Below are 72,089 nucleotides of genomic sequence, written 5' to 3'. Positions count from 1 at the left end.
ATTGTCACTAAGGCCCAAGTCCGCCTACGTGTATCTTGATTAATCCTATGCATCAGCTCCTGAAAACACATGTGAAAATAGGTACGTCAGCATAAAAATGCATGTGAGATACATAGGTTTTATTAAAATAGGATTCATGACTTGTAAGTTTAAAGAAAATGTTTAACAAAAGTTAGTAATGAACTTTAAAAATGTTTTCTTTTATAAATTATACGAAAATCGATAAGAAAACAGATGATGTAAAAGAAAGATGTATGGTTAAATGAAAACCAAGTAAAATGAGTTTGTAGAAATATGTTATTTGTAAAACAATGTTTTATGAAGATATGTTATTTGTGTAAAATGTAATATGTCTAATTGAAATGGTTTAAATAACACTACGATATGTAATATTATAAAAACACTTATATATAGGAAGTACGAGCGACGTATCCACCATGCTATTATGATATTACACACGCCTCGTTATTTAAATCACTTATCCAAACAAACCACCAATGTAAAAATGTTCATGTATAACCAAATGTAATGTATAGTGAATAAAAGCATTTACTCAACCTATAAGAAAGAAATGTACAAAACAATGTATTTGATAAATCATAATTTAAATCAAAAGTTATGTTTTGTAAAATTCATGCTTTATTGATACAAACATCTACGCGGTAATGTTAGACGCCTACATTCAAGCCTTGAGACTGAAGAGACAAACCCCTAACAAGTTAAAGGTTTATCAAACTTATGAATATCGAATTCGGTCATTCCTTCCACCCAAACAAACCTAGGATTTCAGGAATGGGAGTTGTCAATTCCTATGGTACCACTACCTACTAACGAACGGCATGATCGGTGTTAATGAATGTATTAATGACCCGTTAAACAAACCAAATGTCATACCAATTGTAAGCATATTATAAGAAAATAATGTACTAAATATGCTAAATGAACATACAAAGTAGGAATGTAAAACAATGTGTCCATATGCTGGGTGAGCATATGCAACAAAAGTATTTATAAAAATCAATGTGCTAGCATGCTAAGTGAACATACATATCAAAACATAATGAAATCATGTACTATATGTGTACTAATGAGCATAGCAAGTATATGTTATAAAAGCATGAAAAGCACGAAAGTAACAAGTAGGCACATGTGTTTCACTCCAAAATGTTTGAAAACAGTAAAAGAGAGGTCTATGCTGTGACACCTGTGCCTCCACAGACATTAAACAAACACCAACTCAATGAAATATTGTATTTCATACTTGGTATTCATAAAAATCTGTGTATCATTTGCACATATCAATTCTTGTTCGATTTCGAGCTCTAAATCTCTTTCTGGGAAGTTATACGCGAACTGATGCGTAAACATAATCAGTTTAACGCGACAAACACTCCGGAATAGTGACATGGGCTTAACATACCTTAAATAACCTTTACATAACTTAGAAATATGTTTTGGAGGGTTTGGTGTGTCGAAATCAAGTTTATTCGCTTACAGGGACTAATTTCGACAAACTACGAAAGTATGCCGACTCGTACTGTAATGAACATTCCGGAACTTGATCATAAGTTAAACATACCCTAAATATCCTTTATATAGCTTAGAAATAGCCTTTGATGGGTTCGGTATGCTAAAATAAACTTTTAGATCAAACAGGGACTAAAAGCATCAAAAAGGGCATAAGTTTGCATTTTCGCGCATATCTTACGTTCTGAATACATCCAGACATCCAAAAATTTACGTAATCATTAAATTATTTTATTTTAGTGATTGGCATGATAAAATTCCATTCGTCGCATAATTTGGATCGTTTTTCGCGTCCGTTCGTGTTTCGTCGTAACAAACCGAATATCGTGACCGTACGACCAAACGAACCGACATCCGACATATTTTTGAGCATGTCTCATGTCCACTATGCTTATGCATCATTGTAGGACTTTGAAATTGGATTAACGGGGCTTAAATGAGTCAAAATAGGCCTTATACAACTGCAGGGAGCATTCCTGTAAATTTAAAACCTGTTTGCTGAACTATGATCGGTCGCGGGCCGCGTAGGCCAGACTTCAATCGTACACGGGGCGCAACAGCCCCCCCAGATCAGCAAAACAAGTTGATTTCAATCCGCAGCTGGGTTTTGGGTTTGCACATGGTTTTTAAACAATCTATGGGCTATTTTGGGGCACCCATGGTATTCTGAAACCATGGGCACACTTGTACGGCTCAGATCGAAGCTCGGTTTTCGAGGAATGATCTTATCGGTTACCTGAAAACTCTAAATACCCCCAAGATTTCAATCCAAGCTCACACTTTGGTCTGATTATTCTCTAAGTTGGAGCTTATACACTCCATACCTGAGAATTTTAAGATCAAACCCTCATCGCTTGGACCTCTTGTAAGCTTCTTTCGTTCTTTTATGCGTTTTTAAGCGTGAAAGTCAAACAGCGTTTGACTTTCTGCTTTGACCAGTCAATGGTCAACACGAAGTTCGTTTGAACTTCGCAATGTGAGCGTAATCACGATGGTCATAGTCCTTTGTGACTATACCTACTGATTACCACGTTATTTAGGCGTAGTGACGAGTCATAGTTTCGGTCAAAATGCGTATTCTTGCGTATTTTGCAACCAAGCTATCCTTGGGTATCAAAACCCTTTGTTTTGATATCAAACTTCTTTTCTAACTTCATTAAACATGTTTTAACATGTTTAACTCGTCACTTTAGGATTAGTGCTTATATAGGGTCGTAAGATAAGCGGTCTAGACAACCGCTTAGACTTTCGAACCCGACCCGTTTGGTCAATCATTAGGATCCGACCAAACACATTTTGTGACCATAGTTATATAGGGAATAACCTTCCGAGGTTATTGTCACACCCTGGCTTTGCGGAAGCGGGTTAATTTTGGTGTGACTTCTTAATACCATAGCTTAGTCATAACAAAGCTATATGAATTAAAAACATGCAAGATCATCCATTAAGTTTTGAAAACCAAATACAATACCATAACATTGTCTTAACGGGATAACACCCTAACAACCATAAACTTGTTCAAACATTACAAACCCAAACATAACATAGACATGATTCAAGGACTATGACTTGTCCAGGAAAGAGTCACATTCCCCAAACCCTGGATGACCTCGGTGACTAATGCAGCGGAAAACATGCCATACCGTGCCAGATCTTTAATTCCCTGAAATACATGTAAGTTGAAAAATCAACAATAATGTTGAGCGAGTTCATGCGTAAGTGAGTAAATAAACCTTTGTATTTATCAAAAATCCTGGTATGTAGCAAATAAGGAAAAAGAGATCACCAATGGTTTGCAAGGCCATTGATATGTGTGAAGTGCAAGTAGGAAGACTCAAACCTAGCGGATTTATGCGTCGGGCACTAAGTCACCCCGAGGTCCGTTATGCTGGACCTGGGGCTGGGCTCGCTACACCCAGATAGATCTACCGCTCCTGTCCCTCGGTCCTACCATGAGGATTAATGGCCTCAAGTTTCCGCCTACCCACTCACATGATCAAAGTAACAAACCTCCTTACGCTAACCATACCATGTATAAAGTATTCATAATCAATGTAACATGTATTTCACCCCCGCAGTTTAGAAAACTGAAAACAGTTAAGAGAAAAGGGGGACATGAACTCACAGTCAGTGCGTCGCTATACCAAGTACTCCGAATGTCAGGCAGCTGTGCAACGACCTACATGTGCTAATACTATTAGACGGATGGCCGTGCCTTAGCTTTATAGTTTAAGTTTTTGGGAAATAGTTAAACAACTATTTCGTGTTTATGTTTTGCATGTACTTGGTAGTTAATCTCCTTCCCAAGGATGGGGGATTTAATACATGTGTATTTGTATTATATCATTAAGTCCCCCTTAATATATATTTTTTTTTACTTCTACTTCCAAAATATAAATATTTTTCTCAAAAATATTATATTTTCACTTCACATAATACTTCCAAAATAATGCGTTGACAAAATACGCGTTCGTGAATATTTCCGTATAATGCGTAAGTTACGTTTTAACGATTAAGTGGTAATAATGATTACCGGTGTAACTTATATGTTTGTCGTGTAAGCATTTGTATTATTTTGGAGCTGTTATCGTTCGAAATATTATTTTTACTCTAAAAATAATATTTATGTATTTTCACAAAATAATCATAAACAGTGTTGTGAAAAATTATATTTACCAAATATATATTTATCACGTTTAGTTTTGTGAAAATCCCACCTCCGAATATTTGTAAATAAAGTCGTGGCGAAATATATTTTGAAAACATATCAAAAATAGTTCTAACACTTGTAAATAATTCTAAGTGTTATATTTTTAGAAAAATTTCGCCAGAGTTTCCCCTGTAACTGGAGGTGGCCACGCTTTCAAGCGTATCATTTTCTTTTACAAAATCATTTCAATACTTCTTTAATCAATCAATCAATTTCCGACACATCAAACTAGTCGACAAGTATGTAAATCGCATGTTCACATGAACTTGTAGTTTTTCTGAAAACTATAGTGTAGATTCCGTTATATTTTGTGGATCTATGTGTAAAATAACTTAATCCCGTAAAAACCTCGTTTTTAGAATAAATCATCCTTTACAACTTCCCGTCATCTTTCTCAAAGATTGTTATTTTGTCGAAACTTTTCATTTCACAAGTGTTTATACACTTGTGGTTTGTAAAAATCATATTTGTTAGTGTGTCATCCGACTTTTATAAAACATGATTTTCTCGACACTTGGTTCTACGAAAATACCACTTGTACATACGTAGATCCGCTAGTTTTAAATACTATTTTACAAGTAAAAACACTTTTACACAAGTTCATGTTTCTCGTGTGGTAGAGTTTCACCTTTTAACCCTTGTACCGATAGAAACAAGCTTATGTCAAGATCTATGATCTTAACCGAACCGGGTTAAATGGTGATCCGAGCTACCACAACATAGATCGGGCCTAAATAATCACACAAAATCAATACTACAACTTTTACACCACTTATGTGCTTTTAACCATCAATATTCATGTTTTAGTAGACTTTAAAGCTTCAAAAGATAAGTTTCCGCATTTTAACCGTTACAATACATATTAACCACCTTAGATTAGTTCGAGTATGAGTTTTAAGTGTTATACCTCTAGCTCGGGGCTAGGGAAGAATCTAGGCGAAAATGTGGTGGATAAAAGCAAGGTAACGAGGTCCTTCCGCTTCCGTTTGCTCCAAGACTCCTAATACGTGACCTTGAACACTTGTGTATGCTTGGAATGGATTGAACAAGATCGAAAAATGGATGTAGGAGAGGGAGGGGGTTCGGCCGAGAGCTCTTGGAGGGAGAGAGAGAGTGATTTTGAGTGTTGGTGAATGTGTAAGATTATGATGTGTAATGGTTGGATTTTATAGACATAATCAAGATCATCGTCCAAAGGATTTCGTGTCTCCTTGATATTAGGCAACCTCATTATTTTAATCAAGTCTTGTACCATAATGTTTCCCTCTAGTTGGGCCGATTAGGATGGGGGGGGGGTCATTTGGTTCGATTTCAATCATGTAGTTAGGGTCTAGTTACTTTAAACCAAGTTAGATTAGGGGTTAACTCGGTTAGTGGTGTGATGCGTTCTATAGCGGGTGTTAGGGTAATCAGGGACCCTAACTGGCTCAGAAAAAGATCAATAATATTATTGGCCATATTTTCATGTTCCGGGTATAGTCCGGTTGTTCGGTTGGATAGTAATCCGTTAAAGTGCTTAAGTAAGCTTTTAAGCGTCGTTAATAATATTTTTAGTGACACAATTTATTTCCCAAAGTGTCAGGAATACTTTCATCATGGTTTGGCACTTTATTAGTTAGCCAGAAGCTAGTATGTAAATAAAAGTGATGTGTTTCGTGCTTAGAGTACGTTTTAGGCACATCCAGTCATTATATCTTATTCCTAGAGACGCAGTTCTACAACCCTTGTATCCCTACACTCACTATGGGTGTAGTAAAATATTTCTGGCTCATACAGGCCTTTAGAGGCAGTGTCTGCCTGATGCTGGCTTTATCAGCATGTTTAATAGGTTATCTGTTCTAATGCTACTGTGCTTTAGTGCATCATGTTTGTCACTAAGGTTCAACTTGTAAATAATGTAGTGACGGAAATCAAAGTATGATGCAGGAATATACAAGTACTAGAAATCAAGTAGCAGTTCATTGGCAATTTCAGTTAAGCACAGTAATTAAGCAGCAATTATTTATTAATTAAATCGTACGGATACCTGGTTTAGTGAGGGTTGTCACATTCTCCCGCCGTTAGAAAAATTTCGTCCCGAAATTTTAAGCTCTGCTTGTAGAAGCAGGGTTCTCAGGAAATAAGTGGGGGTATTTCTCTTTCATTCGGTCCTCACGCTCCCGGGTGAATTCAGGACCATGTCTAGCATTCCAACGAACTTTGACGAGCTTGACACTGCTCCGGCGGGTCTTGTTTACTTTCCAATCCGTGACCTCAACAGGTTCTTCAACGAAATGGAGCGTGTCGTCAACATGAATTTCGTCGGTAGGAATGGCAACGGTATCTTGTGTTGGACTTCTCTTCAGATTGGATACATGAAATGTATCGTGAACGCCATTCAGTTCGGCAGGTAGGTCCAACTTGTATGCTACTAACCCGATTCTCTCCAAGATCTTGAACGGTCCAATATACCTCGGATTCAACTTTCCACGCTTCCCAAAGTGTGCCACACCCTTCCAGGGTGATACCTTCAACAAAACCATTTCACCAACCTCAAACTCTAGAGGTTTCCTGCTTCGATCCGCGTAGGCTTTCTGCCGGTCACGAGCCGCGCTGATGCGATCTCGGATCTGTGCGATCTTGTCGGTGGTTTCCTGGACTACTTCAGGACCAACCAACTGTCTATCACCAGCGTCAGACCAACAGAGCGGGGATCTGCACTTGCGCCATATAAAGCCTCGAATGGTGCGGCACCAATACTGGTGTGGTAGCTGTTGTTGTATGAAAACTCAACCAAAGGCAAATGCTTATCCCAGCTACCGCCCAAATCCATCACACATGCTCTCAGCATGTCTTCTAACGTCTGAATCGTCCGCTCGCTTTGACCGTCGGTCTGCGGGTGAAAAGCAGTGCTCAGATTCAACTTCGAGCCAAAAGCTTCCTGGAAGGATTGCCATATCCTTGACACGAACCTTCCGCCTCTATCAGAGATAATCGAGAGAGGTACTCCATGACGTGTAACAATCTCTCTCATGTAGATTTCGGCCAGTTTGCTCGTATTATCCTTCTCTCGGATAGGTAGGAAGTGTGCTGACTTCGTTAAGCGATCCACTATTACCCAAATAGTGTCATGGCCTCTTGGCGTTCTTGGCAACTTCGTAATAAAATCCATAGAGATTTGTTCCCGCTTCCACTTGGGAATCTCCGGTTGCTGCAGAAGTCCCGAAGGCTTCTGGTATTCCGCCTTAACTTTGGCGCAAGTTAAACATTTGCTCACATAAACAGCAACATCGCCTTTCATCCTAGGCCACCAATAATAATCTTTAAGATCCTGGTACATCTTATCCACTCCAGGGTGGATAGAGTACCGCGACCTGTGAGCTTCATCGAAAATAACCTTTCTTAATCCTCCAAACAAAGGAACCCAAATCCTTTTCTCAAAACACAATGTTCCTTCCCTGTTTGGTACCAATAACTTCTCCATCCCACGGAGATATTCCTCTGCAAGGTTTCTCTCCTTGAGAGCTTCTTTATGCGCTGTACGAATGCGTGAGGAAAGGTCGGTTTGAATAATCATTTCTAAAGCCCTAACCCTTATGGGCTTGATCCTTTCTTTTCGACTTAGGGCATCGGCGACCACATTCGCCTTCCCTGGATGATTCTTTATCTCGCAGTCGTAGTCATTCAACAGCTCAACCCATCGTCTTTGCCTCATGTTCAACTCCTTCTGGTTGAATATATGTTGGAGGCTCTTGTGATCTGTGAAGATTGTGCACTTCGTACCATAAAGGTAGTGTCTCCAGATCTTCAAAGTGAAAACTACTGCGCCTAACTCCAAATCATGTGTGGTATAGTTCTTTTCATGTACCTTCAGCTGGCGTGACGCGTAGGCAATAACCTTTTAGCGTTGCATCAACATACAACCCAATCCTTTACGCGATGCGTCGCAGTATACCACAAAATCATTTGTACCTTCCGGTAGGGCTAAGATTGGCGCGTTGCAAAGCTTATCCTTCAATATCTGAAATGCTTCCTCCTATTTGATTCCCCAATCAAACTTCTTGTCTTTCTGAGTGAGGAGCGTCAATGGTTGAGCGATCTTTGAAAAGTTCTCGATGAACCTTCGATAATAGCCAGCCAAACCCAAGAATTGCCGAATCTCGGTTGGCGTCTTTGGCGTTTCCCAATCCTTGATCGCCTCGATCTTGGTTGGATCCACGTGGATTCCATCTCCATTCACCACGTGCCCAAGGAATTGCACCTCTCGTAGCCAAAACTCACACTTAGAGAACTTGGCGTACAACTGTTCCTTCTTTAGCAGCTCCAGAATGGCTCTTAAATGCTGCTCGTGCTCAGCCTTCGTCTTTGAATAAATCAAAATATCATCGATGAACACAATCACGAACTTATCCAAGTACGGCTTACAAACTCGATTCATCAAATCCATGAACACTGCAGGTGCGTTTGTCAGCCCAAACGGCATAACGAGAAACTCGTAGTGTCCATATCGAGTTCTGAAGGCTGTCTTTGGGATACTTTCTTCCTGTATCCGTAGCTGATGGTATCCAGATCGAAGATCGATCTTTGAATAAAAGCTTGAACCTTGTAGTTGGTCAAACAGATCATCGATTCTTGGCAGGGGATACCTGTTCTTGATCGTCAGCTTGTTCAACTCTCTTTTAGTCAATACACATACGGAAACTACCGTCCTTCTTCTTGACAAACAAAACTGGAGCTCCCCAAGGCGAGAAGCTTGGTCGGATAAATCCCTTGTCTAACAACTCTTGAAGTTGTGTCGAGAGTTCCTGCATCTCAGACGGAGCAAGTCTGTAAGGTGCCTTAGCCACAGGCGCGGCGCCTGGAACTAAGTCAATGCGAAACTCCACTTGCCTCTGAGGCGGCAAGCCAGGCAAATCTTCTGGAAAGACTCCCGGGTATTCCCTCACGACAGGGATGTCTTCGATCTTTGGCTCAGCAGCCTTCTTATCTACAATGTGTGCCAGAAAGGCAGCACATCCCTTCTGCAAACACTTTCTTGCCTTGAGGCAGCTAATAATCCTCAACGGCGTCTCACGCTTCTCTCCGTGAACAATAATGGTCTCACCATCATCGGTCGGGATATGAACGACCTTCTCATGACAAACTATCTCGGCCTTGTTACTCGATAACCAATCCATCCCTACTATCACGTAGAAGCTTCCCAACTGGACTGGTAGTAGATCTAGAGCGAACTCACGCTCTCCCAATTCGATTACGCAACCTCGAATCACTTCATTAGCTTCTACTAACTTCCCATTCGCTAATTCGATCGAGTACGGAGTATCTAACTTACTAGCGGCTAAACCAAGCATATTCTTAAATTCTAACGATACGAAGCTATAATCGGCGCCAGTATCAAATAAAACGGATGCATAGCGTTGGTTTACAAGGAATGTACCAGTGACAACATTGGGATCCTGGCGCGCTTCCCTTGCTTCTATGTTGAAAACCCTTCTGCGGGCTTGGTTCAATTCCGGGCAATTCCTTTTGTAGTGCCCAACATCACCGCAGTTGAAACATCCGGGCCTCTGCCCGTTCCCACCATTGTTTCCAGCTTGATTGTTTCCCTGATTTCGATTCATGGCGCCCGCTTGGTTTGCATGATTGACCCGATCCCCATCACCTCCATGGTTTCCTTGGGGGCGATTCCCATTACCACCACGATTATTCCTATTCCCAGATCCTCCCTGGCCTCCCCAGCCAGCACTAGCCCAACAAAAATCCTTTGTATGACCAGACTTCCCACATGATTCACAAACTCTTAGCCTGCAACGACCAGAGTGATGTCGTTGGCATGAGTTGCACTTGGGTTGTGCTCCCATATATCCCTTTCCTTTCTTCCTACTACCAGCTGTATCCTGAGCTGGTGCGTTCTGCTCTCCTTTCTTAACCACCACTCCGGTGCCCTGCTTGAAGTTCGAAAACTTTCGTTTGTTACCACCTGACGACTCCACATGAGTCTCCTTCTTCTTAGGCTCCACTTCATCAAACTTGTTTAAACGAATTGCCTCCTCCGTAAGAGCCACACTCAAATCAATGGCTTCAGTGATAGTTGCAGGTTTGGAGGAGGTCACCATGCTGATGATTTGAGGAGCTAATCCCCAAATGAAGCGTTCGATTCTTTTGAACTCAGGTGTAACCATGTAGGGTACCACATGCGACAAATCGTGGAACCTTTGAACATACTCAGCTATCTTAGGACCTTCCATTTTTAGATGCCAGAACTCGGTCTCCAATCTCTGAATTTCAGCGCGAGAATAGTACTTCTTGCGCATGAGTTTTTTCAGCTCGGTCCACGTCAATGCGTAAGCAGCAGCTTCGCCAAGTGTTTGGACTTGTAGATTCCACCATGATAGGGCTCCATCCAAAAATAGCCCTGAGATGTAAGTGACTTGTTGGTCCAGCGCGCATTTGCTCATGCGAAGTACGGACTCAGTTTTCTCAGCCCAGCGGACGAAGGAGACAGCACCACCTGTGCCATCGAAGTTTACGGGCTTGCAGTCCAAGAACTGTTTGTAGGTGCACCCTGCACATACATTATAACGCATGATTGGCATTAGCACTCTTGCTAAGGAAATCCATTTAGGTCATGGTATGTCTTATCGACTTAGGGTTACCATGAGGTGGATTGTTGTTGTTGCCCATGTTGCCAGAGTTGCTTCCACTCATTCCTCCTTGAGAGGCAGCATATTGAGCAATAGCTGCAGCAATGACTTGCTGTAGTTCTTCCTGAGTCGTAGGCATCGGCTGTTGTTGACGTCTTGGCGGCATCTTCTAAAGATGTGTTTACGTCGGTCAGGCCATAGTAACGCGTACGTATATAGTAATAGTAATAGCACATAACATCTCATGTTACAAATATTATACACACAACATCCCATGTCATAAAATATACACAACATCCCTTGTCATACTAAAAGTAAGCAATCAAGCGAATCAAATATGATGAGAATACTGCGATTGCCATATATATCGAGACCACAACATAAGTGTATCAGTACATCACTGTGTCATACATACATCAATCAACTAGGGGCTACATCACCCCTGTCCAAAAGCTATATCAAATCAGTGTCAAATACATCAAATACATCAAGTATGTGTCAAAAGTCAGTATCATCATGTAGTCTCCAAAATGCTATGCAACCAAAAGCAATCGCGGTCCTCTCACCAACGTCTACACAAGCAGTACTGATGAGCTCTATACAGATGGCGGCGGAGGAGGGGGAAAGTAAGTGTAAAGCAAGCGGCGTAGCTGAAGCCAGTCCTCCTCCATAGCCTGCTGAGTGCGAATGACGGAGGCAACCTGCTGCTCTAGTGTAAAGAGACGAGCAGCAAAATCTGGGGGCAATGATCGACATGGCTGAAGAGGAGAGTGTATCTGACCATGGCATGAACATGGTGGCAGCTGAGCTCTCTCAAGCTCCTGGGGACGCTGCGTGTGTGACTCATGCTGATGAACGAAGGACATCAAAACATCCTCTATAGTGTGTCCCACATGAAACGGATGGTACGGATCAGTAGGTGGCATGGCTGGTGGTGTCGACCAAAGCAAAGGCTCACTGGTGGGGTCAAACGGTGCCACATGAAATGGTGAAGTAGAGGGTGGAACAGATGACATCTGGGGCATGAAGGGAATAGACATCGGTACGTGCCCAAAAGGATGGGCTGAAGAGCCCTCTCCAGGCCTCGCTGGAGGTACAAACTGGGGAACCTGGAAAGTGAAATCAACAGGTCGTGTAACAGGGATCTGAGGGGGCAAAGGTGGAACGTCCTCATCAGCAGGTATCCAACCGTGCTGAGCATCCTCATCGGGTGGATCCATGTGGTCAGCAAACAGTGTGTGCTCAGGCTCAAGTGGAATGGGATCAAATGGGGGAGCAACAATAGGATCAACTGGTGCAATGTGCTCAACAGGGATATCATCAACAAAAGGTGGAGGAACAACAGGATCGACAACAACAACATGATCATCCTCCAGATGATCATCAATGGGCGGGTCAGCCAGAACGGGCTCAACTGGGATGCCAGCATGTACGGGGTCATGCTCGGGCATAGGATCTAGAGCAGCTGCCTGCTCAGGAGCCAAGGCAGGCTCATGGTCATCAAAAGCCATATCAAAGTCGAACTCAGGATCAATAGGGTCAACTGGATCAGCGGGATCCTCCATGAGCTGGTCCATCGGGATAAACTCGATATCATGATCTGGGTCGAACCCCGGAGGAAAAATGGGATCAGAATCCTCTATGTCGTCATGCTCAAATGCAAAGCTCGGAATAGGTGCAGCTGAGGATGCCTGGTCAGGATCCGAGTCGTGTGCAAAGTGCTGTGCGCTCACTTCGTGAGAAGGTGCGGATGCCACAGACTCAAAGGAGTCTGGGACAGGTGAATGTGCGGGTGAGTCCTCGGCAGGGGCGTCAGCGATCATCAGAAGATCGCCAGCAGGAAGTAGGGCTACGTCCGGGATCTCATCCTCTATAGGCTCATCCTCAAACAGATCGATATCGCCGTCAGCCTCGGCGTCGAGTAGTAAGTCATATGCGGGATAGACGGCTAAAGGAATAGGAGCCGGGATCACAACTAGGGGTAAGTACTCAGCAGGGGGCCATCCGCAGGCTCATCAGCACCCTCGGGTAGTGCGAAGGGCTGGAAATCGTCGTAGTCCGTGCTGGTGGAATCAGATGTATGCACCTCATGCTCCGAAGATGGGAGGTCATCAGATACGATAGGTAGGGGTCCGGTGGTGTCCGAGTCATATACGCATAAACATGTCGCATGGCACAGGTGACTCATGATGTCAGTAACATAAACACAATTATGCACAAATAATCAGTCATACAATCGAATAATCACATAAGCTACCAAGTAAGATATCACATAATTCTCCTAGTCCCACTAGCTTCCCAGCCTCCCAGACTGCTTTTCCTAGTCCCACTAGCCAATTTTCCCAGCCTCCCAGACTGCTCTTCCGAGTCCCACTAGCCTCCCAGTCTCTCAGACTGACTCCCTAGTCCCACTAGTCAATTCTCCCAGCCTCCCAGACTGACTCCCTAGTCCCACTAGTCAATTCTCCCAGCCTCCCAGACTGACTCCCTAGTCCCACTAGACAACTACCTCGATCCATTAGATCGAGCCTCGGCCTCCCAGACCGAGCCTCAGTCTCCCAGACCGAGCCTCAGCCTCCCAGACTGAGCCTAAAAATAATAAAAATGCGCTCAACATTTGTTTATAAAAAGGTTTTGGATCTGGACTTAAGTGGTATGCAGTAAAAATGTTTTCGTGAGAGCCCTAGTGATCATAGTCTAGACTCGAGAAGGAATCCTAGTTCGCTATGATCAGAGCTCTGATACCAAGCTGTCACACCCTGGCTTTGCGGAAGCGTGGTTAATTTTGGTGTGACTTCTTAATACCATAGCTTAGTCATAACAAAGCTATACGAATTAAAAACATGCAAGATCATCCATTAAGTTTTGAAAACCAAATACAATACCATAACATTGTCTTAACGGGATAACACCCTAACAACCATAAACTTGTTCAAACATTACAAACCCAAACATAACATAGACATGATTCAAGGACTGTGACTTGTCCAGGAAAGAGTCACATTCCCCAAACCCTGGATGACCTCGGTGACTAATGCAGCGGAAAACATGCCATACCGTGCCAGATCTTTAATTCCCTGAAATACATGTAAGTTGAAAAATCAACAATAATGTTGAGCGAGTTCATGCGTAAGTGAGTAAATAAACCTTTGTATTTATCAAAAATCCTGGTATGTAGCAAATAAGGAAAAAGAGATCACCAATGGTTTGCAAGGCCATTGATATGTGTGAAGTGCAAGTAGGAAGACTCAAACCTAGCGGATTTATGCGTCGGGCACTAAGTCACCCCGAGGTCCGTTATGCTGGACCTGGGGCTGGGCTCGCTACACCCAGATAGATCTACCGCTCCTGTCCCTCGGTCCTACCATGAGGATTAATGGCCTCAAGTTTCCGCCTACCCACTCACATGATCTAAGTAACAAACCTCCTTACGCTAACCATACCATGTATAAAGTATTCATAATCAATGTAACATGTATTTCACCCCCGCAGTTTAGAAAACTGAAAACAGTTAAGAGAAAAGGGGGACATGAACTCACAGTCAGTGCGTCGCTATACCAAGTACTCCGAATGTCAGGCAGCTGTGCAACGACCTACATGTGCTAATACTATTAGACGGATGGCCGTGCCTTAGCTTTATAGTTTAAGTTTTTGGGAAATAGTTAAACAACTATTTCGTGTTTATGTTTTGCATGTACTTGGTAGTTAATCTCCTTCCCAAGGATGGGGGATTTAATACATGTGTATTTGTATTATATCATTAAGTCCCACTTAATATATAATTTTTTTTACTTCTACTTCCAAAATATAAATATTTTTCTCAAAAATATTATATTTTCACTTCACATAATACTTCCAAAATAATGCGTTGACAAAATACGCGTTCGTGAATATTTCCGTATAATGCGTAAGTTACGTTTTAACGATTAAGTGGTAATAATGATTACCGGTGTAACTTATATGTTTGTCGTGTAAGCATTTGTATTATTTTGGAGCTGTTATCGTTCGAAATATTATTTTTACTCTAAAAATAAGTATTTTCACAAAATAATCATAAACAGTGTTGTGAAAAATTATATTTACCAAATATATATTTATCACATTTAGTTTTGTGAAAATCCCACCTCCGAATATTTGTAAATAAAGTCGTGGCGAAATATATTTTGAAAACATATCAAAAATAGTTCTAACACTTGTAAATAATTCTAAGTGTTATATTTTTAGAAAAATTTCGCCAGAGTTTCCCCTGTAACTGGAGGTGGCCACGCTTTCAAGCGTATCATTTTCTTTTACAAAATCATTTCAATACTTCTTTAATCAATCAATCAATTTCCGACACATCAAACTAGTCGACAAGTATGTAAATCGCATGTTCACATGAACTTGTAGTTTTTCTGAAAACTATAGTGTAGATTCCGTTATATTTTGTGGATCTATGTGTAAAATAACTTAATCCCGTAAAAACCTCGTTTTTAGAATAAATCATCCTTTACAACTTCCCGTCATCTTTCTCAAAGATTGTTATTTTGTCGAAACTTTTCATTTCACAAGTGTTTATACACTTGTGGTTTGTAAAAATCATATTTGTTAGTGTGTCATCCGACTTTTATAAAACATTATTTTCTCGACACTTGGTTCTACGAAAATACCACTTGTACATACGTAGATCCGCTAGTTTTAAATACTATTTTACAAGTAAAAACACTTTTACACAAGTTCATGTTTCTCGTGTGGTAGAGTTTCACCTTTTAACCCTTGTACCGATAGAAACAAGCTTATGTCAAGATCTATGATCTTAACCGAACCGGGTTAAATGGTGATCCGAGCTACCACAACATAGATCGGGCCTAAATAATCACACAAAATCAATACTACAACTTTTACACCACTTATGTGCTTTTAACCATCAATATTCATGTTTTAGTAGACTTTAAAGCTTCAAAAGATAAGTTTCCGCATTTTAACCATTACAATACATATTAACCACCTTAGATTAGTTCGAGTATGAGTTTTAAGTGTTATACCTCTAGCTCGGGGCTAGGGAAGAATCTAGGCGAAAATGTGGTGGATAAAAGCAAGGTAACGAGGTCCTTCCGCTTCCGTTTGCTCCAAGACTCCTAATACGTGACCTTGAACACTTGTGTATGCTTGGAATGGATTGAACAAGATCGAAAAATGGATGTAGGAGAGGGAGGGGGTTCGGCCGAGAGCTCTTGGAGGGAGAGAGAGAGAGTGATTTTGAGTGTTGGTGAATGTGTAAGATTATGATGTGTAATGGTTGGATTTTATAGACATAATCAAGATCATCGTCCAAAGGATTTCGTGTCTCCTTGATATTAGGCAACCTCATTATTTTAATCAAGTCTTGTACCATAATGTTTCCCTCTAGTTGGGCCGATTAGGATGGGGGGGGGGGGTCATTTGGTTCGATTTCAATCATGTAGTTAGGGTCTAGTTACTTTAAACCTAGTTAGATTAGGGGTTAACTCGGTTAGTGGTGTGATGCGTTCTATAGCGGGTGTTAGGGTAATCAGGGACCCTAACTGGCTCAGAAAAAGATCAATAATATTATTGGCCATATTTTCATGTTCCGGGTATAGTCCGGTTGTTCGGTTGGATAGTAATCCGTTAAAGTGCTTAAGTAAGCTTTTAAGCGTCGTTAATAATATTTTTAGTGACACAATTTATTTCCCAAAGTGTCAGGAATACTTTCATCATGTTTTGGCACTTTATTAGTTAGCCAGAAGCTAGTATGTAAATAAAAGTGCTGTGTTTCGTGCTTAGAGTACGTTTTAGGCACATCCAGTCATTATATCTTATTCCTAGAGACGCAGTTCTACAACCCTTGTATCCCTACACTCACTATGGGTGTAGTAAAATATTTCTGGCTCATACAGGCCTTTAGAGGCAGTGTCTACCTGATGCTGGCTTTATCAGCATGTTTAATAGGTTATCCGTTCTAATGCTACTGTGCTTTAGTGCATCATGTTTGTCTCTAAGGTTCAACTTGTAAATAATGTAGTGACGGAAATCAAAGTATGATGCAGGAATATACAAGTACTAGAAATCAAGTAGCAGTTCATTGGCAATTTCAGTTAAGCACAGTAATTAAGCAGCAATTATTTATTAATTAAATCGTACGGATACCTGGTTTAGTGAGGGTTGTCACAGTTATACCTTATGGTCACTTCGTTTAAGTAGTTGTATGATAAGTAATTTATATGCTTTAGGAAAATGACCAAAATGCCCTTTTTACGCATAAATTCATTTTAAGCATATGTAACCTAAATTTTTCCATCTAAACTGATTAGGCAACATTATTAGACATGTTAAGGCATATAATACTTGTCATAGGACTAGTTAGGCGGTCCGAACGCGTTTTACGCTAACGACGCGTTAAAGTAGCGTAAGATACCTAAGCGGGTCGTAATGGGTCGTAAGCACTTAGGTTAGGCTTCGTTTTAGAATGTAGGCTTTGTTAAACCATATTATATGAGTTCCTATACTCATTTGGTTTTCGAAACCTCATTTTATCCGATCCTCCGATTTAGGTCCGTTTATTAACGTAGTTATCTATATTAGGTGCCGTTTGATTCCGTGATCTTTCTTGCTTTGCTTGGTTGTTATCCAAAGACTATTGAGAAATCTCAAGTGAGTACATAGTCCCATCTTTTACTGTTTTTCAAACATTTTGGGGTGAAACACATGTGCCTACTTGTTACTGTCGTGCTTTCCATGTTTTTATATCATACTTGCTATGTTCATTAGTACACGTATAGTACATGATTTTATCCATGTTTTTGCTGTGTATGTTCATTTATTGCATACTTAGTACATCGTTTTACATCACATGCTATGTATGTTCATTTGTTGCATACTTAGTACATTGTTTTACATCACATGCTTTGTATGTTCATTTATTGCATACTTAGTACATTGTTTTACATCACATGCTATGTATGTTCATTTGTTGCATACTTAGTACATCGTTTTACATCACATGCTTACATTTGGGTTTGACATTTGGTTTGTTTAAATGGGACAAAAATACATTCATTAACATTGATCACGCCGCTTGGTAGTAAGTAATGGTACCATAGGAATTGACAACTCCCGTTCCTGAAATCCTAGGTTTGTTTGGGTGGAAGGAATGACTGAATCCAATATACATAATTCAGATAAACCTTTAACTTCGTTTAGGGGTTTGTCGCCACAGTCGCAAGGCTTGGATGTATGCATTTAACATTACTGCATAGATGTTTGTATCAGTCAGGCATGCATGGATTTTACAAAACATAACTTTTGATTTATTCAAAACCTTGTTTTGTGCATTTTTACATATGGTTTAAGTAGTCACTTCTTTTACTTACCATACATGACATTTATTTACACATCACATGATTTACATTTGACAATAGACATGGTTTACACATGAACATATGACAATTGGTTTAAACATGACATTTTTGGTGGTTTTGTTTGGGTAAGTGATTTGAGTAACGAGGCGTGTATAATATGATAAAAGCATGGTGGATACGCCACTGGTACTTCCTATATATAAGTGCTTTTATGGTATTACATATCGTAGCGTTGTTTAAACCATTTCAAGTTAGACATAATACATTTTACACTTATATCATATCTTCATGAAACATTGTTTTACAATCAACATATTTTATACAAACTCATTTTACTTGGTCATTTATTTATCTGTGCATCTTTCTTTTATATCATCTGATTTCTTATCACTGTTTATATGATTTATAAAAGAAAACATTTTACAAGGTTCATGACTAACTTTTGTTAAACATTTTCTTAAACTTACAAGTCATGAATCCATTTTAATAAAACCTATGTATCTCACAGGCATTTTTATGTTGACGTACCTATTTTCACATGTGTTTTCAGGAGATGATGCATAGGATTGATCAAGATAAACTTAGGCGGACTTGGGCCTTAGTGACAATAAAAGATGCAAGACTAGTTAATTATGTTATGTTTCTTTGTTTTTAAGACATTGTAACCTCTTTCAATTCAATAAAACAAAACTTCAATTTCCATGTGTTATGAAACAATGATTCTGTTACAACACTCCCCGACGATTCCGTCGCGATTTGTTGTTTTACGTGGTCGGGGTGTGACAGAAAAGTTGGTATCAGAGCTCATGGTTATAGGGAATTAGGTTATTAGTAATGCTTTGACCTAGTCTATAACCTTCCTAGGACCCTAACACAAGATTCTTATGTTTAGATCTTAAAACAATACCGTCACTTATCCTTAGGTGACAACCACAATGAGAACACAAATTTCGAATCCGCTTCGAAAACCAATCATCTGTTCTAGGATGATTTATTATAAGGTTTTGAACCTTCAAAGTTTTCAAAATCTCATCAAAGTTGGGTCTTATAATGTGAACACATGCAATCTTGAAGGGTGGATGCTTGTACTCTGAGTTTTCTGTCTAAGGCTAGAGTGTTTGTACAAATCCACATAATCGGACCAGTCACTCTTACCTGGGAAATCTTGGGGTGAGTGTCCACTTATAGGCTAAAGCATGTCTTCGCGATACATTAATATGACCCGCTTACTTTGATTAGTCACCGTCTCATTTGTTTGCCCTAGGTAACAAACAAATGATCGCAATTTTTATGCATTATCATTCTGTTTTGATTATCCGATAACATTTCACTTGTTTATTCCTATGTCTTCCGTTTTCTCTAGAATGTCTCTTCATCACAACGACGCTCAGACGTCCGAACAGGCTGCCAAATTTGCCCAGCGAATAGGCGAAGTAGTACTGAAGACTGTTGAATTAAAGCTGCTGCCATGTCTCGTCTCACGAATAAAGCCACTCAAGAGACACCGAAGGAAACAGAAGCCAAGCCTTCACCAAAACAAAAGAAGCGTAAAGCTTCAAAGAATCCTCCAGTCGTTGCACCAAAACAGGCAGGACCTAGCCAGGTGGCAGCACCACCAGCCAAGAAGCCATACAACGGAACTGCACCCTTGTGCAACCAATGTAACCTTCATCATCATGCCAGTGTGAAATGCCGCAAATGCCTAATTTGTGGATTTATAGGTCATGCAGCTAGGGTTTGCCGAGCTGCTCCATGGTGCAATCGATGCAACCGTCATCATCCGGATCACATAACCTGCTCAAATGTACCCACTGTGGACGATGGGGACATTTGGTTGGCATGTGCCGCTTTGCTATCCAAAACAAGGCTGTTGCAAATCTGACCCACAGATGAGCAGTTGGCTGATTAGAAGAAGTTGCTACTTTGAATAGTTTTTTATCTGTTGCTTTTGTTTCTTTTGTGGAACTCTGGAACAATGTGTTTAGTTTATAAATAAATCGTTGTTTGCAATTCTGATGTACAAGTGTAGTTACATGTGTGTATGGCATTCCCCTATGATACCTACAATAAGGAACTGTGTTCTTTACAAACTACTCTTGTGATTCTCCCTTACAAGTGATCGCTCATGATTTCCTTGAAAAAAATTTAAGTACTCGTTTCATTCTAAGAAACGAAGTACAGGAAATAAAGTGACATTATGAGTAATCATGCTTTTTGCACATCTGTATCTTTAAATCCTTGGTTAGATAACTAAGGGAAACTTTTTTCGATCTCATACCCATTACATTCTTGTTTTCATAACAACATACATAGTATAAGTTTTCAAAACAACCTTCATGATTTCAAAATATTCCATATAGTTTGAAAACATTTTTAACATAGTATATTTGCTTAATATATCAAGTGCATGATTTCAAAAAGCATCATTCATGTTTTCAAAAGCATCATTCATGTTTTCAAAAACCTTATACATAATTTCAAAATTCATCTCGCATGATTTTAAAACATTTTATAAATATACTTATCCAATACACCTACTTTATGATTTCAAAAGTATTATGTAAGGTTTCAAAAATATTAAACACATTTCAAAAAGTACCCCATGCATAGTTTTCAAAAACATTTTTCTCATACATTAACTTAACCTTCAAATTCTGCTTCATTTATCTCCTTGGCATATCTAGCACCTCAACTTCATGAGCATTCTACCTCGTGTATCGACTTAAGCACGTCTAGTGCAAGGTTTTGAAACGCCTCCCGCTTTTCAAATCCCAAAATCCATATGGGATCTCCTTATCTTCACAATTAGATCCTCGTGGATGTTTATTGCTCAAATCGGAGCCCTTAATTGAATTTCTTGTATGCCCCAATACGTACATTACGATTCAATAAGGACAAAGCCAAATTCCTATTAAGATCTTCCTATCTTCATAGTTAGATTCTTGAATATGTTTAAAGTGCCAAATGAAATCCACGGATTGGATTCCTGGTGTGCTTTGAATACATGTGCACAGTTAATAAACAAATTAACAAAATGATAACAAATTGAAGATCAAGTTAAACAATTTTATGATTATGAGTTTATGTGTTATGTGTTTTCTTTTGTGTTTTTATTTTTGTTATCTAAATCCTCGTAGAATCTTCCATATCTTCATATGAGTGATGTCACATCCCGAAATTATCAGAGCTTGGCGTGACTGGACTGGTATCTTCATTGCACAGCGGAAGCAAATAAGCTAAGTCTTTTGGAAATTGGACGCCTACTAAGTACTCGACTCTTCATGGCTCTCCTATTCCAACTGTTCCATTGTTTGAAAAAAATAACCTGAGAAAGAAACATGCGAAAAAGTCAACATAAAGTTGAGCGAGTTCATAGTTTGTTTGTAAAAGATTTGTAATAAATCTTTTGGATAACCGGTTTGTGAAATATTTTTGAGAAAACGAATTTAAAATCATTTTCTTGTCAAGTTATGTGGAAACTTTGTCTTTGTAACGCATTATGTTAGTAAAACCATGTATTTGTAAACTCTAGTATTTGTAATATTCGTCTAACCGTCAATGCCCACCCTGACTTTGACTTCCCAGTCTCTCAGACTAAACTTTTCCCAGTCTCTCAGACTAAACTCTTCCCAGTCTCTCAGACTAAACTCTTCCCAGTCTCTCAGACTATACTCTTCCCAGTCTCTCAGACTAAACTTTTCCCAGTCTCTCAGACTAAACTCTTCCCAGTCTCTCGGACTAAACTCTTCCCAGTCTCTCAGACTAAACTTTTCCCAGCCTCTCAGACTAAAATGTATTCACCACACGGTCCAATCTGCGGGCCATGGGTAGCGTTAAAGTGTATTCACCACATGGTCCAATCTGCGGGCGCATGGGTGGGGATAAGAGGTATTCACCACATGGTCCAATCTGCGGGCGCATGGGTAGTGTCAAGATGTATTCACCTCATGGTCCAACCTGCGGGCGCATGGGTAGCGTTAAAGTGTATTCACCACATGGTCCAACCTGCGGGCGCATGGGTAGTGTTAAAATATATTTACCCCAGCCACTAAGGCTGAACCTCCCTAGCCACTAAGGCTAACTCCCCTGTCTCTATATACTATCACCAGACGATCCATCCCTAGTTATGAAAGTCATTCATATTTCGATAATACCCATTTGTTTTGTAAACACCGGTATACTTAATATGATTCATTCGTAAGCCATTTGAGTTCCTTGAAATCCGTTCGTAACATGTCTTAACAATATGAGTTTTCATTCGTTCAAAAATTTTGTATGTTCTTGTAAAACGTGCATATCTTTCCACCCCGAAAACATTTATAAAAATGTAAAATCGTAAAAAGTGGGGTTATGAACTCACCTTAATATTCCTTATGCGAAGCTAGCTAATAACGACTTCGTGATGTCGTTTCCAAGACTAGACTTGCTAGCGTGCATTCTACAATATTCCTAACATGGAATATCTAAATAAGTTTCTAAATAAATGCAATATCTAAACTACGTGTCATCGAGCTCTACCGAATCGTAAATCGAACGATTCAACGATTAGTTGTTACTTAATGAAAGTGACTAAGTTGAACTTTGTTTAGTTTCGCTTAATATCGTAAGTAATCAATAAGTCTCGAAAAGACTTGATTCTCGAGAGATTAAAAAAAACAAATAAATATTTATATAAAAATATAAATATGTCGTTGTGATTGCGTTAGCCGTCTCGAGAAGTCGTATGTGTATAAAGGAATATTTATACGAAAATAGTGTATGACAAACTCGTATTATATATCGCGTTTGATATTTGAAGTAAATATGTAAACTATATTTACTTTGTAAGACGAATAAAAGTCGTTTGAACTTTGAAATAAGGAAATAAATTATATTCATCCTCATAAAAGAAGTCGTGTTGTTCGATTGTTAAAATAAATATACAACATATTTATTTTTATGAAAAGGGTCGTGTTGTTTGTCGTATGAAGAAAATACATCAACTATATTTATGTTATAAGACGAAATCATGTCGTTTGATACTTGAAATAAATGTAAACTATATTTATTTTCGTGAAACGGCTTCGTATTGTTCGATGTTTGAAATAAATATATAAAACTATATTTAATTTGCTAAAACAGTAGTCATGTCGTTTGATATCCGAAATAACATATAAACTTTATTTAAGTTTATAAAAGAACCGTCATGTTTTGTATTCAAAACAAATACATAAATCGTATTTATTTTTATAACATGAACGCGTGTTGTTTGGTATTTAAAATAAATATATAGGTATATTTATTTTCTATAAGACGAGATTTGTTTGTTTGTTATATGAAACCTCATTGGTGTTATCGACATTTGAGAATAAATATAAAAGTTCGCGTTTGATATTTGAAGTAAATATGTAAACTATATTTACTTTGTAAGACGAATAAAAGTCGTTTGAACTTTGAAATAAGGAAATAAATTATATTCATCCTCATAAAAGAAGTCGTGTTGTTCGATTGTTAAAATAAATATACAACATATTTATTTTTATGAAAAGGGTCGTGTTGTTTGTCGTATGAAGAAAATACATCAACTATATTTATGTTATGAGACGAAATCATGTCGTTTGATACTTGAAATAAATATAAACTATATTTATTTTCGTGAAACGGCTTCGTATTGTTCGATGTTTGAAATAAATATATAAAACTATATTTAATTTGCTAAAACAGTAGTCATGTCGTTTGATATCCGAAATAACATATAAACTTTATTTAAGTTTATAAAAGAACCGTCATGTTTTGTATTCAAAACAAATAAATAAATCGTATTTATTTTTATAACATGAACGCGTGTTGTTTGGTATTTAAAATAAATATATAGGTATATTTATTTTCTATAAGACGAGATTTGTTTGCTTGTTATATGAAACCTCATTGGTGTTATCCACATTTGAGAATAAATATAAAAGTTCGCGTTTGATATTTGAAGTAAATATGTAAACTATATTTACTTTGTAAGACGAATAAAAGTCGTTTGAACTTTGAAATAAGGAAATAAATTATATTCATCCTCATAAAAGAAGTCGTGTTGTTCGATTGTTAAAATAAATATACAACATATTTATTTTTATGAAAAGGGTCGTGTTGTTTGTCGTTTGAAGAAAATACATCAACTATATTTATGTTATAAGACGAAATCATGTCGTTTGATACTTGAAATAAATATAAACGATATTTATTTTCGCGAAACGGCTTCGTATTGTTCGATGTTTGAAATAAATATATAAAACTATATTTAATTTGCTAAAACAGTAGTCATGTCGTTTGATATCCGAAATAACATATAAACTTTATTTAAGTTTATAAAAGAACCGTCATGTTTTGGTATTCAAAACAAATACATAAATCGTATTTATTTTTATAACATGAACGCGTGTTGTTTGGTATTTAAAATAAATATATAGGTATATTTATTTTCTATAAGACGAGATTTGTTTGTTTGTTATATGAAACCTCATTGGTGTTATCGACATTTGAGAATAAATATAAAAGTTATATTGATTTGTAGCAGAGTTGTCAAATATTGACGTTTCAAATAAATATAATAACTATATTTATTATTGTAAATAATATCCGCCTTCGCAGTTGTCGTCAAATGAAATTGCATATTTGTATGTCTTTCTAAAAGTTTAGTTGAATCCGAGAGTTTAAAACACGTTTTATTTTATGGATTTTCTCGAAAAACGGGCAGAGTTTCCTCTGTTTTTGGACGGCCCGACATCTATAGTGTCGTAATTTTATCAAGATTCAACCATGTTCAATCAAGGTTCAACTAAAGTATATATGTAATTTCGGCAAAAATATATATGTATATCAAATGTAAATTATGATTGGTCGGTTCGAGCTCGTTATCACGTGATCCATTTTAAATTGTAAAACGACAAAAGAAGTCATGCCATTTTATTTTACCAAATTCTTGTGTCGAAAAGCTGAGTTGACCGAGTCAGCTGTGTTCCTTCTCTCTCGTCTCTCGATCTGCTTGATTTTGTCGCCGTACCACCATACCAATGAACCGAGCCGAGTCAGATTCGAAACTGAACCATCACCTGAACCGGGACTCGTTGGATAAAAGCTTCGACCACCGGTTAAACGAACCGACCGGCGGTCCGAACTGCCGACCGCCGGTTCTTTCTCCTTCTCAGCCTCTCTCTCTTTCTTCTCCGTTAGTCGCCGCCGCACCACCACCGGTTCGTGGGGGTGGTGGTCCGTCTCTGAGTCGAATGGGGGTACTGCTAGTGTGAGTGAAGAGGTGAGGTTTGTGAGGGTGTCGGAGCACCCGACCGGAAAACTCGCCGGAGCGCCGGAAATCCGGCCTGTCAAGAGTGAACGAGGGAGAGAAGAACTGGGTGTGTGTGTTCGGTTACTGAATGTTCTGTTTGTTTGTGTTGAAATGAGGACAAAAAAAAACAAGACCAAGGTCTTATATATAGGCAGATTTAGTCTTGTGGGCTTTGGGCTTGGGCCCAAGGCCCACAAGCCCAAACGCGTATTTACGTGGCCCGTCACTTCCAACGAACCGCTTCCGCACCCAAGCTCCGTAGAATATAATAACGTATATTATTTTTAATTTATTTATTTATTTTATATATATATATACATATATTTTACGATATCACGTAAAATAGTGCCGGTAAATGTCATTTGCGCGTTTGTTCATCGATTACGGTAAAAACCGTGTAAAATGCGTCGTTGCCGTGTTCATCTGTTTTTCGATCCGGTTTCAACTACGGATGTAAAATTTTAATTACGGAGCTAACATATATCGTAAAAATTTAATATTTGTCGGCGTTGTCAGTATTCTGTTCGGTTTCGACCCGTTGTCGCTTATCATTCAGCAGATTCTTCCGTAAACCACCGTTCGCGCACTGTAAAGTCGTATAGATGTTTCTAGGCACTCCAAAAGCCTAATTAAGTTAATTTGCGCTGTAAACACTACTTATTATCGCGTTAATCACCTGTTAATTACGTAATTAAAAGCCGTAAATCACCGGTTGTCACATTCTCCCCCTGTTACAGAAATTTCGTCCTCGAAATTTAGACTATGTTATCTCTTCAGAATTGTGTTTCAAAAGTTGATGTCAAGGGAAACAAGGTGTATAGATACAGTCACTAGTGTGACTAAGTTAACAGGATCCAACAATGAACAGGAACTTCGACCAATCGAATTCCATATGAACGTTTATAACATGTAGACGAGTTCTAGAAGCAATAACATCCACTGGATGAACTTAGAATCAACAATCTCAAATATAATAGTTTGCATGAAACGCTCGATCGTGATCAGCACAAGCTGCAAGTTATACCGACGCCTCAAGGTGTCGTAATGAATGAAACAATTCAATAACATCGGTCATCGAACAAGTATCACCTGTGTTTTGCATGAAACGATCGATCATGATTAGCCCAAGCTACAAGTTTGTACCAACACCATAAGGTGTCGTAGTGATTTAAACAATCCAATAATAGCGGTGATCAAACAAATTCACCGTCTTTGAAGTCAAATGAATGCGCAGTAAAAGGGAATCTGAAAGTTTATTTCAAATGACATCATAGAATTTTCAATTGAAAATGAATCATCAAAGAAATAACGTTCTCGATCGAAGATGAAGAAGCAGTGAATATCGCAAAACATTCGATCGATGTTGAAAGAACCGTTATGAGGTACACAGGAATATAAAAATGAATTGATGTACCACTGTCTTAACACACTATTGTATCAAGACCGCTTTGATATAATAAATCGAAGTGGATTTAAAAACAAATCAATGAATAAATATTTAAATCCATGAATATAATGTGTAAACGAGATTAGCGAAAGCTTCAAATTAGTGAAAATCACCATCACATGGTGTCGGAATCAACAAACGACTTAGTGGAGTCGTAGACCAAACAAGTCTACTATGACTCAGAACAAATAAAACGTTTGTTAATACGAATTTGAATATGGTGTTTTCAATACATCATATGGTGTTTTGAATCGAACATGTGTAATGGACAAGTTCAAACAGTTGAACTTGGTTTTAGCGCAATCCAACAATAAATATATATATCGACAAAAAAAACTTTCGGCATGGCCACAACGAGAAACCATATACGTAACTTGAAAAGAAAGGAAATTTTCAAGAAAATGTGTTGACTTGATAACAAAGGAGCCAACATTTACAATAACGCGGGTCATTCGAATCAATTAGATTTAGCGAAGCAATATTTGGACTTTAATGAAACGCTTATTTGAAACGAAACCACATGCCTAACAAACGATGCATGTGTAACATATAAATTTTCCAAGAAATGAAGCAATTAGTGTTCGCTATACTGAAAGAAATGATCGTGACACAATGACCATTAAGAGGAGTAGAGATACGAAAATCTACTCAGTAAGTGGGAAAGTCGAAATTTCAACAAAAGAAATTTGAGGACTTTACCTGGGGTTTCGTGTGACGACCAGTTGTTAGGTGACATTACCATGGAATCTCAAACATAGCGTATCCGTCGTTAGTAAAATAGGGGGGATACAAAGGCATGCGTCTTCTCCCGAACATGACTCGTGTCGTTTGCAGGACCGCGTGCCAAACCGCCGCTTCCTGACCGATAGTTCTCTTGCTGACAGGAATCTAGCGTCGTCGTTGAATTGCGCCATCGTTTCTTCTCAAAGGCCTCACCTTGATAGTCATATGTGTCGTACTTCAACCTCCGTTGATGTATAGCTTAAGTTTCACGTATACCTGTGCACTAGTGTTTCGTTTCACGTAGAATGTGATGTACTCCAACATCCGTTGACATAAAATTTGAGTTCCATGTATCCTCATGCACTAGCGTCTGTTATGCGTAGGTTGCCTGCTTGGGAAGTTAAAATATCATAGACAATATGTATAACAGTGTGTGCCCGAGTTAATTTTCGTGGTTCCTACGCGATGATCTTTAATGAACTTCAACATAAGTTTCCGAGGGTCTTAAATGCATGTTTCCTAAACTCTCAGAGTGTTGTGTACTGTATGTAATTGTTTTATGCACTGTGTGTAAAACACCACTTTAGCGTATGTTTGAAAACAAAATTTTGTCTGTTTGTTTTTCGGCGACGGTTGGAGACCATATTCGAGTACTGGGCGTTCTGTATGTATTCAACGTCTTAATAGTCTAAGTCCCAGGGTAATGTCAGGTTAGAGCCTAGGTATCACAACAGAAACCTAATTCGCTGTAACCTATAGCTCTGATACCAATCTGTCACACCCCGAAATTATCAGAGCTTGGCGTGACTGGACTGGTATCTTCATTGCACAGCGGAAGCAAATAAGCAAAGTCTTTTGGAAATTGAACGCCCACTAAGTACTCGACTCTTCATGGTTCTCCTATTCCAATCGTTCCATTGTTTGAAAAAAATAACCTGAGAAAGAAACATGCGAAAAAGTCAACATAAAGTTGAGCGAGTTCATAGTTTGTTTGTAAAAGATTTGTAATAAATCTTTTGGATAACCGGTTTGTGAAATATTTTTGAGAAAATGAATTTAAAATCATTTTCTTGTCAAGTTATGTGGAAACTTTGTCTTTGTAACGCATTATGTTCATAAAACCATGTATTTTTAAACTCTCGTATTTGTAATATTCGTCTAACCATCAATGCCCACCCTGACTTTGACTTCCCAGTCTCTCAGACTAAACTCTTCCCAGTCTCTCAGACTAAACTCTTCCCAGTCTCTCAGACTAAACTTTTCCCAGTCTCTCAGACTAAAATGTATTCACCACACGGTCCAATCTGCGGACGCATGAGTAGCGTTAAAGTGTATTCACCACATGGTCCAATCTGCGGGCGCATGGGTGGGGATAAGAGGTATTCACCACATGGTCCAATCTGCGGAGCATGGGTAGTGTCAAGATGTATTCACCTCATGGTCCAACCTGTGGGCGCATGGGTAGCGTTAAAATGTATTCACCACATGGTCTAACCTGCGGGCGCATGGGTAGTGTTAAAATATATTTACCCCAACCACTAAGGCTGAACCTCCCTAGCCACTAAGGCTAACTCCACTGTCTCTATATACTATCACCAGACGATCCATCCCTAGTTATGAAAGTCATTCATATTTCGATAATACCCATTTGTTTTGTAAAAACCGGTATTCTTAATATGATTCATTCGTAAACCATTTGAGTTCTTTGAAATCCGTTCGTAACATGTCTTAACAATATGAGTTTTCATTCGTTCAAAAACTTTGTATGTTCTTGTAAAATGTGCATGTCTTTCCACCCCGAAAACATTTATAAAAACGTAAAATCGTAAAACGTGGGGTTATGAACGCACCTTAATATTCCTTGTGCGAAGCTAGCTAATTAGGACTTCGTGATGTCGTTTCCAAGACTGGACTTGCTAGCATGCATTCTACAATATTCCTAACATGGAATATCTAAATAAGTTTCTAAATAAACGCAGTATCTAAACTACGTGTCATCGAGCTCTACCGAATCATTAATCGAACGATTCAACGGTAAGTTGTTACTTAATGAAAGTGACTAAGTTGAACTTTGTTTAGTTTCGCTTAATGTCGTAAGTAATCAATAAGTCTCGAAAAGACATGATTCTCGAGAGATAAAAAAACAAATAAATATTTATATAAAAATATAAATATGTCGTTGTGATTGCGTTAGCCGTCTCGAGAAGTCGTATGTGTATAAAGGAATATTTATACGGAAATAGTGTATGACAAACTCGTATTATATATCGCGTTTGATATTTGAAGTAAATATGTAAACTATATTTACTTTGTAAGACGAATAAGAGTCGTTTTAACTTTGAAATAAGGAAATAAATTATATTCATCCTCATAAAAGAAGTCGTGTTGTTCGATTGTTAAAATAAATATACAACATATTTATTTTTATGAAAAGGGTCGTGTTGTTTGTCGTTTGAAGTAAATACATCAACTATATTTATGTTATAAGACGAAATCATGTCGTTTGATACTTGAAATAAATATAAACTATATTTATTTTCGTGAAACGGCTTCGTATTTTTTTCGATGTTTGAAATAAATATATAAAACTATATTTATTTTGGTAAAACAGTAGTTATGTCGTTTGATATCCGAAATAACATATAAACTTTATTTAAGTTTATAAAAGAACCGTCGTGTTTTGGTATTCAAAACAAATACATAAACCGTATTTATTTTTATAACATGAACGCGTGTTGTTTGGTATTTAAAATAAATATATAGGTATATTTATTTTCTATAAGACGAGATTTGTTTGTTTGTTATATGAAACCTCATTGGTGTTATCGACATTTGAGAATAAATATAAAAGTTATATTGATTTGTAGCAGAGTTGTCAAATATTGACGTTTCAAATAAATATAATAACTATATTTATTATTGTAAATAATATCCGCCTTCGCAGTTGTCGTCAAAAGAAATTGCATATTTATATGTCTTTCTAAAAGTTTAGTTGAATCCGAGAGTTTAAAACACGTTTTATTTTATGGATTTTCTCGAAAAACGGGCATAGTTTCCTCTGTTTTTGGACGGCCCGACATCTATAGTGTCGTAATTTTATCAAGATTCAACCATGTTCAATCAAGGTTCAACTAAAGTATATATGTTATTTCGGCAAAAAAAATATATGTATATCAAATGTAAATTATGATTGGTCGGTTCGAGCTCGTTATCACGTGATCCATTTTAAATTGTAAAACGACAAAAAAAGTCTTGCCATTTTATTTTACCAAATTCTTGTGTCGAAAAGCTGAGTTGACCGAGTCAGCTGTGTGACTCGGGTTGACCGTGTTTGACCGAGTGGACTCGGTTTGACCGAGTCAACTAAAACCGAAACTGAGCCGTCCGAACGAACCGCTTGACCCGAACCGAACCATCTGAGCTGACTAGCTGCCGTTGACCGAGTTGACTCGGTTGAGTTGACCGAGTCAACTTGCTGAGTTAACCGAGTCAACCTGGATCGCTTCTGTCGCGGCCAAATCTGACCGAACCGGACCTGAGAAACTCGTGAGTGACCCGAAGCTTGACCCGACAACTCTGACCGGGGATAAAACCCAAAATAACCCGAACAAAGCTGAAGTCGTCCTCACCATTATCAAGAAACTCGTCGGATATGACTTGGTCCACCGGAAAAATGAACTGACCGGCGGTCCGAGTCTCCGACCGCCGGTTCCTTCTCTGTCGTCTCTCGATCTGCTTGATTTTGACGTCGTACCACCATACCAATGAACCGAGCTAAGTCTGATTCGAAACTGAACCATCACCTGAGCCGGGACTCGTTAGATAAAAGCTTCGACCACCGGTTAAACGAACCGACCGGCGGTCCGAACTGCCGACCGCCGGTTCTTTCTCCTTCTCAGCCCCTCTCTCTTTCTTCTCCGCTGGTCGCCGCCGCACCACCACCGGTTCGTGGTGGTGGTGGTCCGTCTCTGAGTCGAATGGGGGGGGGTACTGCTAGTGTGAGTGAAGAGGTGAGGTGTGTGAGGGTGTCGGAGCACCCGACCGGAAAACTCGCCGGAGCGCTGGAAATCCGGCCGGTGAAGAGTGAACGAGGGAGAGAAGAACTGGGTGTGTGTGTGTGTTCGGTTTGTGTGTGTGTGTGTTGTTACTGAATGTTCTGTTTGTTTGTGTTGAAATAAGGACAAAAAAAAAAAACAAGACCAAGGTCTTATATATAGACAGATTTAGTCTTGTGGGCTTTGGGCTTGGGCCCAAGGCCCACAAGCCCAAACGCGTTTTTACGTGGCCCGTCACTTCCAACGAACCGCTTCCGCACCCAAGCTCCGTAGAATATAATAACGTATATTATTTTTAATTTATTTATTTATTTTATATATATATATATTTTACGATATCACGTAAAATAGTGCCGGTAAATGTCGTTTGCGCGTTCGTTCATCGATTACGGTAAAAACAGTGTAAAACGCGTCGTTGCCGTGTTCATCTGTTTTTCGATCCGGTTTCAACTACGGATGTAAAATTTTAATTACGGAGCTAACATATATCGTAAAAATTTAATATTTGTCGGCATTGTCAGTATTCTGTTCGGTTTCGACCCGTTGTCGCTTATCATTCAGCAGATTCTTCCGTAAACCACCGTTCACGCACTGTAAAGTCGTATAGACGTTTCTAGGCACTCCAAAAGCCTAATTAAGTTAATTTGCGCTGTAAACACTACTTATTATCGCGTTAATCACCTGTTAATTAGGTAATTAAAAGCCGTAAGTCACTGGTTGTCACAAGTGATTCACAGTAGGATCTCCAAAGGTACTACCTTAAATCCTTAATGGGCTTCTACGTCATAGTTAAGACCCTTGGGTTATATAGTACCATTCCATAATTCAAAAGAGACCCCTTGAGTGGCCTAGTCAAAAGATTGATTCAGAATCTGGTTATGAATGACATGTGATGATATAACTGAACAGACTCCTTGGTAGTCTATTTAAAGAGATCATTTATTGATTTAATTAGAAGGACCCTATGGTGGTCTAGTCACAATCATCACAGGTTCGTTCATTGTTTTCTTCCCCTACACATTATAAGATACACTGTGTGGACTGCTAGGAATTATGTAATTATGGATGCATACATAATTATGAAATTCAGTGCACGAAAACCACAGTAAGATTTATCATGTGTAAGAACCTATAGTGGCAAAAATAACGAAATGTAAAAAATGTAATTGAGGTACGGTGGACGCACCAATAACGCTTTATATACTTATATATAAGTGTCCCTCTTACATTGTAAGCATGATGTTATTTAAATTTACTAGAAGTTCAGAACCCTAACCAGTGTTGCTTTATCTTTTCGACTTCATGTTTTAAGCTCTCACAAGTTTCCTCTAAATAAATTTCAGTACGAAATTTCCAGAAGTAGGGGAGACTGTGACACCTGTGCCTCCACGGCCATCAAACAAACACCAAATCAATGAAATATTGTATTTCATACTCGGGATTTGCACATATCAATTCTTGTTCGATTTCGAGCTCTAAATCGCTTTCTGGGAAGTTATATGCAAACTGATGCGTAAACGTAATCAGTTTAACGCGATAAACACTCCGGAATAGTGACATGGGCTTAACATACCTTAAATAACCTTTATATAACTTAGAAATAAGTTTTGGAGGGTTTGGTGTGTCGAAATTAAGTTTTTTCGCTTACAGGGACTCATTTCGACAAACTACGAAAGTATGCTGACATGTACTGTAACGAACATTCCGGAACTTGACCATAAGTTAAACATACCCTAAATATCCTTTATATAGCTTAGAAATAGGCTTTGAGGGGTTCGGTATGCGAAAATAATCTTTTAGATCAAACAGGGACTAAAAGCGTTAAAAAGGGCATAAGTTTGCATTTTCGCGCATATCTTACGTTCTGAATACATCCGAACATCCAAAAATTTATGTAATCATTAAAATATTTTATTTTAGTGATTGGTATGATAAAATTCTATTCGTGGCATAATTTCGATCGTTTTTCACGTCCGTTTGTGTTTCGTCGTAATTAACCGAATATCGTGACCGTACGACCAAACGAACCGACATCCGACATATTTTTGAACATGTCTCATGTCCACTATGCTTAGGCATCATTGTAGGACCTTGAAATTGGCTTAACGGGCCGGGCCTTAAATGAGTCAAAATAGGCCTTTTACAACTGAAGGGACCATTTCTGTAAATTTAAAACCTGTTTGCTGAACTGTGATCGGTCGCGGGCCGCGTAGGCCAGACCTCAATTGTACGCGGGGCGCGACAGCCCCCCCCCCAGATCAGCAAAACAAGCGGATTTCAATCAGCAGCTGGGTTTTTGGGTTTGCACATGGTTTTTAAACAATCTATGGGCTATTTTGGGGCACCCATGGTATTCTAAAACCATGGGCACACTTGTACGGCTCAGATCAAAGCTCGACTTTCGAGGAATGATCTTAACGGTTACCCAAAAACTATAAATACCCCCAAGATTTCAATCCAAGCTCACATTTTGGTCTGATTATTCTCTAAGTTGGAGCTTATACACTCCGTACCTGAGAATTTTAAGATCAAACCCTCATCGCTTGGACCTCTTGTAAGCTTCTTTCGTTCTTTTATGCGTTTTTAAGCATGAAAGTCAAACAGTGTTTGACTTTCTGCTTTGACCAGTCAATGGTCAACATGAAATTCGTTTGAACTTCGTAACGTGAGCGTAATCACGATGGTCATAGTCCTTTGTGACTATACCTACTGATTACCACGTTATTTACGCGTAGTGACGAGTCATGGTTTCGGTCAAAATGCGTATTCTTGCGTATTTTGCAACCAAACTATCCTTGGGTATCAAAACCCTTTGTTTTGACATCAAACTTGTTTTCTAACTTCATTAAACATGTTTTAACATGTTTAACTTGTCACTTTAGGATTAGTGCTTATCTAGGGTCGTAAGATAAGCGGTCTAGACAACCGCTTAAACTTTCGAATCCGACCCGTTTGGTCAATCGTTAGGATCCGACCAAACACATTTTGTGACCATAGTTGTATAGGGAATAACCTTCCGAGGTTATACCTTATGGTCACTTCGTTTAAGTAGTTGTATGATAAGTAATTTATATGACTTAGGAAAATGACCAAAATGCCCTTTTTACACATAAATTCATTTTAAGCATATGTAACCTAAATTTTTACATCTAAACTGATTAGATAATATTATTAGACATGTTAAGGCATATAATACTTGTCATAGGACTAGTTAGGCGGTCCGAACGCGTTTTACGCGAACGACGCGTTAAAGTAGCGTAAGCTACCTAAGCGGGTCGTAATGGGTCGTAAGCACTTAGGTTAGGTTTCGTTTTAGAATGTAGGCTTTGTTAAACCATATTTCATGAGTTTCTATACTCATTTGGTTTACGAAACCTCATTTTATCCGATCCTCCGATTTAGGTCTGTTTATTAACGTAGTTATCTATATTAGGTGCCGTTTGATTCCGTGATCTTTCTTGCTTTGCTTGGTTGTTATCCAAAGACTATTGAGCAATCTCAAGTGAGTATATAGTCCCCTCTTTTACTGTTTTTCAAACATTTTCGGATGAAACACATGTGCCTACTTGTTACTTTCGTGCTTTCCATGTTTTTATATCATACTTGCTATGTTCATTAGTACACGTATAGTACATGATTTTATCCATGTTTTTGCTATGTATGTTCATTTATTGCGTACTTAGTACATCGTTTTACATCACATGCTATGTATGTTCATTTGTTGCATACTTAGTACATTTTTTACATCACATGATATGTATGTTCATTTATTGCATACTTAGTACATTGTTTTACATCACATGCTATGTATGTTCATTTGTTGCATACTTAGTACATTTTTTTACATCACATGCTTACATTTTGGTATGACATTTGGCTTGTTTAAATGGGACAAAATACATTCATTAACATTGATCACGCCGCTTGGTAGAAAGTAATGGTACCTTAGGAATTGACAACTCCCATTCCTGAAATCCTAGGTTTGTTTGGGTGGAAGGAATGATTGAATCCAATATACATAATTCAGATAAACCTTTAACTTCGTTTAGGGGTTTGTCGCCATAGTTAGACTTGGATGTATTCATTTAACATTACCGCATAGATGTTTGTATCAGTAAGGCATGCATGGATTTTACAAAACATAACTTTTGATTTATTCAAAAACCTTGTTTTGTGCATTTTTACATATGGTTTATGTAGTCACTTCTTTTACTTACCATACATGACATTTATTTACACATCACGTGATTTACATTTGACAATAGACATGGTTTACACATGAACATTTGACAATTGGTTTAAACATGACATTTTTGGTGGTTTTGTTTGGGTAAGTGATTTAAGTAACGAGGCGTGTATAATATGATAAAAGCATGGTGGATACGCTGCTGGTACTTCCTATATATAAGTGCTTTTATGGTATTACCTATCGTAGCATTATTTAAACCAATTCAAGTTAGACATAATACATTTTACACTTATATCATATCTTCATGAAACATTGTTTTACAATCAACATATTTTATTCAAATTCATTTTACTTGGTCATTTATTTATCTGTGCATCTTTCATTTATATCATCTGATTTCTTATCACTGTTTATATGATTTATAAAAGAAAACATTTTACAAGGTTCATGACTAACTTTTGTTAAACATTTTATTAAACTTACAAGTCATGAATCCATTTTAATAAAACATATGTATCTCACAGGCATTTTTATGCTGACGTACCTATTTTCACCTGTGTTTTCAGGAGATGATGCATAGTATTGATCAAGATATACTTAGGCGGACTTGGGTCTTAGTGACAATAAAAGATGCAAGACTAGTTAATTATATTATGTTTCTTTGTTTTTAAGACATTGTAACCTCTTTCAATACAATAAAACAAAACTTCAATTTCCATGTGTTATGAAACAATGATTCTGTTACAACACTCCCCGATGATTCCGCCGCGATTTATTGTTTTACACGGTCGGGGTGTGACATATGTACTCACTTGAGGATGCTTAGAAGTCTTGAATAAAAACCAAGCAAAGCTAGAGGGATCACAGAATCAAACGGCACCTAATATAGGTAACTATGTTAATAAACCGGACCTAAATCGGAAGATCGGATAGAATGAGGTTTCGTAAACCAAATGAGTATAGGAACTTATGTAATATGGCTTAACAAAGCCTACATTCTAAATCGAAACCTAACCTAAGTGCTTACGACCCATTTAGGTAGCTTACGCTACTTTAACGCGTGGTTCGCGTAAAACGCGTTCGGACCGCCTAACTAGTCCTATGATAAGTAATATATGCCTTAACATGTCTAATAATATTGCCTAATCAGTTTAAATGTCAAAATTTAGGTTACATATGCTTAAAACGAATTTATGCGTAAAAAGGGCATTTTGGTCATTTTCCTAAGGCAAATAAATTACCTATCATACAACTAACTAAACGAAGTGACCATAAGGTATAACATCGGAAGGTTATTCCCTATACAACTATGGTCACAAAATATGTTTGGTCGGATCCTAATGATCGACCAAGCGGGTCAGGTTCGTGTTAGGATCTGAGTTTGCATTGATTGTGTTTTACGTTTGAATTTAGATGAAAGATGAATGAGAAATGCATCGGAATATAAATGATAACAAACTTTGCACACAATCAAACAGGAGAATTGCTTTCAACACACATGTTTAACATTGAACCGAATGATTGAATTTATTACAAGATTCAATTACAATTGCAAGTGTATAACAAACTCCCCCTCAGCCTGAGCTCACAGTGATTTGTTCGTGCAGGAGAAAGATGGTGAAGAGCTAATAGAACAGTACAGAGCACTGTTCTATTTATAGGAACGAGCAAACCACTGAAGCATCTAGGATGACGTCACCATGAAAGTGACATCTAACCTCCTAACAAACTCTAACATCTGACCTCTACAAACTTTGCTATGCTAACTACTGTCATACATTACATTTCATAAAATAAAATAAACTAAACTACTGCTGCATCCTTCCACTGATGTAAACCCAGCAGTACTTGATATATCCAGCAGAGCTTGACTCATAGCAGTAGATTGAACAACAGAGCTTTAGTCCTCTATCAGTCTTTGACTTGGGCAGCAGTTGTAGATCAGCAGTTTGTAATGATCAGAGGATTGGAGGTCAGCAAATGTTGAAATCACTTTCAAGGGGAGAGACTTGATTACATAACTTTTGCTTATTCTGGATCCACTGCTCTGATCCAGTTTTGGCTTTAATTATCTGTTCCTCTGATAGGGTTCAATCCCAACAGTTCGAAAGTCTAAGCGGTTGTTTAGACCGCTTATCTTACGACTCTATATAAGCACTAAACTAAAAGTGACGAGCTAAACATGTTAAAACATGTTTAACGAAGTTAGAAAACAAGTTTGATATCAAAACAAAGGGTTTTGATATCCAAGAATAGTTTGGTTGCAAAATACGCATAAGCGCGTATTTTGACCGAAACTATGACTCGTCACTATGTCTAATCAACGTGGTAATCAGTAGGTATAGTCACAAGGGCCTATAACCATCGTGATTACGCTCACGTTGCGAAGTTCAAACGAACTTCGTGTTGACCCAAGACTGGTCAAAGCAAAAAGTCAAACATTGTTTGACTTTCACGCTTAAAAACGCATAAAAGCATGAAAGAAACTTACAAAAGGTCCAAGCTAGGAAGAAATTGATCTAGAATACTCAGGTATGAAGCATACAGCTTCAACTTAGAGTATAATTCAGATCAAGTGTGGGGAAAGCAAGTGAAACATGGTGGGTATTTATAGAGTTTGGACCACCGTAAGGATTGTTCCTCGATTTACGAGCTTCAATCTTGGCCCTCCATGTGTGCCCACTGAATTATAATACTATGGGTGCCTAAAACCAGCTCAAAGATTGAAGGAAACCATGTCCAAAACCAGAAACAAGCTGTTGAATGCAGAAAACAGATTTTGCTGATCTGGGCAACTCTCATGCCCCGCATAAGAGAGGGTCTCCTCTTACGCGCCCCGCCTAGACTGACTTTCAGAAAATGTCAGTTTTGGTCCCTGAATATGAAAAACTTTCTTTTCGATGCATTTTTGACACGTTTAAGCCCCGTTAACCTCATTTCAAGGCTCTATAATGAAGTTAAAGTATAAGGAACATGAAACATGCTCAGAAATATCTCGGATGTTGGTTCGTTTGGTCGTACGGTTGCGTTGTTCGGTTAATTACGACGAAACACGAACGGATGCGAAAACCGATCCAAATCGCGCGACGAATGGAATTTTATCATGCCAATCACTAAAATAAAATATTTTAATGATTACAAAAATTTTTGGATGTCCGGATATATTCAGAACATAAGATATGCGCAAAAATGCTAACTTATGCACTTTTTGACGCTTTTAGTCCCTGTTTGACCAAAAAGTTTATTTTTGCACACCGAACCCCTCAAAGCCTATTTCTAAGCTATGTAAAGGATATTTATGGTATGTTTAACTTATGGTCAATTTCCGGAATGTTCGATACCATACGAATCAGCAAACTTTTGCAGTTTGACGCAAATAGTCCCTGCGATCGAATAAACTTGATTTCGACACACCAAACACTCCAAAACTTATTTCTAAGTTATGTAAAGGTTATTTAAGGTATGTTAAGCCCATATCACTATTCGGGGGTGTTTTTCGCATTAAACTGATTACGTTTACGTATCAGTTCACGTATAACTTTCCAGAAAGCGATTTAGAGCTCGAAATCGAACAAGAATAGATATGTGCAAATGATACACATATTTATACAAATCTCAAGTATGAAACACAGTATTTCATTGATTTGTTATTTGTTTGCTGGTCGTAGAGACACAGATGTCACAGGTAACAAATCTCACAGTCGTAATCGTTGAGAAGTTCTACCCATCGGCGTTGACGCATATTCAGTTCTTTTTGGCTGAAGATATGTTGTAGGCTCCTATGGTCGGTGAAGACCGTACACTTGGTACCATAAAGGTAGTGTCGCCAAATCTTCAACGCAAAAACAACTGCGCCTAGCTCGAGGTCGTGGGTTGTATAGTTCTTCTCGTGGATCTTGAGCTGACGAGACGCGTAAGCGATAACCTTGTCCCGTTGCATGAGAACACAACCAAGACCAAGGTTTGAGGCATCACAATAGACTACAAAGTCATCGTTTCCGTCAGGTAAAGCAAGGATGGGAGCATTGCAGAGCATGTGTTTGTGGGTTTGAAAGGCAGACTCTTGTTCAGTTCCCCAAACAAAAGACTTGTCTTTATGCGTGAGAGAAGTAAGCGGCAAGATGATTTTAGAGAATCCTTAAATAAATTGGCGATAATAGCCAGCTAGTCCGAGAAAATAACGAACTTCAGATGGGTTCTTAGGTGTAACCCAACTCTTAACAGCTTCGATCTTTACAGGGTCAACGTGAATACCTTGACTATTGACAATATGACCAAGGAATTGAACCTCCTCTAGCCAAAATTCGCACTTGGAGAACTTGGCATAGAGTCGATTCCCCTGGAGTAGCTCGAGAACAAATGTAGATGCTGCGTGTGTTCGGTTTTCGACTTGGAATAGATCAGGATATCATCAATGAACACGATGACGAAGCGGTCAAGAAATGGTTTACACACGCGATTAATCAGATCCATGAAAACCGCGGGTGCGTTGGTTAAACCAAAAGGCATAATAATGAACTCTTAGTGGTTGTATCGGGTGCGAAAAGCGGTTTTGGGTATATCCTCCTCTTGAATGCATAATCGGTGATAGCCTGAGCGTACATCGATCTTCGAGAAACACGTAGCACCTTGTAAATGATCAAACAAATCATCGATTCGAGGCAGGGGATAACGATTCTTGATGATTAGCTTATTCAATTCCCTGTAGTCAATCCACATCCGGAACGACCCAACCTTCTTTTTGACGAAAAGAACTGGTGCGCCCCAAGGAGAGGTGCTAGGGCGAATAAAGCCTTTATCAAGCAATTCCTGGAGCTGACTCGAGAGTTCGCACATTTCGGACGGACCAAGTCGATAAGGAGCTCTAGCAACAGGATTTGCTCCAGGAATGAGGTCGATACGAAAGTCGATATCACGACTCGGAGGTAATCCTGGAAGATCGTCAGGAAAAACGTTAGGAAATTCACAAACAACGGGCACCTGGTTTACCTCCTTAACTTCCTTTTTCTCCGCTACTACAATGTGTGCCTAGAAAGCTTGGTATTCCTTGCGGAGATACTTGCTAGCCTGGACATACGACATGAGTAGGAGTTTCTTCGAGGGAGTTTCGCCATACACACAGAGTTGATCACTATTAGCGAGCGAGAAGCGGATCATCTTATCAAAACAAACAACTTCAGCATGGTTTTCGCGAAGAAAGTCCATGCCTACTATGACGCCAAAATTACCGAGCTGCGTCGGAATAAGGTCGATAGGAAAGATGTGATTGTTGAATTCGAGAGTACAATCACGAAGAATAGAATTGACAGCGATGGTTCTCCTGGTGGAAACTTCAACATCGAACGTCGAGGGGAGATGGGCGCGCTTACGATTAAGGAGCTTTTCGAATTCAAACGATACAAAACAGTTATCGGCTCCAGTATCAAACAAACACGAAGCATAAATACCATTCACAAGAAACGTACCATTAACCACATTGTTATCGGCTTGGGCTTGGCGGACATTGATGTTGAAAGTGCTTCAGTGGGCTGCTGGCTGTTGTTGCTGCTGCTATTGCTATTGCTGGGGCTGCTGCTGTTGTGGCTCTTGCTTCACCACTCGATTCGGGCACATGTTTGCAAAGTGGTTGGGATCACCACACGCAAAGCAAGCTCTAGCATGGATCACGGGTGCAGGAGCCGCTTGCTGGCCTTGAGGAGCAGGAAGTAGAGCTTGTTGAACAGGAGCTGGAGTTGGAGCTTGACGTGGACCAGTACGGCAGTTGGCAGTGAAGTGGCCATACATGTTGCAGTACACACAGTATCTGCAGGCAATTCCCACTGGATGGTGATAGGTACAAGTAGGGCAAGTCGGGTGAGGACCAGTGTACGCACGCTTAGCTGGCGGTGCGTTGGTGATCGGTGCCGCTACTTGGCGGTGTTGAGGCTGTTGTTGAGCTGGTACAGCTTGAAGCGGGGCAGCAGTGGCGACAGTGCAATTTTTGATACTGTTGTTGTTGTTCTTCCTCTTGCGACGAGAGGACTTTGAAGACTGCGGAGCGGCGGCGGTTTCAGCGGTTGCAGCAGTGGTAGCTTGATGCAGGTCCTTGGAGGCTTTATCCTAGTAACTAGACTTGACTCGCTTGTCGTTGATCTCAGCGGCGAGCAGATAAGTTTCCTCAATCGTTGTCGTCTTTACAGCTTGAACGAAATCAGCCATGCAATCCGGAAGAGCAAGGATATACTTCTTGATGGTGATTTCGGGCGTCTTAACTTGGTCCGGACAGATTATGCTTAGCTGCTTGAAGCGAGCAGTTAAAGCAGCATTGTCACCATCCTTCTGCTTGATATGCCAGAACTCGTCCTCCAACTTTTGGCGTTCGTGGGGAGGGCAGAACTCTTGCATCATAACATCCTTCAACTCATCCCACGTCAACCCGTAAGTTGCGTCATTTCCGCGTTTGTTTCCCTCGGCCGTCAACCAATCAAGAGCTCGGGATTGGAAGATGCCGGTTACGTTCAGAGTACGGATATTATCAGGACATCCACTCTGGCACAGGGTGACCTCGATCGAATTAAACCATTGAAACATGGCCGTAGGCCCATCTTCGCCGGTAAACTCTTTCGGGCCGCAGGCTTTGAACTGTTTGAAGCTAAAAGCAGCTTTTAGCAAATCAGTCCGAGACTCTTCAGAAGATTTGCTAGCGTTCTCATTCAGCTTACTAACAATTTGGGGAATGACTTTCGCTATCTGTTTAGCGACCAGAGAGGAGATGCGTTTGTCATCGTGCGAGCAGATCGAGAATGAAATGATCCAAATGACGACATTCTCTGCAACAGACAGCGCCATAGGATTCAAAACGCTATAAAATCGAATCTCACCTCACACGTACTACTACCAAAGCTCAGGAACACGATCAACGTAACACTTAGACATATAATCACAAAAGCATATAAGCACGTAAGAGCACGTAAGCACAGAAACACATGAGGCAGTCAGAATACAGAAACCTATCATTCAAAGTCCGCGTGCATTTGAGAATAGCGATTGCGATTAGCGAGTACACAGCGAGCAGTATAGCGTAAGCAAGTAACATAGCATGCGATTATCCACCAGTAGTAGCAATTTGTTAGCGATTTGAGGTAGATATGCAGTGCGAATCGTGTGTGTCGATCAAAGCGAAAAGCATATAAATCACCAAAAATCGAACACACAAACAGGTTAAATCACATAAAACACCTAAAATCCACATAAAAGTGATGAATATCAGAGTCAGCGGCGGCGAAATCCAGAATCGAAAACACATAAAATCGAGTATAGATTGTCTGGGTGCGAGACATTGACTACCCAAAGTGGTTCAACTATTCACAAGGACCTTTGGTACACACCTTGACTTTCGAGGCTGTGCTCTCGCCTCGATTTTGGGCGATCGGCACGCATCCTTCCAGTTACAGTGTGACTTCCAGTCATTGGAGTCCGTCGAGACTTTGGTGAGAGTGTTGTAAAACCAAAATAGAGATCGGAACAAGTCATCAAGGTTCGGGTTTCACCCCTGACTTAACAACTTCGTTCTTGTTTTGATAAAAATAGAGAGGAAATCTGTGTTAAAGTACGGATTTCACTCCTGATTCAACGCAAATTCTCCTGTTTGTAAATAAAAATGCGGGTCGAACAAGCGATTTAGTCGATAGTTTGCGGTTTTCACACCTAATCTCGACCTAATCACTCATTCCTTTCCGAAAATTAGAGTGCAGTGATAGTGTAGTGTTCAGCGAGTGAGAGCGAGAATAGCAAGTAAGCTCGTACAAAACCCTGACAGGGCATGCACAAGTCGGTCTGTTGGTACTTGGACTATAGACTAGGTCGTTTCCTAGACATCGACCCGGACTAGGTTGAGTCTTGCCTAATTCCCTATAGTTATGGCTCTGATACCAATCTGTCACACCCCAACCGATGGCGGAAACATCGGGGCATGGCACTGAGCGAAACAGATTGTCAAGAGAAATTCCATAACGACTAAATTACCAAATAGTTAATATTAATTCCCATACCATAACCCATTAAGTAATCTAATTATTACAGACATAGATATTCTCAAAACAAAACATGTTCCGATAACTCAGATTCAAATAAATAAATTGTCTTTGTTTCTAGACTCCATCCTACTTGATTCCACAAAAGCAGATAAAGCACAGCATCCTAAACACATGTCACATACGTTAAAATAGAGGTCAATACACATAGTGTAAAGGTGAGCATACAAGTTTAATATAGTATAATAGAGTTCGAAACAGTTTACGCATAACCAGCATGTAACATGTACTAAGTGAAGGCACGTAGGTTATCAACAGAGAAATATGTATAGACGTGACTGCGAGTTGTAGAATGCGCAACACATATCCCCACCGGGACACGTGAAGTAAAGCCTTTAACAACCCTTGTCCATAACAGGTGCTAAGTCCAAACTATAGTACTATCGTTGCTAAGGTGTCAGGCAACAATCACTGTGTTAACATAACATACAAGCATTCATCGAATAACACGTAGCATGCAATAACGGTTAGCGTATAAAGAGTGTTTGCGTTGTGTGTTTGATGTGATTTGAATATAGGTAAGGTATGTTGATGTGTGTAAAATGCAACATATAAATTACATCAATTAAGGCCTAAAACTAACCCTTTTTAAGTACTAATGTTGGAAAAAGAGTGTTTTTGTCTTCCTTTTGTATTTTCAGGATAAAATGAGATCAAATTCGCAAAAGAAGCAAAAAGACAGCTAATTCTAACATAAATACAAGAAAAGGAACAAAAGTGGATTGGCCGACCCCTCAACGGCATCCTCCCAAGCAGAAAAGAGAAGTCAGAAGACTGAACATGCCCCGTGCTCAGCCAGCACGGGGCCGTGCCCAAGAAGCAGCAGAAAAGACAAACCTATAGAAGCTTCTATTGCCCACCACGAGGCCGTGTCCAGTGAGCACGGGGGCGTGGCGAAAGTACAGCAGGCGCATTAATTGTAATTGCGAATTACAATTAATGAAGAGAGAGAGTGTCAGACGGGCACGGGGGCGTGTCCAGCGGACACGGGGCCGTGCCCAGCCTTCTGTTCAGCCTATAAATAGGAGTGCTTGGTTTCATTTCAACTCATCCCTTGGCACACCACCTCTCTCACACTTCATCCACCACCCACCACCATCACAACACCATCATCCACCACCATCATCCATTGTCCATCATAGAGTGTGTGAGTCGTCTCGGGATCCAAGATTGATCGTAAGAGTTCTTGACAATCAAGGCCATGTTTTCCTAAGTCTCTTACATCACTTGGTGAAGACAAGTGTTTAGTATAATACTTTTTATTTTTAATCTTTTGCACTTTTTATTTGGTTTTGTATTAATGACTTTAATAACTAGTTGCTTATGTTGAAGGTGATCTTTCCTTATCGTTTGTCCGTGGTGTCTTGGCATTATTTTACTGTCTATATAAAATAAAAGATTTTCACCATTCATATCTCCATGGTCTATATGGAGGTATGTTGGCTACCTGGTCGGGGGTTAAGGGAATGGTTTGGTAAGGGTCTTGCCCTTGTTCAGCGTTTAGAGGTCCTGCAAGGGACCTGGGTCAAATTTAGTAGGATCTCCTTCAATGCCCGTAGGTATTGGATGGCGGGGATCCAAACTCTTTGACCCCCTCATAAGTTAACTACTATTAATACTATAACTCGGCTATTTAGGACTGTATCCCTACTGACTCAGACTACTTAGCCGAGGGTAACGTCACCGCCAAAAGCGGGGCCTACCACGATTTGCATTAATAACTTAATTCATTATCTTCCAATAATCCAACCCTTTAGGATTGTATCCTTGCTGACTCAAACTACTGGGTTGAGGGTAGCGTCACCTTCAAAAGAGGGGCCTACAACAATAATGTAACACCCCAAATTTATTTTAACGTAAGAATAGGTAAAATCATGAAAGTGCTTGAATTAAACATTAAACAAGATTAAAGGGGGGCAATATGAAAAATTTATCACTTAATAGGGTTTAATTATGTTTTAACTAAAGTTAAAACATTCTGTACGTGGGGGGATCGATCAAAGGCAGGGGAAAAACAAGGGTTACCTTGTTCTTGCAAGAATTCACCAATTAACAAGGAGAAATCAAGGTTTAATTGCTGCATGTGCTAAAACTTCAAACATCTAAGTATATCTAGTAAAGTGGTAAGCTGAATTTTTGATTTTGGTGATGTTTATAATTAGGGTTTCGACCCAATCATGGAATTGTGATATGATTTGTGTTGTTTAGATGTTAAGGATACTCCCTAGAGTAGAAATCATGCTTGATTTTAGTTAATTGAAAGAAAGCCTCTAAAAACCCACTTGTGAAATTATGATTATGAATATGGGAATTATAGGAATGATGAACAAATGTAATTTTACATGTAAATCAGCTTGTAGTACCCAAGGGCTAATTAAATTGATGTAGATAAAAGAGATTGTAAAAGATAGATTGAGTAATGATGATGTATAGGATGGAATAGCAAGTTATGCTTTAAATGTTGTACACTATGCTTTATTAAGGTAACGCCTACTAGGTGCTCGATGAAATGCTTGAATGAGTAGTTATGTGTAAATTGGAAAAATGATGGAATGAAGTTTGGGTACTAAATGAATGATCGATCATGTTGTTTTAGGTGTAAAGGAAGAAGGCTCGAACTCTAAGAAGCCGGAAGGTTCACAAGACCGAGGTATGATCCGTTCATACGAAAGTTTACTTTTTATTTATTTGTTAGTAATTATATTGAACGACCCTTGTTATGAGAATTATCCTATGATATGGTTAATTGCAATGTTAGTAAAAGAATGGTAGATCCCTTGCGGATCCGTTTATGCTAAAGAAGGATTATGCTAAGTTATGCAAACCGACCGGTCCTTACGACTAGGTCGAGTGAGGATATGAGACCATCCGTCTGGAACGGGTGGTCATGTAAGCAAAATCGTATGCAAGAAGGTTCAATCCGTTATACGGATAGAATAAGAGATTTTAAGTGGAAAGCAAATAACCCGATATTATTGGGTCGAATGCGAAATGCTTAAATCTCATTATGAGATTGTATGCCATACCCACTAAATGGGTAATCGAATGCGTGTAAGAAATGGACGTATATAGATGATTGTAATTACCATGTTGGCATTGTGGACTAAATAAGTGCCTTTACTAACTTTTTAAAGTTTGATGTTTAATGTAGGTAAATCCTCGACTTAGGCGATTGGACGACCTGGAACGTGCACACATGGTTTACGCCCGCTTCTCGCTTCCGTTGTTAAGCCCTTTTTGGAATGGTTTAAGTCTTGGTCTTATGTATTTAAGTCTAGTTAGTATGTTGTCATCTTTGTCGTAGGGTAAAATTTGGTAGATGGAAATCATGTCGTGACCAATGTGGATTTGTTTGTTTGTTTTGGGTTTTTGTCAAAGATGTTTAATGTTTAAGTTTGGTTTGTAAAACAGGTGGTTAATGATGTCAAACGAATAGGTCATGTCGAAATTTTCAAAAATATTTTCCTACTTATTTGTACGTATTTAATAGTAGGATTGGGGCGTAACAAGTTGGTATCAGAGCCTAGGTTTGAGGGATTCGAGCTGGAGTAATAGCGCTTGAACTCAAACCAATGGCTCTCGCGAAGGTGTGCTCGTTCCAAGATCGCCAACGAGGTAATAATTTAATTTCACGATGGATACTAGTATATGTAATGAGTTTGAGATATAAAATTGAGTTAAGGATGTGAAATAAGTAGTATGGGTAGCAAAACAATGAATTCCAGGTACTATATGGCTGGAAAACGAACTCGAGAAAGAATTAAAACGTTAAAAACGAAGCTGCAGCGATTAAGCAAACGGCTGGCCGTCGCCGACGGCCAGACACCCGTCGCCGACGGGGTACCCCCATCCGACGCCCTAACACCCTGCCGACGGGTGAACATGTCCGACGCTCGTTTTAAGAGCCCGTCGCCGACGGGCATGCTAGCCGTCGCCGACGGCTTACACAATGCCGACTTGCTGATTCTTCTGTTCCTCACGTTATGTGTTGCTGGGCTATCCAAAGACCCCTTTTATGACAAAACCGAATTCATATAAGGCTTAACAGGAGTATGTAATCACAAATGGTGATTTCAACAAGAACGATTTCGTAAGAATGTAAAGTGATAAACCGAATTGTATGAGATGAGCTAAGTAAATGCTGATTAATGAACAATGATATATACCGAAAGTTTGTGATTTGTATTAATCAAAAATATGCTATTGTATAGATGGCTGATGCAAGCAACGTTAATGATAATGACGATGTGGCTAGACAAGAAGCGTTCGAGAACAAAGTTACGGAAGTAGCGGAAGGGGTTATGCAAGCCAATCTTCCACGGTTGGCTCAAGAGGTAGAAAGCCGAGTTCTGGGGGTTGTGGATGCTATGATGACCAGTAAGATCGAGGAATTGAAAGAACTAATTGAGGGGTCTAGAAGTAAAGGCAAGGAACGACGATGCACGTATAAAGACTTTATGGCGTGCAATCCGGCAACGTATGATGGTAAAATTGATCCGATCGCATGCCAAAGATGTATTTCAAACATGGAGGCAGTGTTTATACGAAGCCGGTGTGATAGAGAAGATCAAGTGATGTTTGCTACGGGTCAACTCACCCTCCAGGCAAAAGACTGGTGGGATGCGCATAGCAAGGAAATAGGCGAAGAAAGACTCCAAACGATGACCTGGCAAGAGTTTAAGGATCCCTTTATGAAATATCACTGCCCTCAGTCAGCCATTGATAAGATTCAAGAGGATTTCTTACGCCTCCGACAGAAGAACGAGACGATAAATGAGATATCAAACACCTTCTTGGATAAGATGAAGTTTTGTGGAGAGTTTGTGCAAACTGAAAGGATGAAGATTAACTGCTTTTATGGCGTATTAAAGGCAGAATTTAGGGAGTTCATCACTCCCTCGAAGTGTGAGACTCTTGATGAGCTCATCAATCTAGCGCGGGATAGAGAAATCGAGATCAAGAGGCAAGAAGAGCGTGGAGAAAAGAGACCCAATGAAAAAGGTGGAAATTCGACCCCTACCAAAAAGGGGAAGTATCAAGAGCAAGGAAGAAAGGATAAGTCTAAGAGTGGTATCACGCCGTGCAAGACTTGTGGAAAACTTCATACGGGGGAATGTTTGTTAGGCAAGAAAGGGTGTTACAAATGCGGTAAGGAAGGACACTCATCTTATCAATGTCCGAGTAGCCCAAAAACTTGTTTCAACTGTTTCGAAAAGGGGCACATCAAATCTGAGTGCCCGAAACTCCAGCAAGAGTCGAAGAAGGAAGATAAGAAACAAGAAGGTTCTAGGGCCAAGGGTAGAATGTATCAAATTACATCCGAAGAAGCCAAGTCTCTCCCGAATGTGATTTCAGGTATCTTTTTACTAAACTCCATACCGGTTTATGTTCTATTTGATACTGGAGCTACTATGTCATTTATTTCGAATGAAATCATACAACATCCGTCCTTTAAGATCGAACGAATGCCAATGCCTTTAGAAGTAGAAATAGCCGATAGCAAGATGTATATGTTACATGAGGTTTGTAGAAATTGTAAATTCACTATAGAAGATGAAGAATTTGACATCGACCCGATACCCATGGTTTTGGGGGAATTTAAAATGATCGTGGGGATGGATTGGTTGGCGCGACACCATGTGGAGATTAACTGTGAAACTAAAGTGATGGTTATTCAAGCTCCAAGTGGAAAACAATTAAGTATTCAAGGAGAGAGAAACGTGGAAACCAAGTTGTGTACCTTGGTCCAAGCTTATAAATACGTACTTAACGGGAGTAGAGCATACTTAGCTTATGTAGGAGATGCCCGACAAACCCTCCCGAAGCTTGAAGACGTTGAGGTCGTGAACGAATTTCCGGATATATTTCCGGAAGAACTGCCGGGACTTCCTCCCGAAAGGGAGATAGAGTTTCGCATCGAATTAAATCCGGGTGCGAAGCCTGTTGCGAAGGCTCCCTATAGACTTGCCCCCACCGAGATGCGGGAATTAATGACACAGTTGCAAGATCTTCTAGATAAGGGTTTCATACGCCCGAGTGTGTCGCCTTGGGGAGCACCCGTCCTTTTTGTTAAAAAGAAAGACGGGTCGATGCGCATGTGCATCGACTATAGAGAATTAAACAAACTGACCATAAAGAACCGCTACCCTTTACCTAGAATTGACGACCTTTTTGATCAATTACAAGGGGCGAGCTGGTTCTCCAAGATAGACCTGCGTTCGGGGTACCATCAAGTTAGAGTACGGGAAGAGGATATACCAAAGACTGCATTTAGAACCCATTATGGGCACTATGAATTTCTAGTCATGTCGTTTGGGTTGACGAACGCGCCGGCTGCATTTATGGATCTTATGAACCGGGTGTGCCGACCCATGTTAGACAAATCAGTAATAGTATTCATAGATGATATCTTAGTTTATTCGCGAAGCAAAGCTGAGCACGCAAGGCACTCGCGAGAAGTACTCGAAACTCTCCGCAAGGAGAAACTTTACGCAAAATTTTCAAAATGCGCCTTCTGGCTCAGGGAGGTGCAGTTTCTAGGCCACGTGATCAATGCGGAAGGTGTTTTAGTGGATCCATCAAAGATTGATGCTGTAATGAAATGGGTTTCCCCGAAAAGTCCGACTGAGATAAGGAGTTTCCTAGGCCTCGCGGGATACTATAGGCGGTTCATACAGGATTTCTCGAAGATAGCTCTACCTCTAACCAGACTGACGAGAAAGGAAGAAAAGTTTGTGTGGGGTAAGGAACAGGAAGAGGCTTTTCGTATATTGAAGGAGAAATTGTCGAGCCCTCCGGTCCTGACGTTACCAGATGGAACTGAGGATTTGGTTGTTTATTCAGATGCTTCCCATCAGGGGTTAGGTTGTGTTTTGATGCAAAGGGGATAGGTTATTGCTTATGCGTCGCGGCAACTAAAGCCTCACGAGGTGAACTACCCAACACACGATCTGGAATTGGCAGCAGTAGTGTTCGCCTTAAAGATTTGGAGACACTACCTATACGGTGCGAAATGTACGATTTACTCGGATCATAAGAGCCTCAAGTATTTCTTTGAACAGAAAGATCTGAATATGAGGCAACGAAGATGGCTAGAACTTATCAAAGATTATGATTGTGATATCCTCTATCACCCGGGGAAAGCAAATGTGGTAGCCGATGCGTTAAGCCGAAAAGAGTATCCGTCTCCTCTCCGTGTAAAGTCCATGAAGATGGTAGTTACGCCACGATTACTTGAAACGATACGGGAATCTCAAAGAAAGTCTCTTGGAGCAGAAGATTTAAGGAAAGAAAGATTGAAAGGCGTTATTGATAAATTAGAAGAAAATTCGACCGGACTCAAGACGCGATTCGGCCGAATTTGGATACCCCGATTTTGTGAAGTCAAAGCCGCACTACTCGATGAAGCACATAAGTCACGATATTCGGTCCACCCTGGGGCTACAAAGATGTATCGAGATTTAAAAACCAACTATTGGTGGCCGGGCATGAAACGCGATATCGTCAAGTATGTCGCAAAATGCTTAACGTGTTCTCAAGTGAAGGCAGAACACCAAAAGCCTTACGGAGAATCACAACCATTGGGGATACCGTTGTGGAAATGGGAAGAACTAACGATGGATTTAGTAACCAAGCTTCCAAGAACGAAAAAGGGGTATGATACAATATGGGTAATCGTAGATCGACTTACGAAAAGCGCCCACTTTCTACCCATTAAAGAAGCTTATTCTTCCGAGAAAATGGCGGAAATCTACATGAACGAGGTCGTGTCTCGACACGGGGTGCCTGTGTCAATCATCTCGGATCGTGATACTAGATTTACCTCTCGCTACTGGCAAAGATTTCACGAAAGCGTGGGAACGAGATTGCACATAAGTACCGCCTACCACCCTCAAACTGACGGCCAGTCAGAAAGAACCATTCAAACACTTATTGATATGTTGAGGGCGTGTGCCTTAGATTTTGGGGGAAATTGGGATGACCATTTACCACTAGTGGAATTTTCTTATAATAATAGTTACCACAGTGGCATTCAAATGGCACCGTACGAATTACTATATGGGAGGAAGTGTAGAACTCCCGTATGTTGGGGTGAAGTGGGGCAAAGGGAGCTCGCGCCAATTGAGTTAATAGCAATGACAAATGAAAAGATTGAATTAATTAGGGCTCGTTTGAAAGCTGCCCAGGATCGACAAAAAGCTTATGGAGATAAGAGAAAGCGTCCTATTGAATTTCAAGTTGGAGATTTCGTTCTGTTGAAGGTGTCGCCATGGAAAGGCAAAATCCGTTTTCGAAAACGGGGTAAATTAGGTCCTCGGTATATTGGGCCATTTAAAATCTTGGCTCGTGTTGGAAGGGTCGCTTATCGATTAGAATTACCGCCTACCCTAGACGGAATTCACAATACCTTCCACGTGTCGCAACTGAGAAAATGTCTTGCGGATGAAACCGCGTTAGTACCTCTCGATGGCATTGAGTTGGACGAGGGGTTGAATTATGTCGAAAGACCAATAGCTATTAAAGATGTCAAGGTAAAGAAGCTCCGCAACAAGGCGGTCCGACAAGTGTTGGTACAATGGCAACACCGAAAGGGTTCGGAACTTACATGGGAATCAGAAGATGAAATGCGACAATACTACCCTTTTCTCTTTGGTATGTCAACATTTAAATTGTTATGTACTCAGGTTTCGGGGACGAAACCTCTTTTAAGGAGGGTAGAGTTGTAACACCCCAAATTTATTTTAACGTAAGAATAGGTAAAATCATGAAAGTGCTTGAATTAAACATTAAACAAGATTAAAGGGGGGCAATATGAAAAATTTATCACTTAATAGGGTTTAATTATGTTTTAACTAAAGTTAAAACATTCTGTACGTGGGGGGATCGATCAAAGGCAGGGGAAAAACAAGGGTTACCTTGTTCTTGCAAGAATTCACCAATTAACAAGGAGAAATCAAGGTTTAATTGCTGCATGTGCTAAAACTTCAAACATCTAAGTATATCTAGTAAAGTGGTAAGCTGAATTTTTGATTTTGGTGATGTTTATAATTAGGGTTTCGACCCAATCATGGAATTGTGATATGATTTGTGTTGTTTAGATGTTAAGGATACTCCCTAGAGTAGAAATCATGCTTGATTTTAGTTAATTGAAAGAAAGCCTCTAAAAACCCACTTGTGAAATTATGATTATGAATATGGGAATTATAGGAATGATGAACAAATGTAATTTTACATGTAAATCAGCTTGTAGTACCCAAGGGCTAATTAAATTGATGTAGATAAAAGAGATTGTAAAAGATAGATTGAGTAATGATGATGTATAGGATGGAATAGCAAGTTATGCTTTAAATGTTGTACACTATGCTTTATTAAGGTAACGCCTACTAGGTGCTCGATGAAATGCTTGAATGAGTAGTTATGTGTAAATTGGAAAAATGATGGAATGAAGTTTGGGTACTAAATGAATGATCGATCATGTTGTTTTAGGTGTAAAGGAAGAAGGCTCGAACTCTAAGAAGCCGGAAGGTTCACAAGACCGAGGTATGATCCGTTCATACGAAAGTTTACTTTTTATTTATTTGTTAGTAATTATATTGAACGACCCTTGTTATGAGAATTATCCTATGATATGGTTAATTGCAATGTTAGTAAAAGAATGGTAGATCCCTTGCGGATCCGTTTATGCTAAAGAAGGATTATGCTAAGTTATGCAAACCGACCGGTCCTTACGACTAGGTCGAGTGAGGATATGAGACCATCCGTCTGGAACGGGTGGTCATGTAAGCAAAATCGTATGCAAGAAGGTTCAATCCGTTATATGGATAGAATAAGAGATTTTAAGTTGAAAGCAAATAACCCGATATTATTGGGTCGAATGCGAAATGCTTAAATCTCATTATGAGATTGTATGCCATACCCACTAAATGGGCAATCGAATGCGTGTAAGAAATGGACGTATATAGATGATTGTAATTACCATGTTGGCATTGTGGACTAAATAAGTGCCTTTACTAACTTTTTAAAGTTTGATGTTTAATGTAGGTAAATCCTCGACTTAGGCGATTGGACGACCTGGAACGTGCACACATGGTTTACGCCCGCTTCTCGCTTCCGTTGTTAAGCCCTTTTTGGAATGGTTTAAGTCTTGGTCTTATGTATTTAAGTCTAGTTAGTATGTTGTCATCTTTGTCGTAGGGTAAAATTTGGTAGATGGAAATCATGTCGTGACCAATGTGGATTTGTTTGTTTGTTTTGGGTTTTTGTCAAAGATGTTTAATGTTTAAGTTTGGTTTGTAAAACAGGTGGTTAATGATGTCAAACGAATAGGTCATGTCGAAATTTTCAAAAATATTTTCCTACTTATTTGTACGTATTTAATAGTAGGATTGGGGCGTAACAAATAACTAGATAATCTCTTAAACAAGTGCAAAAGTGCGAAAATAATCAAAGGTTATGTTAATACACGAGTCGGATCCAAGTGATTCATCTTGTCTATCTGTTTTTATTTTATTTTTATTTTTCAGCATTTAGTTAGTTTTTATTTTCTTAGTTTAAAAAACTTTTCTAACTTTTTGATTTGATTAGACGTTGAGGATAAACCGGTACTAAAAGCTCTTGTGTCCTTGGACGACCTCGGTATCTTACCAACACTATACTACGTCCACGATGGGTGCACTTGCCCATATGTGTGTTTAGTGTTAGTAAATATCGTGTTTTATAAATTTAAAACTTGGCTAAAAGTGTAAAAAGGGCTTAAAATATACATCAAAAATATATTACACTACACGCACATCAAGTTTTTGGTGCCGCTGCCGGGGACACAAGGATTTTAAGAAAGTTAGGAATCAACGGCCTAATCATATTTTTATTTTTATTTTTATTTTTTAGGATTTTTCTTAGTTTTTTTTAGCTTCTGCAGAGCTCAGCACGGGCCGTGCCCGCTGAACACGCCCCCATGCTCAATCATTGGAACTGGCAATCCTGTTTTAAGTCAGACAGTAAGCTGAACACGGGGCCGTGCTCACTCAACACGCCCCCGTGCCCAAAGATTCTCTTACTAAAAACAGAACCGTTAGATCCCGGCGGTTGGTAATTTCTGACATAAACATGAGTGATAGTAATTCCTTTTACTTTCGGCACTCTTATGGTACGTGGTGTCAATTATGTGGAGGCGAACATGAAGAATTAAAATGTTACTTTCTAAATTATAGGCCCCACTATATAGACCCACCAATTCCTTATAACCTTAAGAGGGGCGAAAGTAAAAATAAGCACTATCTCTCCCTCGAATGCGCCCAGCCAGATATTCTAGGGGAAATGCTCCTTGACGAGTTATTTCAACTAGAAGAGCTAATTCTAAATTGGTCAAAAGAACTTAGGAAGGATTTTATTGATCCGCCCCAAGACGATGACCATGAAGAAAAGTTGGAACCGCATTCCGACAACCTCGTTGCTCCCGAAAATACCTTCATACCTAGCGAAGACTTGGACGATAGTCGTCCCTGTCCCGATTGTGCCGTGAAGGACTCTCCATCGACTTCGTTCGGTGCATACATAGACCTGAGCGATTCGGCATACACCTTCTTTAACGAGAGCCCGGGAAAGGGGTGGACTTATCCACCTAGAATAAAAATAGGAATTACCCTCACCGACAACCTCTTGCGTTCTCGCCTTAGTCTAGGACAATTAAGGTATCTTAGGCACTTTGGGGTTGTTCCATCCAGCAAGGAACCACCCGATATCAACGAGACCCTTAGGAGTAACAAAACTCCATAAGATAACCTCCAGACACGGGGACGTGTCCAGGTCAACACGCCCCCGTGCTCAATTAAAAGATTCTCTGCTGATTTTGTCAGAATACGGACAAAATGTGTCAGGATTTCCTCTGCACACGGGGCCGTGTCCAGCGAACACGGGGCCGTGTCCAGTGCGCTGTCGTTTTCTTTAAATGCAGCCTGATTCCTGCTCATTTTTGACCACTTCACTAGACAGAGATTCCTGGGATTTTCACTCATACCATCCTAGGTAAGTGCTAAAAGAAGGTTTCCAAGGACCATCTTGTCCCTTCCACTTTTATTCATTTCCTCTTCTTTCCAAAATTTTCAACATTTCCTCCATAGATGCTTGGAAACTCCATGATTCCAACCCTCTATGTGAAGTTTGTAAGATTATTTGCTAAGGATTCTTGTTTAAAGTTAGTTGTATAACTTTGTTTTAAATTATCTAAGATCAAAACACAGTTAAAAATCACGAAAATAATTTAAAACCCCAAGACTCCTTAGCCTAAAATCCTGCAGACAAATGGACACGGGGCCGTGCTCAGTGAGCACGTGGCCGTGTCTGAGGTACTGTTTTGTAGAAATTTAGCTTTCTTTGGTTTCTTTCACAGAAAATGGCCAGCAGAACGAGCGGATCATCTTCAAGAGGAAACCGACACAGGAGGAGGACATCAACAGCAGAAGACTCTCTTGTAAACTATGTTTACACCCTAAGGGAGGCTATTGATGAAATGACGGGAGTGGAGGAAGCGTTAGTGGACCGTATCAACCATCTGACGGTGGGACTGGAAGGTTGTCTCCGAGAGGTGAACCTCTTGCACCAGAGGTTAAACCTTCTCGCCTCCCCGCCCTTGGTACCTGTGATAACCCAAAGGGCGTGGAACGTGGTGCCCGAAGTCATCATTCCGGCCGAATGGTACGCCATGCACCCTGAGCCTCCGCAAAGGGTGGTGCAAGGAGTCCCGGTAAATGTGCCCCCTCAGCCGCAAGTTGCTGAGGAAAATGAAGCCGCCTTCTTCCTTCCAAGGGAGATAGAAGAATGGCTTTAAACGACATCTAGGGAACCATCGGCCGAAGGTCCTACTATATCGCGAGACTATTCTCGAAATTTTCTTAAAAAGTAGAACCCTTTATGATAACCTTGTGTACCTCTTGACCTAGCTAGTTAAGTTTTAATTTTATTTTATTTAAGATTTATATGTATTTCTCTATGGTTGCAATGAAATGATGGTTTTTAAAGTTTGATGGTTCATAACGAATAAAACACACTCATGGTGGTAAAGGATGAAAAAGGGAACGAGAAAAATGGCCCCATGCACAAGAACAAGGCAACCCGACACAAATTTCTCCATTACAGAAGGCTCAACACGGGCCGTGTCCAACCAACACGACCCCATGCTGAACCCCCTGCAGAAAAATGCCCAGTTCAGGTAACTGGACACGGGCCGTGTTCACCAGACACGCCCCCGTATCCAGGCTTCTGTCTCATTTCTCTAATTTTTGTTACTGGCACCTGAACACGGGGCCGTGTCCGGTCCCCACGGGGCCGTGTCTAGACTGCCAGTAACATAAATCTTTGCTTTTTAACACCACATTACACATCCAATCAACCTAAAAATTTATTTTTGGGACACATTGAGGACAATGTGTAATTTAAGTGTGGGGGGGGAAGCTAAAACCTTGAAATTTTGCAAGTCCTAATAACAAGCCTTACACAAAACTCTATTGGAACCGCTAAACACCCCGATTTTTTTTTTTCAAAAAGTTTTCATTTTTTTTTACTTGTCTAAAGTTTAAGTTAGGAATCCTAAGATTAATAAGGTTATATTTTTACAATTTTACAACCGAGAGCGTCGTGATAACAAGAACCAACATAAGAAAATTATGAAACGGCATGACAAGCTTAGTTAAAATTTGATTATATATACTTGATCACATAAAAACCCATTCCCACAAAAGTGAGTTTTGAGCCTTTATTGAGCATACAAATTTACATCTTTAGACTAAATGCTCATTTTTCGTTTCTTGTGTAAATAGCCGCTTGGTTCTTACAACTCTAGAACTTGCCACGACGATTCATTCCCGGTCCTTACCAACTTAAACCCAAGTAAGTAAATGATGGAGGCATTAGGACTAACCATTTTTTCTTTCTACACCGTTATTTTTCTGTTTTTTTTTTTTACCACGTACCCAAAATCCCCCTAGTTAACCCCTTTGAGCCTAAACCTTTCATTTCTTTACCCTAAAAAAAAAAAAAAAAAAAAAAAAAAAAACTTTTTACCCACCAAAAAAACCCTTTTTATTTTCACCCTTTATTTTAGTAACAAGCTCGGTTTTTCGTGTGACTAAAAAAAAATATGATGAAGTTAGAAATAAACAAACAAAGCTATTAAAACAAAAGCTTGTTTGGAGAAATACTTCGAAATAAAAAGTCACTAAAAACAAAGTGTTTTACGAAAACCGACGCTTTTCGCCTTTTTTTTCTAACCACTAACCCAACCACCTACCTTTAGCCCAAGCCTAACCCTTCACCCAAAAAAGTCCTCTTGATATTTACAAAGGTATATAGTTAAAAAGGAGGAAGATTGATTGCTTGGCAAGCTTATGGTAGGAATAAGTTCCATGCCGCTCTCGAGTGATTCACTAAAAATACACCTTCGGCCGAGTGTTGAGTGATTTCTCCCGTGAGGTATGTGAACTTGTATATAAATGAAATTTTAAAAAGGCATGCTATGCCCAAATAAGTAATTACTCTTATGAAACGTTCTAAATAAATCATAACGAATAGGATTGTAAATAAATAAAAATAAAACCCAAAAAGATCTTGGATTCCCGACACTCTATGACAAGCCAAAACCTTTTCTTCTACCCATTCCATTTGGGAGTGTAAGCCACATATTTAAAGAGTTTTGCTTGAGGACAAGCAAAAGTTCAAGTGTGGGGGTATTTGATGTGTGTAAAATGCAACATATAAATTACATCAATTAAGGCATAAAACTAACCCTTTTTAAGTACTAATGTTGGAAAAAGAGTGTTTTTGTCTTCCTTTTGTATTTTCAGGATAAAATGAGCTCAAATTCGCAAAAGAAGCAAAAAGACAGCTAATTCTAACATAAATACAAGAAAAGGAACAAAAGTGGATTGCCCGACCCCTCAACAGCATCCTCCCAAGCAGAAAAGAGAAGTCTGGAGACTGAACACGCCCCGTGCTCAGCCAGCACGGGGCCGTGCCCAAGAAGCAGCAGAAAAGACAAACCTATAGAAGCTTCTATTGCCCACCACGGGGCCGTGTCCAGTGAGCACGGGGGCGTGGCGAAAGTATAGCAGGCGCATTAATTGTAATTATGAATTACAATTAATGAAGAGAGAGAGTGTCAGACGGGCACGGGGGCGTGTCCAGCGGACACGGGGCCGTGCCCAGCCTTCTGTTCAGCCTATAAATAGGAGTGCTTGGTTTCATTTCAACTCATCCCTTGGCACACCACCTCTCTCACACTTCATCCACCACCCACCACCATCACAACACCATCATCCACCATGATCATCCATTGTCCATCATAGAGTGTGTGAGTCGTCTCGGGATCCAAGATTGATCGTAAGAGTTCTTGACAATCAAGGCCATGTTTTCCTAAGTCTCTTACATCACTTGGTGAAGACAAGTGTTTAGTATAATACTTTTTATTTTTAATCTTTTGCACTTTTTATTTGGTTTTGTATTAATGACTTTAATAACTAGTTGCTTATGTTGAAGGTGATCTTTCCTTATCGTTTGTCCGTGGTGTCTTGGCATTATTTTACTGTCTATATAAAATAAAAGATTTTCACCATTCATATCTCCACGGTCTATATGGAGGTATGTTGGCTACCTGGTCGGGGGTTAAGGGAATGGTTTGGTAAGGGTCTTGCCCTTGTTCAGCGTTTAGAGGTCCTGCAAGGGACCTGGGTCAAATTTAGTAGGATCTCCTTCAATGCCCGTAGGTATTGGATGGTGGGGATCCAAACTCTTTGACCCCCTCATAAGTTAACTACTATTAATACTATAACCCGGCTATTTAGGACTGTATCCCTGCTGACTCAGACTACTTAGCCGAGGGTAACGTCACCGCCAAAAGCGGGGCCTACAACAATTTGCATTAATAACTTAATTCATTATCTTCCAATAATCCAACCCTTTAGGATTGTATCCTTGCTGACTCAAACTACTGGGTTGAGGGTAACGTCGCCTTCAAAAGAGGGGCCTACTACAATAACTAAGATAATCTCTTAAACAAGTGCAAAAGTGCGAAAATAATCAAAGGTTATGCTAATACACGAGTCGGATTCAAGTGATTCATCTTGTCTATCTGTTTTTATTTTATTTTTATTTTTCAGCATTTAGTTAGTTTTTATTTTCTTAGTTTAAAAACCTTTTCTAACTTTTTGATTTGATTAGACGTTGAGGATAAACCGGTACTAAAAGCTCTTGTGTCCTTGGACGACCTCGGTATCTTACCAACACTATACTACGTCCACGATGGGTGCACTTGCCCATATATGTGTTTAGTGTTACTAAATATCGTGTTTTATAAATTTAAAACTTGGCTAAAAGTGTAAAAAGGGCTTAAAATATACATCAAAATTATATTACACTACACGCACATCATATGTAACACCCAAAAGTGCATAAAGCAAAAAGGGATCGAGTATACTCACATATTGTGTTTAACAAGTAAACACTCTCTTGGATTGAAGGGAGCACTGAGAGAGCTTAGCCTGAACAGTTAATGATAGCATAAACGATAAGCGGCGTGTTAAACGGTGCAAAGTACCAAGTGTCGGATGGTAACCCGATCGGATGGCAATCCGACCGGATGGCCAGTCGATCAGATGTCAATCCGTTCAGATGGTCAGCCGATCAGATGGCCATTCGATTGGATTGACATCGTTTGGCAAGGATGTGTTTGTGTATGATGGCTTTGAAGTTTTTGTTGTAGCATTTTGAAAACAGAGAAATATCTCTACCTTTCAGGTCGTTCGATCGAACCGCGGTTCGATCGGATGACAATCTGTTCGGCGAGGTATTTCTCAGAGAACAAGTTCACAGCAGTATTATCACTCAATCGGATGGTCTACCGATCGGGTGGCAATCCGTTAGAACTGACTATGCATTGAACATATCAAAAATTGTTTAAGTGTTGAAGTCCCAAACGTCACATGGTCGGATGGTCGTTCGATCAGATGGCAATCCGATCGGACGGCAATCCATTCGGCGTTCAGATCTTTGAAGAGTTGAAACAAAAAGTTTAAGTGTGGAATCAAGTGTAAGCCGATCGGATGGTTGTGCGATCGAATGGCAATCCGATCGGACGACAATCCGTCCCAATGACCTGATCATCTCTGACACTTGATTGTTTTGAAAGTTTTGCAGTTTTGATCGAGACGGTGTGACAACGTGCTAAACAACAGAATCCATATCATGACCCAAGTGATCCAATCAAACAGGAATCACCTTAACCCGAAATCGGTTGTCTCTTTGATAGAAACCAGATCTTGAACCAACACATCACTAAGAAGGAGTAGAAGATCAGAACGAGCTCAGATTCTATCGGTTTTGAGTGCATTGAGTGTAAAAGGGTTGAAAGAAAGTTGGAAGACCATATTTCAATCCTTTTAACCATGAATAGGTGGAGATCTATGCGAAAACATTGTTTAATCTTGTGGAATCCTTCAGATCTGAGTTGTTCTTGGTGGAATGAGGCCAACACTTGAAGTTCATAAGAACTCCATGATGACATCACCCTAGAACACCTCAAATCCGTTGATTTCACGGTTAAAAGTTAAGATTCAAAGGTGAAAAAGATGAAGGAGTGCGTGTAGAGCATAGAAGTACAAGAATTAGGTTGAAAACTTACAAGAATCGCGAGAAATCGAGAGAAAGAGAGCTTGAGTGCGGCTGGTTGAGTGGGAGTGCTGTCACATCACAAATGATGTGACAGGTGGGTATTTATAGGGTTTCCAAAAGAGGAAAGGTGCAAAGGGTCGGATTGGTCACCGATCAGATGGAAACTCGATCAGGTGGTGTAACATTCCCAAAATTTTTAAATTTAAAATAAAGTTATTAAACGAATAGATCATGGGTAAGTTGACCGATAGAAATCTAAAATATTTTGGCAAACGTAGGAATCGTTTAATAGTTATAATAATAAAAATAAGTTATAATTAACCTTACCCCGTTTTTAATGAAACTTAGGCCAAAATGTAGATAAAAATATTCTCGTTCTAATGGCATATTAATCATTTTATAAAATGCCATATTTTAGAAGTTATAAGCGCCAAATGAGTAAGCAGTTAAATTAATTATAATATATAAATTAATAAAATAATAATAATAATCAAAAATATCATTTAATAAAGTGGTCGAAATTTTTGAATAAAATAATAAATAAAATCAATACCAAATTAAAGTCTACATACGTGGAAGATGCAGTTAATGCCAACTTGCTCCCTAAGTCACCAAAGTAGTATATATATGAAGTGCATTCCAACAATCAGAAGTGCACAGCCTCTCTCGGCCTCCTCTCCCTCTTTAAATTCTATTTTATTTTTATTTTTAACCTATAATAATAATAAAGCCCTGCCCCATTTTAAGTGTTTTAACCCCTGATCACTGATACCCTGTCCGACTGATCTAGGACCTCGTAACACATGTCAAGGCTCTGCCTAACTAAGTCCGTTGGGGTTCTATCTCGTGACGTATGGATAAAGTTGAACTGGGTTACTATACTTAACACGAGTGCATTATATTAGCTCAGGTGTTAAGTCCAAAATTATACATAACCCCCGGTTACGTATTAGATACGCTGCCCGATTGATCTAGTGCTCCATAATGGCTGTCGTGGCTCTGCCCGACGTAGTCGTTGGAGTTCTGTCTCGGGGAGGGTATAAGTATAACTAATGTAAATTGGGTTATCATACTAACGCGTGTGCATTGTTTAATTAATAGATTATAACCAGGAAATCACAAAGGAAATACCTAAAGTAGCAATGTGAGTAATCTCCTTTTTGTTAACTGTTTTTACAAAGCCTCACTTAATTAAACTACATTAAACAGTGATTGAGTATTTGTATTCTATAATTATCGTCGGTATGTTGGGGTTTTGTATACAAAATTTGTTACTACCTTCCGAGGAGTAACATGACCACAAGTCGGGTTGACAGTACCGTGGGTGGGAATTAAGTAGATGGAAACAAATGTAATTGCGCGACGTCCTCAATACTGTACAAAGGTTTTTACTAAATTGATTAAACTGGGATTCACTTACCAGTATTTCCCACTGACAAAATGTTTTTAAACGCGTTTCAGGTAATAAAATGTGAAAGCCAATTAAAAGCCAGCTGGAGAGCACCGAAGGCTTAGAAAAGTGGCTATAAAAGTTACCTACATTAAAAAGGAGACTTTGTTTTCAATAATTGGGGTTTATCCCTATACATTGTAAATAGAACATGGGTTTTATCCCATTTTTTTGTTATAAAAATATGGTGTTTTGAACTCTGATAAATATTTCCTAACTACGGTCTTGATGAAATTTCCGCTGCCAAACTGATAAACACCGATACCACTGAAACTGGTCGTGGCCGCCCGTTCCCGGGTAATTAGGGGACGAGGGTTGCGACAGAAGATGGTATCAGAGCCACTGGTTTAAGCCATTTAGGTGTTCTTTAATACCTAAAACTTAAACCTTATGTTAGAAAATTAATGTTTTAAATTATGTGATATTCTGTGTAGATAAATTTTCATATGTATATTATGATTTATACGTTATTCTAACTAATTTTGAATTCACGGTATGAGGGACCAATATAACTAAATGTACCTATAGGCAACCTAGGCAGATGTATTATGTCTCTAACAGAATGCCTTACTATTAATTGCATTAAGTTTGCAATGATCGCTTATTCCCTAAATAGATAAGTACCCCATTTACCTAATATATTTATAAATTAAAATTTTTGTATTAATTAAAAGTTCCAATCACTAAAAAAAATCCTAAGTAGAAATAAATGGTGCCTATTTATATTGTTAAGCAATTTTATTGCAAATCAATAACTGTTAGGTCGATGTATTATACTAATTATGGTTATACCACAATTAGTAAAATAAAATATTAAATTATGATAGGTCATCAGTGAAACATTTGTACATTAGATATTGTCACAACTTAAGGCTATAACCCTCTGTTATAATATATATTATAAAAGTAATATATATTATTTTTATTAAATTTAATATTATAAAAGTAATATATATTATAATTTAATAAATATCTATCATAATTTAATATTATAAAAGTAATAAAAGCACATAAGCAATGAAGTATGTATATATGTTCCATGATTTTGATATTTAAAAAAATAAAATAAAATAAATAAATAAATAAATAAATTTGACCCAAGATTTAATATATGTAATATATTTCTTGTGTGTCGAGATAAAACAATAATGTTGCTTCGATAAATTCATTCAAAGCTTATTATTAGTCTTTATGGTTAATCTTTCGTTTCATTAGGATGACAATAATAATCACTTTTAAACATGAATCTATATAGAAACTAAAGAGACATTAACTACAGGATATGTGAAAATATTCATAAATGGGTAACGATAGATTTAGGGATTGTTAGATTGGTTGACTTTGTCAAACTAACATGGATTCAAAAATATAATAATAATAATAATAATAATAATAATAATAATAATAATAATAATAATAATAATAATAATAATTGTTAAGCTATGTAGATATATAAATGACTGATATAACATTTAATAATAACGATATATGTTTTTTATGTAACACATCAAAATATCTGTATATTAAAGTATTAAAAATGGCCTTATATTGAAGTATATCATGTAAAGTTACATACGTTTATAAATAGTATATATGTAAGGTTTTACATGTGAATAAGGTTGTACACAAACACTAAAATTTATAAGGTATTTAAATAGCAATTGGAATCTGTTAAACTTTTTTAGGATATTTTATATGTAAACCGGCTATAGGTGTATATATGTGTCCATAGCTGCCATTTCATATATATATATATATATATATATATATAGGTAAAGGGTACTGTACAAATTCTCTTATCGTACATTACGTAGGCTACAATCTCAGCCGTCAGATCATTTTCCCGCAATGAAAATCGCATGTTGTTTTTTTTTTGTAATAATTTTGCATGTGATAAATTTGATGAAATAGAAGGTTGTTTTTTTGTAACAATTTCGCATGTGGTAATTAAATTTCGCATGTGATAATTTTGATGAAATAGCAGGTTGTTTTTTTGTAACAATTTTGCATGTGTTAATTCAATTTCGCATGTGATAATTTTGATGAAATAGCAGGTGTTTTTTTGTAACAATTTTGCATGTGTTAATTCAATTTCGCATGTGATAATTTTGATGAAATAGAAGGTTGTTTTTTTGTAACAATTTCGCATGTGGTAATTAAATTTCGCATGTGATAATTTTGATGAAATAGCAGGTTGTTTTTTTGTAACAATTTCGCATGTGGTAATTCAATTTCGCATGTGATAATTTTGATGAAATAGCATGTTGGTTTTTGTAACAATTTCGCATGTGGTAACTTTGAAGAAATCGCATGTGAAAAAACCAACATGCGAAATTGTTACAAAAAAACAACATGCGATTTTCAATGCGGGAAGATGATCTGACGGCTGAGATTGTAGCGTACGTAATGTACGATAAGCGCATTTGTACGTTAACCAGCCCCTATATATATATATATATATATATATATATATATATATATATATATATATATACATACATATATGAAACTATCTGAAACGGCCCTTGCGGGGCGTGGAAAATATATATATATATATATATATATATATATATATATATATCCCTATAGATCACAGTATTATACAAGTCTACGTGGTTATTAATGAAAATATTATTTTACTATATTTTGTTGATACAATTATGTATGGTCATTTTAACCGTAAAGTCACCCTATCGTCTTTAATGACTTTATATACTTGTTATATATAGTACTACACTATAGGGGACCGCTAAAATGAAAACCACCTCTAGTTGTAAGAACCATAGGAACCACTTTCTAGCCCTTTGATCAACTAGATGGATGGATGAGATTAAAAGTAGTTAATATTAATATTAAAAGCTTTTTGTCTTATTATGTTTTTAATATTTTATTGTTAAAGGGTATTTAGGTAAAATTGATTTTTTTTTGTCTTTTTATATATATTATTTTTAAATGTCTATTTTGTCCTATTCATTTATTACTTTTTATTAAAAAACAGATTTTTATATTAAAACAATATTTTAAATTCAGATTTTAATGCTAATTTTTTTAATGATTAAAAAACAGATTTTTATATTACGTTTTTTACGCCCCGTTTTTTTACGAGCGTTTTTTTTACGGAACGTTTTACGCCCTGTTTTTTTACGCCCCGTTTTTTTACGAGCGTTTTTTTTACGAGCGTTTTTTTACGGAACGTAAAAAGTTTTTACGTTAACGTTTTTTACGTTTTACGCCCCGGTTTTTTACGTTTTACGCGCCGGTTTTTTACGTTTTACGCGCCGGTTTTTTACGTTTCAAGCGTCGTCTTTTTAAACGCGCCGATTTTTACGCCGGGCTTTTTCAAGAATCGTTTTTTTTACGCGCCGTTTTTTACGTTAAATTTTTTACGTTTTATGTTAAATTTTTTACGTTTTAACGCGCCGTCTTTTAACGTTTTACGGTAAAAAGTTTTACGCTTAACGTTCTACGTTTTACGTTTTACGATAAAAAGTTTACGGTTTACGTTAAAAAGTTTACGGTTTAACTTTGTTTTTTTACAAAAACTTTTTTACGCTTAACGTTTTACCGCGTCGAGCCAAAACCCGAGCCGCTACTGAACTATGTCACCGCCCTGTTTTCTTGTCAAACCGAATTGAACCGAGTGAACCGTAACTGAACTATGTCGAACCGAAAAAGAACCAAAATCCGAGCCGTTGAGATAAACCGAATCCGCTGAACCACTTGACTGTGGTTGACCTGTTGACCCCGTCTCCCAGCCGAGACCAAACTCGAACCCAAACAAAAACCAAATCATCATCGTCACTCCTCAAAAACTTTAGAAAAAAAAAGAAACAATGCATCTGAACACATTTCGTTTTAATAATATTCCTTTTATAAAACGCAACAAAATTACAAATTCAAATTTGCATTCATTTTGCCACCTGATCGAGAAATGTTATTATTGTTATTGTTTAATCTTTGTATAGTTAACCATTTTCACACCTTGAATTCACACACACACGGCAAAATATACCCTCACTTATGATTCTTCCCCACCTATCTTTTTCCTATCATATTCACCTGCAACAACACCCTCAAATTTCATTTAAGATATTCAAAAAAATTGATAGGTATATGGAGCAGGGACACCTTCATCGTATCAGTGGTAGTTTGGATAACATAGCCAGCGGAGAGTGGATGTCGCCATCGCCGTCGTCAGTGACGGCATCGGCCACTACCGTCTCCCTCTCTCTCTTCTCGATTCTCTTTCTTCTCATAGAGGAGGAGGGGTTATGTGTCTGCTAGGTAATAAAGGAGGAGGATGTGGTTCTTTAGAGAAGATGATTGCAGAGGAAAAGGAATAGGAAGGTAAAGTGAGATGAGAGATGAGAGAAGTGAGAGGAGAGAGATATTTAAAAGTCTGCCACAATAAATGAAGAGAGAGAGAAGAGATTAGACATTTGAAGCAAATGACCAAAGTGCCCTTTATTCTTATTGGTTGAGAGTGGTTCTCGCGTTTTTACAACTGAGGATGGTTTCTATTTTACCGGCTCCCCTACACTATATATACATAAATATAATTTATATATACACAAGTATGTCCCGTAAATAAATATACTTTAAAACTTAACTTCCATTACATAACTGCTATATATTTTATTGGAACTAACTAAACTTTTGGGGTTTATATTGAATGATTATAAGAAAAAAAAAAAAGAAGAATTTCTAAGAATAATAAAAAAATCAATTGTGTTATTTCTAATGTAATTTAAATATTTCTACTGGAGCCTAATTAGTATATTCCTATATACTAGAGAAAGTAGAGTGATTTAATTTATATTTCCTATATTTATAAGAACTTTACTATATTGAAGTAATAGGGGTGAATTTTACCTATAACTTATCTATGGTTAACAGAAAAATGTTTTTATGTTTAAGTTACCCTAGAAAAAAAAACATTTTTTATCTAAAAGAAGTAATAATTTTTATTTTATGATATGTTATAAAAAAACAGAAAAGATGGGTCTGATGATTTGTACAATTGGTATATATATAATATAATAAATAATTGATTTTTACAAGTAAAAGATATTACAAAAGGAAAACCCATTTTCTTACTCGATTTAAATTAATAATTTAGTGTGCTATTTATTTACTTATATAATTATTTTACCTAGCATGTTAAAATTTTCTAGAACATTCTTGTTATTGATTCATTTTCAAACTAAAATTTAAAATAAATGTCTCACAGAAAAAAGTTAATAAAAAATAAAATAATGATAATAATAATAATAATGATTGACTCAAATGTGAGTTTAATACGCTTGTCCTTTATATAGCTTTATTTAAAAATCAAATTACAATTTTAATATTGTAATATCTTTAAGCAAATTACTATTACTATCATTTAAGATATACATACCTATTCTAATACATGTATATTACTTAATTACCTAATATGTTTAGAATCAATTTTAGAAACGCCAAACTTTGTATTACTTCCTTGAATAAATATATTATACAATAAATTAAACGTTAAGTTTTATTGTTTTAAACCAATATGGTTCAACACACTAGTTAAAAATGAAATTGTTTCCACAAGTCCAGAAAGTCTATATTTTGATCAATTTATTTCTTTAAACTTTTATTTATCCATCATTTAATTCTAAAATATTATATTCAATAAATTTAACAAAAATTTATTTCAGTATACTACTTTTATAAAAGGGTAAATAAAGTTGTGGAAATAAGCTTTACGATTGGTACTATCGGATATATATAGTTGTATTTTTATAAAATACAAAATAATTTAGTATTTTATATATATATATATATATATATATATATATGTGTGTGTGTGTGTGTACATATATATATTATGTAAGTTTTAATATTAACTAGAGATCTGAAATTTTATGTTTCTAAAATATACCCATATATGCATATACATAATAGAATTTCTTAATGACATATATATAATATAATAATCAAATATTCTCTGTAGACAAACATAAGAGAAAATATCACTGGTGATTCATATGAAAACATGAAGTCATTATAAGAATAAATCATGAAACATAGTATATTTTAAAATGTCACATGTCTCGATGAAATATTCCTTGCGAAAGAATCTAATAATATATAAGAGTTAGGTGTAAGCATACTCATCACATTGAACCTAGCCATAATAGCAATAGAGACAATGATATTTTTGTCAAAACTCCATTTTCCCAAACAAAAGAAAGTTACAACCATAATAATACCTATGCTTAAACAAAAAGAGTTAAGATTTTAATATTTACTGGTAACACCCAGGATAGTATTTAGACTTGAACCTAAGGAAAATGCCTTAGTATAAGCTTCAATATAAGTTATGTATTTGCGTAGATAAAATGTGATGGATGTTGGTATGCCGTGAGGATGATGACTAGAACAGTGCAAGTATGCTAAATAAGCGATAACACCTGGCTACTGTTATTTCTTGTTTATCGGTACTACTCGGTTCTACAATATGATCCATCATGAGAATACTAATTTCCTTGTTTCTTGATATAAGCCATAATAAAAGATGCACTTTTAATCATGACTTGAGAAAAATTCTATTTAAGGGAAATACAATGATAATTACCTCTCCGGCAAGACTGGGTATGGTGTAGTAGACTCTCCAGCTTGTCCGGGTAAGATGGGGGTACCTCTCCGGCGAGACCGGGTAAAATGGGGTATATGTTATGTTAATGGAATTCCCTAAATAGTACCATGACCTGGTGTCTGGCCTGTTTTGAAAATATAAACCTGTTATATACATTGACCTTATGAATAGTGTGTATATTACAGTATATAAAATATATGATTATATAGACATCTATATCTATGAGGAAATCCAAAGACCATAATGATTGACCATTAGGGATAAATCACGAACAGGTGTGTCAATGATAATTTTAGATTTATGTATCAGGAATCTCTCGTATACATCTATAATTCCGATGTCAAACATTATTTCGTTTGATCATCCATCTCGTAACTCGTGTGAAAGATGAACGACGGGAACCCTTTAAATTGAGACGCCATCGAAATTATAAGAATTCCCCTTACATTACCTTAGCTTATTAACGCGTTGGGAAACCTGTAACTAAAAGTTGTGCTAAAACACAAAACATCTAAAAACTTACACAAATAATAGTAATTTTACCTACATGAAAAACTCTTGAAAAGATAAGAGTCTCAAAGCATAGAGAATAGTTCTGGTCAAAGTAAAGTGAAGTTCAAAACAAAAACCAGAATATACTTAAGAACTAGGATCAGTATTTGTCACACCCCCAAAATCCACTAGCGGAGTATCACCGCTTGGAGGCGTGACTGACCATGATCAAACCACCAATCATATTGAACAAGCATGTAAATAATTATAAAACCCATCACAATATAATCGGTGTCCAAACAAAACATAGTTTAAGTAATCAGCGGAAGCATAATGTTTAAAACCAAAGTAAAAGTTCAAATGTATCAAATGTTTGACATGGTATATGACTCTCCATGTCCCACAACGACCACGCCTCCTCGTGCAAGCTCCAAGAGTACCTAATGTCCTGCAAGGCATGTAACAACGAGTCAACAACAAAGTTGAGCGAGTTCACAGTTGGTGTTCAATGTTAAGTTGTTTCAAAAACCATGAGTTCGTTCGTAAGTTATAGTTATCCCGTTTTTTCCTGTTTCCCAAACACATTCATAACTGGTGGGGGTTTCCCCATGTGAACCACTAGACCCGTTTACCATATCGACCACTGACTAAAATAAGTTGGTGCCCTGACGTCAATGTCTATCATCACTGACTAGTGCCCAGATCCATTAGTTCACGCCCGTCCTCTGCGGCACGGTGTGAGGCTTGTCAAACCTAAATAGCGCTATCTAACTAATGACCTGCTCGCCATTGGCCCGGCGATTAAGTCGATATAAAAATGAGGGACTTAATGATAGAGTTTTGGTCTAGAATCCATGTTGTCACCCTTCAGTAATGAGGGTGTGTACATGTTCCAAACCAGGAGATCACGCAGTTTCCAATTAAATCCTTATCACATGTTGTCACCCTTCAATTAAGAGGGTGTGTCGTTGTTCCAAACCAGAGTATCATGCGGTGTTAGTTTAAATCCTTTACCCATTCCCAACCCTTGGGAATCCCATGCCTTGTGAAAGTGTGAACTCACCTCGGTTTGCTCGGTATGCTAAATTACGTGCTCATAAATAATCAGTCAAGGCCTATAGTATGCACGTATACACAATCAGTTTAAGTTCGTAACGACACACATGCAATCTATGTCACAAATTGTGCTTAGGCAAACATTATCAAGTAACACATAACAGATAACAGTTATCTCATGTTGATATAATTCGTGTTTCACATGATTGAGTTTTCAGTCTATTCTATCATGGGTTATTAGTTAACAGACTTGACAGAGTTTACATACTAACAGAGTTAACGTACTAACAGGGTTAACGTACTAACAGGGTTAACATACTAACAGAGTTATCATACTAACAGAATTAATAACCTAACTGAGTTAATAAACTAGCAGAGTTAATAAACTAACAGGGTTAAACTTAACAGAGTTAATAACTTAATAGGTTTAATGTGTCAAAGCATTCGACAAAATCATATATGTGGTGAAAACACCTGGGACGAAAACACTAATGGCGAAATTCCCTTTTCTGGCGAAGACCCCTTAGGCGACGAAATCCCAAGGGTGTTTTCGTCGAACATGAGGGGTGGCGAAAACACTTGGGGTTTTCGTCTGGCCCCTTGTGTTTTCTTCTGGTCCCTTTGTTTTCGTCTGGGTTTGATTTCGTCTACACTTGATTTCGTGGGGGTGAAAACCCTAAATACATTCTAACAGTTACATGATTAAATCGTCATTTTTATCATACGAATCAGCATCAATGGAATCCATTCAAGTAACAGTTATGCATAATCATTCAACATCAAATTATT

The 72,089-nt window shown here is 38.3% G+C and overlaps 1 protein-coding gene across 1 annotated transcript; it reads left to right on the top strand.

Moving 5' to 3' along the window:
• The first annotated feature begins 31,464 nt into the window (after window positions 1–31,464).
• On the top strand, window positions 31,465–50,906 carry LOC110924663. The gene is made up of 3 exons (XM_022168654.2): window positions 31,465–31,824; window positions 48,228–50,052; window positions 50,320–50,906. Exons 1-3 carry the CDS (start codon window positions 31,465–31,467, stop codon window positions 50,904–50,906), a joined length of 2,772 nt encoding a protein of 923 aa, XP_022024346.2.
• The last annotated feature ends 21,183 nt before the right edge of the window (window positions 50,907–72,089 follow it).

This window comes from Helianthus annuus, chromosome 17 (assembly GCF_002127325.2).
Source record: "Helianthus annuus cultivar XRQ/B chromosome 17, HanXRQr2.0-SUNRISE, whole genome shotgun sequence".
Taxonomy (NCBI): Eukaryota; Viridiplantae; Streptophyta; class Magnoliopsida; order Asterales; family Asteraceae; genus Helianthus; species Helianthus annuus.
This window is presented reverse-complemented; position numbering and strand designations above follow the sequence as displayed.

Excerpts from the sequence above, each read along its gene's own strand:
- LOC110924663 (XM_022168654.2), top strand. The coding sequence starts at position 31,465 with ATGAACCGAGCTAAGTCTGATTCGAAACTGAACCATCACCTGAGCCGG. Across the intron at positions 31,825-48,227 it reads TGGGTGTGTGTGTGTGTTCG|ATGGCTGATGCAAGCAACGT; the intron begins GTTTGTGTGTGT and ends GCTATTGTATAG. Across the intron at positions 50,053-50,319 it reads TAAGGGTTTCATACGCCCGA|TCATGTCGTTTGGGTTGACG; the intron begins GTGTGTCGCCTT and ends ATGAATTTCTAG.